General features: G+C 39.9%; 2 protein-coding genes and 3 pseudogenes across 2 annotated transcripts; 1 reads left to right on the plus strand and 4 right to left on the minus strand.

The window, feature by feature from the left end:
• Window positions 1-6,120: 6,120 nt before the first annotated feature.
• Window positions 6,121-7,065, minus strand: LOC138092615 (olfactory receptor 5B12-like). The gene has a single exon (XM_068988666.1). The coding sequence runs from the start codon at window positions 7,063-7,065 to the stop codon at window positions 6,121-6,123; it is 945 nt and encodes a 314-aa protein (XP_068844767.1).
• An 11,646-nt stretch (window positions 7,066-18,711) lies between these two features.
• On the minus strand, window positions 18,712-22,481 carry LOC138092307 (olfactory receptor 5B12-like; annotated as a pseudogene).
• A 15,197-nt stretch (window positions 22,482-37,678) lies between these two features.
• On the minus strand, window positions 37,679-38,632 carry LOC138092630 (olfactory receptor 5B12-like). Its single transcript, XM_068988690.1, has one exon. It carries the CDS (start codon window positions 38,630-38,632, stop codon window positions 37,679-37,681), a length of 954 nt encoding a protein of 317 aa, XP_068844791.1.
• Window positions 38,633-40,615: 1,983 nt separating this feature from the next.
• On the plus strand, window positions 40,616-42,107 carry LOC138092308 (DNA fragmentation factor subunit alpha pseudogene; annotated as a pseudogene).
• A 14,487-nt stretch (window positions 42,108-56,594) lies between these two features.
• Window positions 56,595-57,525, minus strand: LOC138092651 (olfactory receptor 5B12-like; annotated as a pseudogene).
• Window positions 57,526-72,089: the final 14,564 nt, after the last annotated feature.

Here is a 72,089-nt window from a genome sequence, read left to right on the forward strand (position 1 = left end):
CTATATCTGGAATGTATTATTTATGATACCTTGGAAGAGTCATTTACCTCTTTCAAGCTCTGTTTTCCTATTTATGAAACTAAATAATAAAATTACCTGTCCCACACATCTCACAGAAATCTGTCTGTGAGTAGCAAATGAAAAATGATGTACAAAACAATTGGGCAAATGGGTTATCATTTTAGCCTCAATAAGTATAATTCTGATCTTAGAGTGTTTTCTTTGACTGTGGCTGCAGGTTCTAAGCAAATCCTGTTTGGAGGAAAACTGACATGTATGCTTGAAACTATTAACATTCAGGTGAATAAGAAAAGGAACAAAAGGGCTGTGTGCACAGACTGGTCCTCTATGATGTTTAAAGTAGTAACTTTGGAGATTCCAAAGGCTACTGAACGGGAACCTAGAGAAGTCATAGAGACACAGAACAGTCAGGGGAATAGGCCCCTTATGAGAACACCCACAGCTCTTCATCTCACTTGTTTAGCAGAAAAGCAATTAAACGGTCTGTGGGGAGTGTGAGCGCCTGTTGAGTAAGTGTGCCGATTCATTTGCACTACTTGGCCTTAGAAAAATCATTGTCTGATTGAGGATGCATAATTTACATAAAGTTATAGCCACACTTTTTAATGTATAGCTCTAACAGCTTGTGCAAATGAGTGTGGCCATACAGCCACCACCCCATCATGATACAGAACAGTTCTTTCAGCTCACCTAATTTCCCATGCTTCTTGATGCTTAACCCTCTTCTGCCTAGCAACCATGGACCTGTGTGCAGCCCTTACAGTTCTGACTTTGTAAGAATGTCATTAAAAAAATGAATCAAACCATAGGCTGGCTTTTGAGGGTGGCTTCTTTCTCTTGGCATAATGAACTTGCAATTTATGGATTTGTGTAGTTCTTCAGCAGTCGGTTCCTGTTCATTGCTGAGAGGCAATCTGTGTATGCAGCACAGAGTGTTTATCCATTCTACAGTTGAAAGAAAATTGGGTTGTTTCCAGTTTTTAGCTATTACAAATAAAGTGTCGATAAACATTCACATACAGCCTTTTATGTGGGCATATGCTTATATTTCACTTGGATAGATTCTTAGGAATGAGATTTCTGGGTTATAGGATATAGTCAACCTGTCTTCCAAGATGGTATACTATTCTGCTTTCCTGCCAACAATGTATGAGAGTTCTGATTGCTTCGTGTCTTTGGCAGTATTTGATATTTACAAGGTTTTCAGTTACTCTGGTAGGTTTGTCGTGTACCTCTCTCTCTTTTTTAGTTTGCATTTCTCTGATGACTGATTATGTTGAACATCTTTTCATGTGCTTACTTGCCATCCCTATTATCATTTTTTGTGAAGTCTCTGTTAAAATCTTTTGCTCATTTTACTGTGTTTGTTTTATTATGATAGCAATGTGAGAATACTTTATGTATTCCAAAATGCAAGTCCTTTACTGATAAGGACTCATATGTGATTTGTAAACACTTTCCCCTGGTTTGTAACATAACTTTTAGAATTTTTAACAAATATTCCAACTATATCAGTTGAAAATACATGCACTTTCTATTTAAAATTGCCTTGCAAAAATTGTCAAATGTCAACTATTACTATTGCTATATTTCTCAAATCTCTGTCGAGCTCCAGTAACGTTTAATCGAATGCAGCTATCCTTTGTCCAATACTGCACTACTCGACTATTGCAGTTTAAGGGTGAATCTGGAAAGGAGGAATGTGAGTGCTTCAACTTTGCTGCTCTTTGAAATTATCTAGGTTATTCTAATCTATTTTGTTTTCCATATAAATATTCCAATGTGCTTCCCAAATTTTACAAAAATTCTTTCTTGGATTTGGGAACACAGATATCTTAAAATTATTTACTCTTCCAATCCATGAATGTACTGAATTTCTCCATTTATCATATCTGATTTATTTTTTTGTTGTTGTTTAATCACTAAGTCATGTCTAACTCTTTTTCAACCCTAGGGACTGTGGCCCACCGCTCTCCTCTGTCCATGGAATTCTCCAGGAAAGAATACTGGAGTGGGTTGCCATTTTCTTTTCAAGGGGATCCCCTTGACCCAGGGATCGAACCTGCATCTCCTGCATGGGCAGGCAGGTTCTTTACCATTGAGCCACCAGGGAAACCTCAAAATTTTATAGTTTTCAGTACATCTTACACATATCTTGTAAGGTTTATACTTAAGTACTTTGTGTCATTGGTACTATTGCAAACGGCACTGCTTTAAAATTACAATTTGTGTATCACATGTGAAACAGATCACCAGTCCAGGTTCAATGCACGAGACAGGGTGCTCAGGGCCGGTGCACTGGGACAACCCTGAAGGATGGGATGGGGAGGGGGGGTGGCAGTGGGGTTCAGGAAGCGGAACACAGGCACACCCATGGCTGATTCATGTCAGTGTATGGCCAAAACCACTACAATATTGTAAAGTAATTAGCTTCCAATTAAAATAAGTAAATTAAAAATAAACTAAAATACAAGGAAAAAACAAACAAAAAATAAATAAAATTACAATTCCAATCATTTATTGACATTATATAGAATTTTGATGGAGTTTTGAATATTGACCTATCTTCTTGATAACTTGCTAAAATCATTCGTTCTATAGTTTTGTTATTTTCTTTGTGATTTTATAAGCAGAAAGTCATATATTCTCTGAATTGTGGGAATTTTATTTATTCCTTTCCAACCAATGTGTTATTTTTTCTTTTTTTTTCTTGCTTTGCTGTATCAATGTCTATCATGATGGACAGAAGTGGTAAGAGACAAGGGTTCCCTCTCTAACCACTTCAGTATAGTAACAGAAGTCCAGCCAGACTTTTTACATGGCCCATGCAGTTGTGGTTGCTCTGGACCTTAGCATTTCCATTTGATCATTTCTTATAAGTTTTCATTCCTTTATCAAAATCATCAGCCTGATTGTTATGTTTTTCCAACTTTCCCACCAGAATCTTTAACATATTAATCATATTTATTGGTTGGCCAACAGATTTGTTAGGGTTTCTTTATGATGCTACAGAAAAACTCAAATGAACTTTTTGGCCAAGCCAATATTTTGTATGGCCTCTCTGACAGTTTCATTATCTCTGTCATATCAGCATTTGATTCGGTGATTGCTTTGTCACTCAGGAATGTATTGCCTCTTTGTGTTTCTTGCAATTTTGTTTTGGAAGCCAAACATTGTGTACGAAGCAATAAAGCTTGTGGTAGATTTTATGCCTGAAGATAGGTCTACTTTTTGTTCTTGTTGTTGTTTGGCTAGAATATTAGTGTAGACAGCTGAGTCGATCTAGTTACAGACAGGTCAAACTGAATTTGGATCTTGTTTCTATAGTTACTGTCAGTGAATCACATGAAGAGACTTCATATAGCCTGGCCACATTTGAGGATGGAGGCTGGTTTACAAGATATTTGTCAATATCTGTTACCTTCTCAGTTTTAAACCTTTCCTTTGCACTTGAACCTTAGACAGGATCTCCATGATCTTGCCCTGCTCCTAGCAGTAACTGTATTTCCTTACTGCCCAAAGTTGCTTAGCCCACTTGTCAAAAGCAGAGTCCTTTCACTGTTGTGATATGGCTTTCATCTTACACAGAAATCTTCTCCTTGGTCTCATAGGTGGGGCCCTTCTCAGTGATCCTGAATTACGCTGGGTAGAGTAGACCTCTAGCAGTTTTATCCCAGGACATAAATAAATAAATCAAATAAATAAACCAAATATATAAAGTATAAAATTCACTAAAGTGTATGAATAGCAGATTTAAGCTGGCAGAAGAAAAAAAAAACAGTGAAACTTAAGATATGTCAGTTGAGAATATACAGTCATAGGAACAGAGATAAAAAAGAATAAAAAATAAAGTCTCAGAGAACAGTGGGATACTCCAAAAGATCCAACATATTCATAATGTAATTCCCAAAAGGAGAGAGAGAAAGGGACAGGAAATCTTTGAAGAAATAATAGCAAAAGCACGCCAAATCTGAGAAAAAGAATGGACACATATATAAATCAAAATTGTTAATATTTTAAGACTCAAAATATTAATGCCTTTGGACAGTAACAATTCATAGCATTTATATGCAAAGAAGTTATTAATACTATTGTAATTCTTGGTGCTCAAAATTTTTAAATTAAATATTATACTTTTATTTAAGTAAAATAAAATTGCTTTTATGATCCTTTTCTTTCTCTTATATTTCTGTACATTTTCTCTATTTAAAATGTCATATAAACATTATTTTTAGGTATGACTCATATGAAAATTTATTTAGGAAAATAAATGCCAGTGTAAAGACATGCAGTTTTATTAAAAATAGAGATAAACAAAGACTCAATAATTTATACTCAAAACGCTTTGGAAGCACTTTCATAAAGTTTTTTTTTTTTTTTTAAATAGGAACCTATTGCTTTTTCAATGTAAAAAGATTCAACTGAAATACAATTTTTTAAAAGCCGAACATACATATCTTATTTACATTAAGTCAAGTATTTATACTAAGAATGTGTTCCCAGGCACCAAAATAATCATCTCAGTTCAGTTCAGTTCAATCGCTCAGTCGTGTCCAACTCTTTGCGACCCCATGAATTGCAGCACGCCAGACCTCCCTGTCCATCACCAACTCCCGGAGTTCACTCAAACTCACGTCCATTGAGTCGGTGATGCCATCCAGCCATCTCATCCTCGGTCGTCCCCTTCTCCTCCTGACCCCAATCCCTCCCAGCATCAGCGTCTTTTCCAATGAGTCAACTTTTCACACGAGGTGGCTGAAGTACTGCAGTTTCAGCTTTAGCATCATTCCTTCCAAAGAAATCCAGGGCTGATCTCCTTCAGAATGGACTGGTTGGATCTCCTTGCAGCCCAAGGGACTCTCAGGAGTCTTCTCCAACACCACAGTTCAAAAGAATCAATTCTTTGGTCCTCAGCTTTCTTCACAGTTCAACTCTCACATCCATACATGACCACAGGAAAAACCATAGCCTTGACCAGATGTTGGCAAAGCAATGTCTCTGCTTTTGAATATACTATCTAGGTTGGTCATAACTTTACTTCCAAGGAGTAAGCATGTTTTAATTTCATGGCTGCAATCACCATCTGCAGTGATTTTGGAGCCCCAAAAAATTAAGTCTGACACTGTTTCCCCATCTATTTCCCATGAAATGATGGAACCAGATGCCATGATCTTCGTTTTCTGAATGTTAAGCTTTAAGCCAACTTTTTCACTCTCCTCCTTCACTTTCATCAAGAGGCTTTTTAGCTCCTCTTCACTTTCTGCCCTAAGGGTGGTGTCATCTGCATATCTGAGGTGATTGATATTTCTCCTGGCAATCTTGATTCCAGCTTGTGTTTCTTCCAGTCCACCGTTTCTCATGATGTACTCTGCATATAAGTTACATAAGCAGGGTGACAATATACAGCCTTGATGTACTCCTTTTCCTACTTGGAATCAGTCTGTTGTTCCATGTCCAGTTCTAACTGTTGCTTCCTGACCTGCATACAGATTTCTCAAGAGGCAGGTCAGGTGGTCTGGTATTCCCATCTCTTTCAGAATTTTCCAGTTGATTGTGATCCACACAGTCAAAGGCTTTGGCATAGTCAATAAAGCAGAAATAGATGTTTTTCTGGAACTCTCTTGCTTTTTCGATGATCCAGAGGATGTTGGCAATTTGATCTCTGGTTCCTCTGCCTTTTCTAAAATCAGCTTGAACATCTGGAAGTTCACAGTTTATGTACTGCTGAAGCCTGGCTTGGAGAATTTTGAGCATTAATTCATGTCTTAACTAATTTCTCTTCTGTAGATGTGTGGATTTCATGAGTTTCTCATGAATGATGTATAGGCATGCATATGCTAATACATACATGTAAATGTATATGTTCATGTGAGAGTGTGAGTGAGTAGGCTTACTAGGAAGAATTTTTAAAATAAAAATCCCATGTTCCTGGTAACCTATTCTTCCTTGTTATCATAATTTTGGAGATTTTAATTTGCATACTTAATCAACAACTGTAGAAATTGCCATAAGACTTTAGAAATGTGTGCGTAGACAGGAAAATATTTTCCCCAGATAGTTGGAGGTGGATAAAGTTGAGTTATTGTAGGTCTAATGTAATTAAAATACAGATCCCATAGAAGACTTTGCCTTCCCCACAGCCGTCTTAAAGGCACTCTTGACATCCTTGTTCCTCAGGCAGTAGACCAGTGGGTTCAACATGGGGATGACCATGGCGTAGAACACGGACGCCACTTTGTCTGTGCCCAGGGAGTGGCTGGAGCTGGGCTGTAAGTACATGAAGATGCCGGTCCCGTAGAAGATGGAGACAGTGGTGAGGTGGGAAGCGCAGGTGGAGAAGGCCTTCTGGCGTCCTTGAGATGAGCGCATCCTCAGAATGGTGATAAATATAAACAGGTAGGAGATGAAGATGACCAGAATAGAAAAGAGGTCGTTGAAACCCACAACAAAGAAAATAACCATCTCACTGGCGTAGCTGTCTGAGCACGAGAGAGCCAGCAGGGGAGGGGCGTCACAAAAGAAGTGATTGACCACGTTGGACCTACAGAAGGAGAGCCTGAAAACGTTCCCAGTGTGGACGGAGGCGTTCAGGAAGCCACAGAGGAGGCAGCCTGTGAGCAGATACGCGCACGCCTTGGTCGGCATGGCGGTGGCATAGTGCAGGGGTTTGCACACGGCTGCATGGCGGTCATAAGCCATAGCGGCCAAGAGGAAACTTTCTGCGGTGATAAAGGCTACGAAGAAGAAGAACTGGGCGACACACGCCTCGTAGGAAATGGTTTTGTCTCCTGTGAGAAGTCCAGCCATCACTTTGGGAGTGACAGCTGAGGAGTAACCAAAGTCCACCAGCGAGAGTTGGCTGAGAAAGAAGTACATGGGCGTGTGGAGACGAGAGTCCAGCAGGATCAGCTCGGTCACCCCCAGGTTCCCAACCAGGGTGAGGAGGTAGATGAGAGAGAAAGTGATGAAGAGCAGGATCTGCACTTCCGGGTCATCGGATAACCCCGCCAGGACGAACTCAGTCACCTCGGTAGTGTTTTCCATGGAGATCAACTGGGAACTGTGTGGCTGCTCTGTAACAATGGGAAAATAGAATCAGGATGATAAGTAGAGGAAAGACTACTGAAATCGGTCAACGTGTTTGCTCTGTGCCTTATTTCAGTATTTCAGTAACTTGTTCCCAGGAGTGGTTAGACTTAAAGCATGGCCATGAAACCAAATGCAATTTTGAATTATTAATAAACCATAGAATAGTCCAGGTAAAAGGACTTGGAGATAACACGTTCAATCTCCTAAGTTCATAGAAAAGTGAATTCAGATAAAAATAAAAGAAAGGATTTAAGCAATATTATCAGATTAGTTGCTAACCAGAGCAGCTCAGACAGCCAAGTCAAAGTTTACAAAATAATCACCAATTATTTTTGTATTAAACTACAATAGTTTAATAAAATTAATATGAAATTGAATTAACTTTACTTCAACTGACATCGTCTTTTTCATTGCATCAGAGCATCTGAATATGGTCGTGAAAGACAGTAAATAAGACATGTCCTAAAACCACAATGAGTTATCACGTCACACCTGTCAAAACTGCTATCATCAAAAATTCTACAAAAAGCATATATTGGATAGGATTTGGGAAAAAGTGAACCTTCCTACTCTATTGGTGGGAATATATGGTGGCAGCCATTATGGGCAACAGTAGAGAGGTTCCTCAAAAAACTAAAAACACAGATGCCATATGATCCAACATTCCCACTTCTGAGAATATATCTGAGGAAACAAAATAATTAGAAAAGAAACATGCAGCCAATATTCAGAAGCACTGTTTACAATAGTCAAGACATGAAGCAGCCCAAGTGCCCGTCAAGAGATGAATAGTTGAAGAAGATATGGTGCATATACCTCAGTACGATGGAATGTTACTCAGCAGTAAAGAGTGAAATTCTGCCATCCAGCAACACAGTTGGACCTGGATAATGTGCTTAGTGAAATAATACAGAGAAAGACGAATACTATGTGATGTCACTTATATGTGGACTCTAAAAAAATAACGCAAATGAATGTATACAACTAAAAACAGCAACAACAGACTCATAGACTGAAAAACTAGTGCTTACCAAAGCAGAAGCAGAGGAGAGAGGAGTATGGGTTAAGAGATGAAAACTACAACTGTGGGATTAGTCGAAATGACTAATATTATTACATGACTTGAAAGACAGAACAGATTAAAAAAGCTTAATTTTTTCAAAGTTGAGCAAGTTTATACTTAACAGACATTCAAGATATTTTTGTGTTTTTCCTCTTACTCACACAAGTATCCATGTTCTAATAGGATCTATATATTGTTTAGATGTACAATTCCCAATTACATGAAACAGAAGAAATCTTCAAAACATCAGGCCCATCAAACTGAATAAATGAGACCTGTTCCTTTCTCTAAAGCGATTTTTCTGATTACCTCTATCCATGCAAATTTATGCAGACACTAGATTTCATCTAGTAGATTTATAGGTTTATCTTATTCCTGGAACAATTCAGCATGCAAGTCCAGCACCTTCGTATGTGAGTGGATCTTAAATCAGAGATTCAATCAATGAAAAAAAAAGTAAACACCCTACTGTGATGTTGTTCTTCAGTGTTTGGCCAGAATGCATAAAATTCCCTAGAAATAGGAATAAACTGAAGGGAAAAAATGCTATGGGAATCAGCTTACTGAAATTCTACTCTTTGATCTGCTGATCACTCTTCTTAGATAAGAACTCTTTGAACTTCGATATCTTCATATAAGAGGGAAATAATAGAAAGTTACACCCTCACTTAACACTCTTGCTATGATAAGAAAATAAAGTCCAAAAGTACCTCATACTTGGTAAAGGGTGACCATCACAATCACAGTCGTCATCACAGTTATTTCGGGCTGTTTTCCCTGGACATTGTTGAATGTTTTTAGCAATATCACAGTTTGGGGGAAGGCCATTGTTGCTATTAGATGATTAAGAGATGAAAAGAAAAATAAATGGTCAAAGGAACTCTGACTCTTCGACTGCACTCTCTGCTATGATGACAATTGAGGTCATGCGGAAACCAGAAGGGAGTTATGGAGTCACGGAACTCTCAGGGGACAAACCCCATGACAGCTACAAACCTTATTATCTCACCTAACCAGGGGACATGTGATTGAAGTGTCTGCGGGGATCCAGCTCTGCTTGCTGAGGGAGACCATGAGTGTATTTATACAATTTGCAGGAATTCTTGATGATGCACAAAATCACCCACGGCATGATCTCTGGGGCTGCAACTTGACATAAATATTGGGGGATGGGGTAAGAACTCTGTAATTAAAAAAGCAAAGTGAAATTAGTTCTTCACTTTGTTGTTGTTCAGCTGCTCAGTCGTGCCCAACTCTTTGTGATCCCATGGACTGCAGCAGCCCAGGCTTCCCTGTCTCCCCGAGTTTACTCAAACTCATATCCAATGAGTCAGTGATGCCATCCAACCATCTCTTCCTCTGTTGCCCCCTTCTTCTCTTGCCCTCACTCTTTCCCAGCATCAGGGTCTTTTCCAATGTGTCGGTTCTTCACATCATGTGGCCAAAGTATTAATTCAGATGACCATTATATCTGCTACTGTAGGTAAGAATGCCTTAAGAAATGGAGCAGCCCTCATAGTAACAAAACAAAACAAAACCAGTCTGAAATGCAGTACTTGGAGGAAACCTCAAAAATGACAGAATTATCGCAGTTTGTTTCCAAGGCAAACCATTGACTATCACAACATTCCAAGTCTATGCCCCAACCACTATGCTAAAGAAGCTGAAGGTGAACAGTTCTATGAATTCTTACAAGACCTAGAACTATTAAAAACACCTATATATGTGTCCTTTTCATTATGAGGGATTGAAAAGCAAAAGTAGGAAGTCAAGAGACACCTGAAGTAACAGGTAAGTTTGGTCTTGGAGTACAAAATGAAGCAGGGTAAAGGCTGATGAGTTTTGTCAAAAGAACGCATTGGTCATAGCAAACACCTCTTCCAACAACACGAGAGACTACTCTACACATGGACATAACAAGATGGTCAAAACCAAACTCAGACTGATTATGTCCTGTGCAGCAGAAGATGGAGAAACTCCACGCAGTCAGCAAAAACAAGGCCTGGCATTGATTGTGACAGATCATGAGCTCCTCCAACATTCAGACTTAAATTGAACAAAGTACTAAAAACCACAAGGCCATTCAGGTAAGACAAATTAAATCCCTTATGATTATACTGTGAAGGTGACAAACAGATTCAAGGGTTTATATCTGGTAGATCAGTTCAGTTCAGTTCAGTTCAGTCACTCAGTTGTTTCTGACTCCTTGCGACCCCATGAATCGCAGCACACCAGGCCTCCCTGTCCATCACCATCTCCCGGAGTTCACTCAGAGCCATGTCCATTGAGTCTGTGATGCCATCCAGCCATCTCATCCTCGGTCGTCCCCTTCTCCTTCTGCCCCCAATCCCTCCCAGCATCAGAGTCTTTTCCAATGAGTCAGCTCTTCGCATGAGGTGGCCAAAGTACTGGAGCTTCAGCTTTAGCATCATTCCTTCCAAAGAAATCCCAGGGTTGATCTCCTTCAGAATGGACTGGTTGGATCTCCTTGCAGCCCAAGGGACTCTCAAGAGTCTTCTCCAACACCACAGCTCAAAACCATCAATTCTTCAGCGCTCAGCCTTCTTCACAGTCCAACTCTCACATTCATACATGACCACAGGAAAAACCATAGCCTTGACTAGACGGACCTTAGTCGGGAAAGTAATGTCTCTGCTTTTGAATATGCTATCTAGGTTGGTCATAACTTTTCTTCCAAGGAGTAAGTGTCTTTTAATTTCATGGCTGCAGTCACCATCTGCAGTGATTTTGGAGCCCAAAAAAATAAAGTCTGACACTGTTTCCATTGTTTCCCCATCTATTTCCCATGAAGTGATGGGACCAGATGCCATGATCTTCATTTTCTGAATGTTGAGCTTTAAGCCAACTTTTTCACTCTCCTCCTTCACTTTCATCAAGAGGCTTTTGAGTTCCTCTTCACTTTCTGCCTTAAGGGTGGTGTCATCTGCATATCTGAGGTTATTGATATTTCTCCCGGCAATCTTGATTCCAGCTTGTGTTTCTTCCAGTCCAGTGTTTCTCATGATATACTCTGCATATAAGTTAAATAAGCAGGGTGACAATATACAGCCTTGATGTACTCCTTTTCCTATTTGGAACCAGTCTGTTGTTCCATGTCCAGTTCTAACTGTTGCTTCCTGGCCTGCATACAGATTTCTCAAGAGGCAGGTCAGGTGGTCTGGTATTCCCATCTCTTTCAGAATTTTCCACAGTTTATTGTGATCCACACAGTCAAAGTCTTTGACATCGTCAATAAAGCAGAAATAGATGTTTTTCTGGAACTCTCTTGCTTTTTCCATGATCTAGTGGATGTTGGCAATTTGATCTCTGGTTCCTCTGCCTTTTCTAAAACCAGCTTGAACATCAGTGAGTTCATGGTTCATGTATTGTTGAAGCCTGGCTTGGAGAATTTTGAGCATTACTTTACTAGCACGTGAGATGAGTGCAATTGTGCGGTAGTTTGAGCATTCTTTGGCATTGCCTTTCTTTGGAATTGGAATGAAAACTGACCTTTAGAAGGCCTGAAAAACTATGGACAGAGGTGATGATCAAAACCATCCCAAAGAAAAATGCAAGAAGGCAAAGTGGTTGTCTGAGAAGGCTTTACAAATAGCTGAGAAGAAAGTGAAAGGCAAGAGAGAAAGGGGAAGAGATAGTCATCTGAATGCAGAGTTCCAGGGAACTGCAAGAAGAGATAAGAAAGTTTTTCTAAGTGAACAATGCAAAAAAATGGAGGAAAACAATAGAATAAGAAAGGCTAGAGATCTCTTCAAGAAAATTGGAGATATCAAGGGAGTATTTCAGGGAAGGATGGGCAAGATAGAAGATGAAAACAGTAAGGACCTAACAGAAGCAGAAGAGACGAAGAAGTGGCAAGAATACACAGGTGAACTATTAAAAAAAGGCATTAAAGACCCGTGTAACCATGAAGGTGTGATCTCTCACCTAGAGAAAGACATCCTAGAGTGGGAAGTCAACTGGGCCTTAGGAAGCATTACTATGAACAAAGTTAGTGGAGGTGATAGATTCTAGCGGAGCTATTTTAAGTCCTAAAAGATGATGCTGTGAAAGTGCTGCACTCAATATGCCAGCAAATTTGGGAAACTCAACAATGGCCACAGGACTGGAAAAGGTCAGTTTTCATGCTAATACAAAAGATGGGCCATGCCAAAAGATGTTCAGACTACCCTGCTATTGCACTCATTTCATATGCTAACAAGGTAATGCTCAAAATCTTTCAAGTTAAGCTTCAACAGTACATGAACCAAGAACTTCCAGATTTACAAACTAGATTTAGAAAAGGCAGAGGGACCAGAGATCAAGTTGCCAACATTTGCTGAGTTATAGAAAAAGCAAGAGAATTTCAGAAAAACATCTACTTCTTCTCACTGACTATGCTAAAGCCTTTCACTGTGTGAAAGTGATAATCACTCAGTCATGTCTGACTCGGTGTGACCCCATGGACTGTAGTCTGCCAAGCTCACTTTAACCTGCCAGGCTCCTCTGTCCATGGAATTCTCTAGGCAACAATACTGGAGTGGGTAGCCATTCCCTCCTCTAGGGAATCTTCCCAGCTCAGGGATCAAACCCAGTTCTCCTGAATTGCCAGGAGAATTCTTGACCATCTGAGCCACCAGGGAAGTGAATCACAACAAACTGGAAAATTTTTAAAGAGATGAGAATATCAGACAGCCTTACTTGCCTCCTGAGAAACCTGTTATGCAGGTCAAGAAGCAAAAGTTAGAACCAGACATGGAACAATGGACTGGTTCAAAATTGGGAAAGGAGTACATCAAGTCTGAAGCTCCAATACTTTGGTCACCTGATGCAAAAAGCTGACTCACTGGAAAAGACGTTAATGCTGGGAAAGATTGATGGCAGGAGAAGAGGGTGACCGAGGATGTGAGGGTGTGATGCCATCATTGACTCAGTGGAAATGAGTTTGAGCAAACTTTGGGAAATGGTGAAGAGCAGGGAAGCCTGGCGCTTTGCAGTCCATGGGTCACAAAGAGTTAGACACGACTTAGTGACTGAAAAGAACAAGGCTGTATATTGCTTCCCTGTGTATTTAACTTATATTCAGAGGACATCATGCAAAATACTGGGCTGGATGAATCATAAACTAGAGTCAGGAGAAATTTCAGCAACCTTGGATATGGAGACGATATTCTAACGGCATAGAGTGAAGAGGACCTAAAGAGCCCCTTGAGGGTGAAAGAGGAGAGTGAAAATGCTGGCTTAAAACTCAGTGTTCAGTGTGCTGTGCTTAGTCGCTCAGTCATGTCTGACTCTTTGCAACCCCATGGACTGTAGCCCGCCAGGCTCCTCTGTCCTTGGGATTTTCCAGGCCAGAATACTAGAGTGGGTTGCCATGCCCTCCTCCAGGAGATCGTCCCGACCCAGGGATCAAACCCACGTCTCCTGCATTGCAGGTGGATTCTTTACTGTGTGAGCCACCAGGGAAGCCCAGAGTGGAAGCTATTTATACAGTGATATTCTGTGCAAAGTTGCTCAGTCATGTCAGAATCTTTGCGACCCCTTGGATTCACTAACATTTACTAACATTTACTAACCTATGTAAAACAGACAGCCAATGGAAACTTGCTGTATGACTCAGAGAACTCAAACCAGGGCTCTGTAATAACCTAGAGGGGTGGAAAGGGTGGGAGGTGGGAGGGAGGTTTAACAGGGAAAGGCCATTATGTACACAAATGGCTAATTCATGTTAATGGATGGCAGAAATCAAACCAATATTGTATAACAATCATCAATTAAAAACAAATAAATATAATTTTAAAAACATGGACTAATGCTCACCAGCTAACAAAAAAATGCTTAGTAAGCGCTTGCTAAACAAGAGTTCAGTTTTAGCTGTGTTGCTAAAGGGTATATGTCTTTCTTTTAACAAATTACACACTATAATTTTATAAATTAGGAAGAAAAAAGTCTGAAAAATGTTTTATTTTTTAAATATAAGTATTTATTGATATTTAATATTATTATTAAAATGACATTAATATTAAATACTATTAATATTATTTTTTAAATGAAAAAATCAACATTCAAAAAGCTCCCAGATGTACTTTGGCCACCTTATATGAAGAGCTGATTCATTGGCAAAGACTGAGATACTGGGAAAGATTGAGGGCAGGAGGAGAAGAGGGCAACAGAGATGAGATGGTTGGATGGCATTGCCGACTCAATGGACATGAGTTTGAGTGAACTCCAAGAGACAGTGATGGACAGGGAAGCCTGGTGTGCTGCAGTCCATGGGGTCACAAAGAGTCAGACACGACTGAATGGACAACAACAACGGTTGGCGATGCTGAGCGCCTCCCAATGCGCCTGCTAGCCATCTGTCTGTCTTCGGGAAAATGTCTGCTCAGGTCTTCTGCCCATTTTTGATTCAGTTGTTTGCTGTTCTGATAGTAGGTAGTATGGGCTCCTGGCATACTTTGGATGTTAATTCCTAGTTGGCTGCATCACTGGCTCAGATTTTCTCCAGCTCCATGCACTGTCTTTGCATTTTTTCGATGGTTTCCTTTGTTGTGGAAAACATTTTTTAACTTGAAAGCTATTTATTTTGAATTGCTAGACTCTCAATATTTTGAATAAATATTAATTAAAAACACCAATATACTCTTATTTAAACATAATAAAAGTGTGCTTTTTGATACAATCTGTTTTATATTTACAATTTTTAAGTGATATTTGGGAATCAAAGCAATGTTTCAACAAAAATTTTAATTTGTATGAACAAAGAAGTTGTGGCCTAGAGCTTTATTGATAAATTAAAAGATACACAATTTCTTTTTTTATGGATCAAAAGAAAAGTGTTCTTTTCAGTTGAGTATGTTTGATTGACAAAATTGTGATAGTTTCAGGTACGTATAATCAAATGATTTGGTGGTTGTATATATACACATATACATGCATACACTTCATATTCTTTTTTTGCAATTCTTTTCCATTATAGTTTTATTACAAGACACTGAATGCTGTGGCCTACTCTATACAATGAGTCCTTGTTATTTATCCGTTTTATAAGCGGTAGTGCGTATCCATCAGTCTCACACTCTCATTTCTCCCTCCCCCTCTTCTTCTTCGGTAATCGTAATCTTGTCTCTATGTCTGTGAGTCTGTTTCTACTTTGTAAATAGGTTCACTTTTACTATTCTTCAGATTCCACGTATAAGTGATCTCCTACAGTGTCTTTCTCTGACTTACTTCACTTAGTGTGATAATCTCTAGAGCCATCGTTGTCACTGCAGATAGGATTATTTCATTCTTTTGTTGCTGATTAATATCCCATGTAGATATATATCTTCTTTATCCATTCATATGTCAAGGAGCACTTAGATGGCTTCCAGGTCTTGGTTATGGTAAACAGTGCTACCGGAACACTGGAGCGGATGTATCTTTCTGATCTAGAGCTTTTGCCTTTACTGGATAAGTGCCCAGGAATGCAATTGCTGAATCATATGCTAGGTCTATTTTCAGTTCCCTAAGTAACTTCCATTCTGTTTTGCTTAATCAATGCAACAGTTCACATTTTCAGCAATGGTGTAGGAGGGTTCCCTTTTCGGCACACCCTCTACCTTTTATTTGTAGACTTTTTGACGATAGCCATTCGGGTGGGTGTGAGATGACATCTCATTGCAGCTTCGATCTGCATTTTTCTGTTAGTCAGTGACGTTGGCCATCTTTCCATGGGCCTGCTGGCCACCTGTACGTCTTCTTTGGAGAAATGTCTGTTTAGGTCTTCTGACCATTTTTCAAATTGGTTTGTTTATGAGTTTGCTGTTGCTGTTGAGTTACATAAGCTTTTTCTCTATTTTGAGAATTAATCCCTTGCTGGTCACACTCCTTGCAAAATTTTTCTCCCAGTCTGTGGGTTATTTTTTTTTAATTTATTTATTTTAATTGGAGGCTAGTTACGTTACAATATTGTATTGGTTTTGCCAGACATCAACATAAATCCACCACGGGTATACACATGTTCCCCATCCTGAACTTCCCTCCCACCTCCAAAACCTTGTAAGTTTAATTACACCTCATTTGTTTATTTTTGCTTTTATTTATTTTCCCTTGGAAGACTGAACCTAGAAAATATTGCTACAACTTATGTTAAAGAGTTTTTCACTTCTGTTCTCTTCTAGAAATTTATAATTTCAGGTCTTATGTTTAACTTTCTTTGAGTTTATTTTTGTATGTGGTATGAGAGAATGTTTTAATCTTACAGTTTTATAAATGTCCAATTTTTCTACCACCACTTTCTGAAAAGATTGTCCTTTTTTCACTGTATATTCTTACCCTCTTTGTAATTGATTAATTGACCATAACTGTGTGGGTTTGTTTTGAGTTCTTTGTTCTATGCCATTGATTTGTGTGTCCATTTTTGTGCCAATATCTGCTACTTTGATTACTGCAGCTTTACAGTACAATCTGAAGTCTGGGAGCGTGATACCTCCAGCTTTGTTCTTTTTCTCAAAGATTGCTTTGCCAATTGTGGGTCTTTTGTGGATCCATATAAACTTTAGGGTTATCTGTCCTAGTTCTGTAAAAAGGTCATGGGCACTTTGATAGAGATTGCATTAACATGTATATTTCTTTGGATACCATGGCAATTTTAATAGCATTAATTCTTCCAACTCAAGAGCATGGGCTACACTCTTTCCATTTCTTTACATCATTTTCAGTTTCCTTCACTGGTGTTTAATAGTTTTCAGAGTACAAGTCTCTCACGTCCTTGATAGAATTTATTTCTAGATATTTTAGGTTTTTTGATGTGACTTTAAATTGGACTATTTATTTTCTCTTTCTGATATTTCATTACTAGTGTACATATATCTAGCAGATTTCTGTATATTAATCTTGTATCCACTTAATAGTTGTAAAATTTTGGGGGGTTTTTTTGGAAGAAGGACTTTTACACAATATAAAATATCATATATTATCTTCAAAACGACAGTTTTACTCTTCCCTCCAATTTGAATAACTTGTAATTTTGTTTCTTGTCTGATTTCTGTTGCTAGGACTCCCAAAACTATATTAAATGGAAGTGGTGAGGGGGCATTCTTGTCAAATCAAACTGGAAAGCTTTCAGATTTTCACCATTGTGTATTGTGTTGGCTGTGGTTTTGTTACAAAATGGCTTTATCATGTTGAGATTTGTTCCCTCTCTACCCACTTGGATGAGATTTTTTTTTTTTATCATGAATGGACAATAGATTTTGTCAAATTCTTGGCTTGCATCTACTGAGATTATCATGTGATGCAATTAAAAAATTTTTTTCATTAAAAAAATTTTTATTGGAGCGTAGTTGACTTACAATGTTGTGTGAGTTTCAGGTATACAACAAAGTGAATCAATTATACAAATACCCACTCTTTTTTTAGATTCTTTTCCCATATAGGCTACTCTGTGATTTTTACACTTTTCTTGTATTAATGTGCTGTCCCACATGGATTTCTGTATGATGAGCCATCCATGTGACCATGAAATAAATCAAACTTGTCATGCATGATGTCAAGTCTTCAAATTGCCTTAAAAGCTATCTTTATAATTGTTATCATAACTCCAAATGATTCATAGTGTCCTAATATGCCAAAATTTAAAAGCCAAGATAGGTTATTCTTGGAGATTGGCAAAGACCAATAAGGTCAACCTCTAATTTGAGCCCAAATGCCGGTCTATAATTTGGTGGCCTGGATGCCTACATGAAGGAGGGAGCATTAACGGAGTACAGGGTTGATCATCCGAAGATAGACTGAAGCCTTACTTTAAAATTAAGTGCTATTTTTTTCAGTGAATTAAAATATGCCATTATTCTTATTTCTCTTACTCTGGTCTGATATTTTAAAATTGTCATATGAAGATGCAACTTCTGCATAATGAGTTGATAAAGACAAAAATTGAGCTAATTAAAGATGACCATATAATGATGTTCATTATCACTGAAACAAGAACAGAAACAAACAAAAGTTAAGCAAGAAATCTATACCCAGACTATTTGAAACCAAGTTTACATTTAAGAATGAATTATCAGATATCATAATCACTGCTTTAAATTATACTACGAAAATAAACTAATCCCATTCATCTTTGAACTCATTTTTCTGTCACTCGAGGATGTGTGAGTTACATTGGATTGCACAAATGATGTTTCTTTGGGCATGTATTTAAATATGCATTGAATAAAGTGAGACTGGGGATGATCATGAGAAATAACGAAATGCAGCTAAGAAGAAACCAGGCACTAAGACTTCTAGGTTCAAGGTTGATGTTCCTAAGCTATTATTCCTGAGATATCATATTTTTAAGCCATTTGTGTCATAGACTTAGTAAAAAACTCGAGAGAGTACATCAAAAATTTGCATAATATTGGCCTACACTTCCCATAGCTTGATCTGACCTTTATGAAACCACCTTATTGTTGTATCTATATAATTAAGATATGAATGTTATAGAAGACATTGCTTTCCCCACAGCCTGTTTTAAGGCCCTCTTGATCTCTTTGTTCCTTAGACTCTTTGTTCTATTGTCTAAAGGGATTTAGCATGGGGATGACTATGGCGTAGAACACAGACACAGTTTTCTCTGTGTTCATGGAGTGGCGGGAGCTGGGCTGTAGGTACATGAAGGAGCCTGTTCCATAGAAGACGGAGATGGTGGTGAGGTGGGAAGCACAGGTTGAAAAGACCTTCTGATGTCCTTCAGATGAGCGCATCCTCAGAATGGTGACAAAGATAAACAGGTAAGAGATCAAGATGATTAGGAAGAAGAGATGATATTAAAGCCTGCCAAAATGAAAAACACCATCTCACTTCTGTTGCTGTCTGAGCATGAGAGAGCCAGGACAGGAGTAGCATCACAGAAAAAGTGATCAATCACCCCGGATCTGCAGAAAGAGAGACTGAATGTGTTCCAAGTGTGCACAGAGGCCTCCAGAAAACTAAGAACATAGGACCCCACGACCATCCAGGCACACACTCTTGCTGTCATGATGTTGGTGTAATGGAGTGGCTTGCACACTGCTGCGTGACGGTCATAGGCCATTAAGGCCAAGAGAAAAACTTTCACAGCAAGAAAGACTGCAAAGAAGAAAAACTGAGCAGCACAAGCTTTGTAGGAAATGGCCTTGTCTCCCGTGAGGAAGCCAGCCATCACTTTGGGAGTGACGGCTGTGGAGTAACCAAAGTCCATCAGGGAGAGGTGGCTGAGGAAGACGTACCACTGGTCACTTTGTTACTTATAATAATTTGTTTTGTCTTAATTTAAACTGTATCTCCCATATAGGACTTCAATATTATATAAGCAGATGTACAAACTTAAATAATGAACTAATCTATGGTAGCTAGAAACTACTGAGGCCTTTCTATTTTCAGGGAGCCTCATGCATGCTAAACCTCCATTGATTTATCACCCAACCATGTGAGATATTATTCCCATTTAACATAGGGGGAAACTGAAGCTTGCTGGCAAGGAGTTACACAATGAAGTCCATTAAACTATCTAATAGCGGAGCTGTTATTTGAAGTAATGTCATTTTGAGTCAAAGCTTGAGATTTTGAACACTAAGAAATATTTTCCTCATATTTTATATGTAATCTCTTACCCCAGCCCTGGGCACAGAAATGTTGTTTATTACATTGGCCTGTTTGTGAATGAATAAAGAAAGCTGAGCCCCGAAGAACTGGTGCTTTTGAACTGTGGTGCTGAAGAAGACTCTTGAGAGTCCCTCGGACTACAAGGAGATCCAACCAGTCCATCCAAAAGGAAATCAGTCCTGGGTGTACATTGGAAGGACGGATGCTGAAGCTGAAGCTCCAATACTTTGGCAAACTGATGGGAAAAGCTGACATTAGAAAAGACCCTGATGCTGGGAAAGATTGAGGGCAGGAGGAGAAGGGGATGACAAAGGATGAGATGGTTGGATGGCATCACCGACTCGATGGACATGAGTTTGTGTAGGCTCCAGGAGTTGATGATGGACAGGGAAGCCTGGTGTGCTGCAGTCCATGGGGCTGTAAAGAGTCAGACATGACTGAGCGACTGCACTGAACTGAGCTGATTCATGAATGACTAACTTATTGAGTGTGTTATTCACAAGTCATGTGGAGAAATAAAGAGCATGGACTTTTGGAATCAAGTATATAATTAGCTGTTGGGAATTTAGCTAATATACTATTTTTCTGAATCCCAGTTGAGTGACAAGGACTATATCCACATGTTTACAATCAAATTCCTTTTCCTTCTATCAGGAAAGAAAAGGAAAGGAAAGAATACTTCTACATACATTTGAAAGTTACATAAGTTTTGAGTAACACTAATTAATAAGCCACATAAAATGCTAGAATTTGTTCAGTAATTCATCGAACATTCATTCTTTCTCCAGCTACCAAGTCCATGCAATACATGAGGTCCAGCATTCAGAAAACAAAGATCGTGGCAGCTGGTCCCATCACTTCATGGGAAATAGATGGGGAAACAGTGAAAACAGTGTCAGACTTTATTTTGGGGGGCCCAAAATCACTGCAGATGGTGACTGCAGCCATGAAATTAAAAGACACTTGCTCCTTGGAAGGAAAGTTATGACCAACCTAGATAGCATATTCAAAAGCAGAGACATTATTTTGCCAACAAAGGTCCGTCTAGTCAAGACTCTGGTTTTTCCTGTGGTCATGCATGGATGTGAGAGTTGGACTGTGAAGAAAGCTGAGCACCAAAGAATTGATGCTTTTGAACTGTGGTATTGGAGAAGACTCTTGAGAGTCCCTTGGACTGCAAGGAGATCCAACCAGTCCATTTTGAAGGAGATCAGTCCTGGGTGTTCTTTGGAAGGAATGATGCTAAAGCTGAAGCTCCAGTACTTTGGCCACCTCATGCGAAGAGTTGACTCATTGGAAAAGACTCTGATGCTGGGAGGGATTGGGGGCAGGAGGAGAAGGGGACGACAGAGGATGAGATGGCTGGATGGCATCACGGACTCGATGGACGTAAGTTTGAGTGAACTCCGGGAGTTGGTGATGGACAGGGAGGCCTGGTGTGCTGTGATTCATGGGGTCACAAAGAGTCGGACACGACTGAGTGACTGAACTGAACTGAACTGAATTGAGAATGATATAAAAAACATATTCCCTGGTCAGAAAGTATAGAAGACCAAGAGAAACATAAAATGTTGATTATTTCAGATATTCCTATTCTTTATTCCCAAGCAGAGGGCATTGCTTTTGTCCTTCAAGCCAGTGGGATGGTACCATGGTCTCATTTATTTATGCTATAGTTCACTAGCCAATGGATATAATAGTTCATCAATCTAGGTGCCTAATACCAGCAAATATTCAGAATAAAAACTAAAGTCGTGGCTCCCTCATTCCCATAAATTCTTCATTCTGGTGTGATTTTTACACCTCTTCTTTCAGTGCATTGTTATAGTTGGTCGCTTAGCCTGGGTGCCCCTTATCTTATTCTCTCTATTCCTTCTCTTTTTCATTAATGTATTCTCCAAATTATAATAAAATTTCAAATTGAGATCCAATTTGATATTCTCAAAGAATTTGGGATTAGCCAGCATAGCTAACATTACCATATTCCAAAACAGGAAGCTAAAATTGAGAAAGGGTTAACAACTTGTCCAAGGTCTACAAGCTCATGTGTGGCAAAGCAGGGACTCAGGAACCTCTTGTTCCTTTTATTTATTTATTTTTTACAAGATAAATATTTATCCTGCTTAAGAATTTCCATGGTATTTGTGACTCAGTCTGTTATTAAATATCACAAACATATAGTGACATTCAAAACATTCAGTATTCAGTTATGAATAAATCAAGAGGGAAATGGGTACCTTGATATATTTTCCTGGTTACCTCTGGCCCTGAGAATTTAAACAGATTGTAGATTTGATCAGAGGCTTACCTGGCTCCCTGAACAATGAATAAGCAAATTCATTGATTATATATATGAGACTCAAATCAGAAATTCAATTCATTAACGATGAGAAGCATTCAGTTGAGATGTTCTTCTTAGTCTTTGATCAAAGAGGAAAAGTTCTTCAGAGCCAAGAGAGAATGAGAAAAAAAAAGCAGTGCCACAGAAGTAGGTAACATGACTGTACGGTAAGAGTTGCTGATCTGTCCCTTCAGATAAGTCACTTCATTGCTTTAAGTCACTATATGTTCATCTATAAAAGGGAGATATTAGAAAGGCGGCCCCAAACAACATCCTCACTGAAAGACTACTGCTGGCATGAGAACAGGAGAGGATCCGTGTGGTGTCCTGAGAACGGTGATCATCATGATCAGTCATGAGTACTTGCAGGTATTTGCTCTGGACATTACTGCAGGCCCCCAGTTTGGGGAGATCTCACTCCAGGGAGATACCGTAGAAGGTAATAGACACCACTGACAACCAGTTGAGTGAATGAATGGTCAAGGAACTCTGGCACTTGGTCTTTTGCACATAAAGCCAAATGTGCTTGGGAACTGAAAGAGGGCCATACACCCATGGAACTCTCAGGGGACAAATCTCCCATGAGAGCAACATAGGTCCTTATCTCAGACTACTGGACAAAATGTGATGAATGTGTGCATGGGAATCTAGTTCTGCTTGCCGAGGGAGATGGTGAGTGTATTAACATAGCTTTTATTAATTCTCTTTGGTGATGCTAAAATCAAGTCACACCATTACTTCTAGGGCCGAATATTGGCATAAACATGGAGTAACAGCGACAGAAGTCTGTTATTAAGCCAAATGGATTTCAGACAGAATTGCATGCCTTAATTCTCAAACATTTGCACCATTGACAAAAATTATTCATTCATTCATTCAATTGTGTATTGGTCCCAGATGAGTTTAGGCATAGTCCTGATCATGGATGTATATCCATGCAAAACAACCATGTTCATAGTCTCACATGCTCAGGTTAATAGGAGAAGACAAGCATTAAGCAAACTCACAAATAAGGATATACAACTATAATTAGAACAAGGTGCCCACATGAGAATGAATAATGAAAATCTGCTTTTGAAAATCTTCATTTATTTGACTGTGTCGGATCTTAGTTGGCCAGTGGGATCTTCGTTGTACGAGGAGGGATCTTTCGTTGTGTCAAGACGGCTCAGTTGCTCCTCTGCATGTGGGATCTTACTTCCTGGACCAGGGATCGAATCTGTTGCCTAAATTGCAAGGCAATTGCAAGTTAGATTTTTAACCACTGACTACTATAGGGAAGCCCCATAAAAACATACTTTCAATGACAGGCAGAAGGTTTTCTCAGAGAATCAACACCTCAGCCAATACATGAAGGATGGATAAAGGTAATGTAGTAAGCGTGAGTGATAGTTGCTCAGTCGTGTCTGACTCTTTGCAACCCCATGGACTGTAGCCCGCCAGGCTCCTCTGTCCATGCAGTTCTCCAGGCAAGAATTCTGGAGTGGGTTGCCATTTCCTTCTCCACAGCATGGGAAGGATTGCCCAAACAAAGTGAAAAGCTATGGTGTCTTCAAGTTGTCAAAGAAGTTGGCAGAATCTAAAGAAGCCAGAGGGACTACAACACAGTTGGCAAGACTGGTTCCTGGAAGTTTGTTTTCAGTGTCCTTTCCAGAAAAAAACTCATGAACAAACACAAGCAAACAAAGATGCCCATCCCAAAGACGAAAATCATCAGGAGGAATGATTGGCGTGGACCACAGGACCAGTGTGGACAAGTGGTTCAGTTCAGTTCAGTCGCTCAGTCATGTCTGACTCTTTGCAACCCCATGAAGCGCAGCACGCCAGGCCTCCCTGTCCATCACCACCTCCCGGAGTTCACTCAGACTCACGTCCATTGAGTCAGTGATGCCATCCAGCCATCTCATCCTCTGTCGTCCCCTTCTCCTCCTGCCCCCAATCCCTCCCAGCATCAGAGTCTTTTCCAATGAGTCAACTCTTCGCATGAGGTGGCCAAAGTACTGGTTAGTATAACTCAAATCTTATCCTGCATAAAGAAAAAACCACTGGGACTGACGATTAGGTTCAGGCTGGTGTACATTTTATTCCCACTAATTTGGAAACATGCATCATTGTGTGCCAAGACATAATCTATTTCTCAAGGAGAATCCATCATACCTAAAATCTGTTTCTTACAGCCTATCAGTTTTAAAAGCCTCAGCGCAGTAATTCCTAGAATTTTCCTTGAGATATTGCATTGCATGGAAAAATCAGCTCTGATTCTGTTTCTCTGACTTGCTTTTAGTTGTTTTTGTCTTTAAAATCATACATAATGGCCGCCTCAGAGAATCCTGCCCCTCTGTTGATCTAAAGATCAACTGCCTAACAGTTGATCTAAAGAGGCTTTGTTCAGAACTTTGTCCATCTGGAGATGTCAGGAAGGAAAAAATTAACACATCCCCTGCCTGAGGCTTGCCACCCTTGGATATACTTGCAAGATTAATGGACTTTTTACTTTGTTTCCTGATCCACAAAAGAACCTGGCATCCAGACCCCATAAAATGGATATTTTGAGACATTAGTCTGTAACTTCTCAGTCACCCAACTGCCTCTGATTTATTGGCCTGTGATTCATTCTCTCCAATTCATGCATCTAGTAGCGCAAGCTTAGACTAGGTAACAACTTGAGTAATTCATGTCTACACTACGGAGGCATGACTAAAATGGAACTCACGGAGGCATGACTAAATGGAACTCTCATACACCGGAGTATTGAGACCATCTTGACTACTGTTGTTTATTGTTAGACTGTTAGACTTAGACTGTCTGTTGTTTATTGTTCTCATCCTGGAAGAAACAGCTGCTAGAAATGTATTAGAATCTTTCTTCCAAGTCTGTGGTTGGGCAACATCTATATAGTGTGAGAGATGTGAGCATATGAAGTGCAGGCAGACGTATCTAGATCTAAATACCAAACTCCCCATTTTGTGCTATGAAACCCTAAACATCTGTGTGACATAGGCATGGCGCCACTGCCTGCATCACTGTACCGTGATATCCTTGGAAGGCAACTTTATATATAATCTTATTACAGTGCCTAAAGTGATAATCACTCAAAAATATTATTGCTTATTGTTATCCTTTTATTAACTTGCCTTTAAGAACACAGAGGAGGCAATGGCAACCCGCTCCAGTACTCTTGCCTGGAAAATCCCATGGACGGAGGAGCCTGGTGGGCTACAGTCCATGGGGTCGCGAAGAGTCAGATACTACTGAGCGACTTCACTTTCACTTTTCTCTTTCATACATTGGAGAAGGAAATGGCAATCCGCTCCAATGTTCTTGCCTGGAGAATCCCAGGGACAGGGGAACCTGGTGGGCTGCTGTCTCTGGAGTCACACAGAGTCGGACACGACTGAAGCAAGTTAGCAACAGCAGCAGCAGAAGCTTAAGAACACACAACATATTAAACCCCCTTTTCCCCAGAAAACCTAGGAGCTTATGCTTTAAATTGGAATATAAAACATGCATACAAATTATTATGCTACAAATAAAAAGTGATAATTATGGTCAGAAAATTACATGTCAGTTGTTATTAGCATTTAGAATGATTGCAGTGTTGTCCTCATTAATAGTGTCACGCGAGTGTGTGTTCCTCGATTCTTTGTCTCTTCACAACAAAGATTTGGAGTGACGGACATTAAAGCCCCCTCGGTGAGTCACAGCTCTCAGGTCTTGGATAGACCGTGTTATAGCTCTCAGGTCTCAAATGGACCGTGTTATAGCTCTTAGACAACTCAGTGTTACAGCTCTATTTTATTTAGAAGACAGCAGGAAAATCCATCTTTGAGGCGTGAGGGCACATTGATCTAAAGATACGAGGAGCAGAGCGCCCCAGCACGCGGGAGAGAGAGAGAGCTGGCTCCGGCTCTTCTATTTATGTTTCTCTCTCCCTGGGCCTGTCCTGTGTGAACTGGGCCAGCCAGGAGTGTTGTTTGTTTTACCTGAGGTCCTCACTCCGGTCCTCGGACTTTCTTTTGTCTCATTTTCGCGGGCTTTTCCCTTCCTTGTCTGTGGCCACCGCCATTTTGGACTCCTTTCCCTGTTCTACCTGCCTAACAATAGTATAACGTATATATGTTGAAGGAGGAAACAGAACAGGCTGCATCCTGAAAGCAGGACTCCATCTTGGGCCGGGCTGTGGACTTAGAGTATATGCTTTATGGAAACGACAAGCCAACTGGAAAACCAGGCTCCCAGAAGGAAGAGCCCCAGGGCTATCCATTGCCTAAAAGAATACACTAATTATCTGTGAAACCGAATAGAATCATACATTCTATTACGCTTATTTGGGTATGACCACAGGCCTATTGATAACTGTCCAGTGTTAACTATCTAGGCTTAAGACATATATATCACGGGTTAACTTTGATTGCATCTTTCTTTTTCCTTTGCTCAGACTAGTTTCGGGGAAGCTTATACACTCAGGGTATATAAGATTTTCACTAAAATTGGTTGGGGTCCTTGGCTAAGAGGAGACTCTGCCTTGGGCCTGCTGGTGTAATAAACTGCAGTCCACTATCTGCATTGTCCTCCTGAGTGAGTTTGTTACCCGGAACGCATGGCTACAACAATATGTGTGTGCATATATATATTATGTGGGCTCCCTTGTGGCTCAGCTGGTAAAGAATCCGCCTGCAATGCAGGAGACCTGGATTCGATCCCTGGGTTGGGAAGATCCCCTGAAGAAGGGAAAGGCTACCCACTCCAGTATTTTGGCCTGGAGAATTAATGGACTGTATAGTCCATGGGGTCACAGAGTCAGACACAACTGAGTAACTGACACTTTAACTTTAACTTCCATGTGTGTGTATATATATATGTGTGCATGTGTGTGTGTGTATATATATATATATATAATGTAGATTATATGTTATTTGCCTGACATATATATGGCTGCTGAGCATATATTATATGTCAGGCTAAATCTAATACAGTACTCACAAAAATCCCCATATAGACATTATTATTATCATCTTTTAAAAATAAGAAAAAAAGAGACACATTTGAGAAGTTCAGTAACTTCCAAAGAACACACAGCAGGCACATGTGAGAAATCAGGCTATAAAATCCTATGTATGACATTCAAACTTTCTGATCTTTTCCGAGGAAGGGTGTTCATAGACACTACAGAACAACTGATATACGGTAGAAGGGGATCACAATAAGACTGCTTGTCTCAAAAAGTGACCCATGGGAAATCTGTTTCTTCAATATGGCAATATTTTTTCAAATATTTGTAATATACTGTGTAACACTTTCATAGGAATTTACTTACAGATGATTTTGAAATTAAGTTTAGGTTTAACAAATCCAATGTTTTCCCAGCTTTATTTAATTCTGGACCTACTTTTAAAGGAACTCTTGTAAAGTTATATAGCACAAGTTTGAGAATACATGTAGCAATGTCATTCAAAATTCTCCCACGTTCCTCAGATTCATCATGATATTTCATCTAATGAAAGTCAAAAAGTAAATATGAAAAGCAGCCAGAGAAGAAAACTAACTGTTATTTTGGTAAGAGCTTCAGTGAGACTGAATGCAGGTTTCTCAACATAAGCAACCAGTTCAGGGTTGAGTGGAATGATCCAATTGCCTGTAGATCCATCCTGACAGAAAAACTAAAGGAGGTTCTTCTAGGAAAAAGTTACAAAATGAAAAATAGAGAAAATTAGAAATATTACTGGAAAAACTATGTCAATAACACAAATAAGTATATTGTGTTTTAAATATTGTTTAAAAATCTCCTGAAGTTTGAATTGTATGTAAAGTTAAAATATTTGACAATAAGATCAAAAAGGGGTGGGAATCAATCAGAATTAAACTGCTATATAGTTCTTTCATCATGACAAAAAATAAATATTAACGTTCAACTTAATAAGTGAAGGATGAAAGTTGCAATAATAGGTAACCAAAAAAGAAAAATTAAGTACTTAGTCTGAGATAACTCTAATCCAAAGGAAAGGAAAAAAAGAAATTAAAAACTGGTGTGTCAAATAGAAAACAAGAGGAAGGTTTCAACCCTCTAGTCAAAGTCCAACAATTTCCCTTTTAAACTGAAATATATTGAAATGAATATCTTATAATTTAGGCATCAAACATGTGATAATATAAAACACTTCTTTCATAACTGTTAAAAAAACTACATGATGGCTTAAATATGGAAAACAATGGTCAATGTTTTCTAGAGCTACTCCAAGACGCAATCCCAATTCCTTTTCTACTAATTTTTTTTACTCAAGTCACAGCAACAGAACAACCAACAACCCTACAAATGAGGTCGGATGAAAGCTTAATAGGAGAGGCAGGTTATGGCTTCCCCTCTGCATGGTCCTAAACTACCTCTTTTAAACAGAGGGAATATTCACATACTATATCAGTTTCAGATGTATAGTATAATGATTTGATATTTGTATGTACTGCAAAGTGATCATCATAATAATAAGTCTAGGTAATATCCATTCTGATACATAGTTACAATTTTTCCCCTTGTGATGAGGATTTTTAAGATCTGCTCACTTAAAAACTTTCAAATATGCAATAAAGGAAAATGAACTATAGTCTGTATGCTGTACGTTATATGGCCCACAATTTGTTTACTTTATAACCACAAGTTTATACCTTCTGAATTATCTAATTAATTTGAATACACCACTTGGACATAAGTGGATTCCTTGGCCCTACACATTAAACCTCAAAAGTCCTCACTTCTAGATTTCTCATTTCAGAGGGGAGCAAAAGTGAGATCCTTCACTACCCTTAGCCTCAATTTCTGTATTTTTTAATGAAATTAGTGATTCCCACTCCTGATGTATCATAGAGTGCTTTGCAGATGAAATAGAAAGGAGGATATGAAATGCTTAGTAAATCCCTCAGTCCACATAAAAAATTCATCTTGTTATCAGAGAGTGCTATTCAAGGTCATTCTGACTAACGGATTGCAGCAATGTCAAGTGAAGGAAAAGGCCTCCTGCACTGAGACCCGCTTGTGATAAAATAAAATCAAGTGAACAAGGTCCCCAGAGCACCAGGTTAATCTCACTATCAGTTCAGTTCAGTTCAGTCGCTCAGTCGTGTCCGACTCTTTGCGACCCCATGAATTGCAGCACACCAGGCCTCCCTGTCCATCACCAACTCCCGGAGTTCACTCAGACTCACGTCCATCGAGTCAGTGATGCCATCCAGCCATTACATCCTCTGTCGTCCCCTTCTCCTCCTGCCCCCAATCCCTCCCAGCATCAGAGTCTTTTCCAATGAGTCAACTCTTCGCATGAGGTGGCCAAAGTACTGGAGTTTCAGCTTCAGCATCATTCCTTCCAAAGAAATCCCAGAGTTGATCTCCTTCAGAATGGACTGGTTGGATCTCCTTGCAGTCCAAGGGACTCTCAAGAGTCTTCTCCAATACCACAGTTCAAAAGCATCAATTCTTCGGCGCTCAGCCCTCTTCACAGTCCAACTCTCACATTCATACATGACCACAGGAAAAACCATAGCCTTGACTAGACGGACCTTAGTCGGCAAAGTAATCTCTCTGCTTTTGAATCTACTATCTAGGTTGGTCATAACTTTTCTTCCAAGGAGTAAGCGTCTTTTAATTTCATGGCTGCAGTCACCATCTGCAGTGATTTTGGAGCCCAAAAAAATAAAGTCTGACACTATTTCCACTGTTTCCCCATCTATTTCCCATGAAATGATGGGACTGGATGCCATGATCTTCGTTTTCTGAATGTTGAGCTTTAAGCCAACTTTTTCACTCTCCTCTTTCACTTTCATCAAGAGGCTTTTGAGTTCCTCTTCACTTTCTGCCATAAGGGTGGTGTCATCTGCATATCTGAGGTTATTGATATTTCTCCCGGCAATCTTGATTCCAGCTTGTGTTTCTTCCAGTCCACCGTTTCTCATGATGTACTCTGCATATAAGATAAATAAGCAGGGTGACAGTGTACAGCCTAGACGTACTCCTTTTCCTATTTGGAACCAGTCTGTTGTTCCATGTCCAGTTCTAACTGTTGCTTCCTGACCTGCATACAGATTTCTCAAGAGGCAGGTCAGGTGGTCTGGTATTCTCATCTCTTTCAGAATTTTCCACAGTTTATTGTGACCCATACAGTTAAAGGCTTCGGCATAGTCAGTAAAGCAGAAATAGATGTTCTTCTGGAACTCTCTTGCTTTTTTGATGACCCAGCAGGTGTTGGCAATTTGATCTCTGGTTCCTCTGCCTTTTCTAAACCAGCTTGAACATCAGGAAGTTCACAGTTCACATATTGCTGAAGCCTGGCTTGGAGAATTTTGAGCATTACTTTACTAGCATGTGAGATGAATGCAATTGTTTGAGTATTCTCTGGCATTGCCTTTTTTTGGGATTGGAATGAAAACTGACATTTTCCAGTCCTGTGGCCACTGCTGAGTTTTCCAATTTGCTGGCATACTGAGTGCAGCACTTTCACAGCATTATCTTTCAGGATTTTAAATGGCTCAATAGGAATTCCATCACCTCCACTAGCTTTGTTCGCAGTGATGCTTTGTAAGGCTCACTTGACTTCACATTTCAGGATGTCTGGCTCTAGATGAGTGAGCACACCATCGTGATTATCTGGGTCGTGAAGATCTTTTTTGTATAGTTCTTCTGTGTATTCTTCCCACCTCTTCTTAGTATCTTCTGCTTCTGTTAGGTCCAGACCATTTCTGTCCTTTATCGAGCCCATCTTTGCATGAAATGTTCCCTTGGTATCTCTAATTTTCTTGAAGAGATCTCTAGTCTCTCCCATTCTGTTCTTTTCCTCTGTTTCTTTGCATTGATCGCTGAAGAAGGCTTTCTTATCTCTTCTTGCTATTCTTTGGAACTCTGCATTCAGATGCTTATATCATTCCTTTTCTCCTTTGTTTTTCACCTCTCTTTTCTCAGCTATTTGTAAGGCCTCCTCAGACAGCCATTTTGCTTTTTTGCATTTCTTTTCCATGGGGATGGTCTTAATCCCTGTCTCCTGTACAATGTCACGAACCTCATTCCATAGTTCATCAGGCACTCTATCTATCAGATCTAGGCCCTTAAATCTATTTCTCATTTCCACTGTATAATCATAAGGGATTTGATTTAGGTCATACCTGAATGGTCTAGCGGTTTTCCCTACTTTCTTCAATTTCAGTCTGAATTTGGTAATAAGGAGTTCATGATCTGAGCCACAGTCAGCTCCTGGTCTTGTCTTTGTTGACTGTATAGAGCTTCTCCATCTTTGGCTGCAAAGAATATAATCAATCTGATTTTGGTGTTGACCATCTGGTGATGTCCATGTGTAGAGTCTTCTCGTGTTATTGGAAGAGGGTGTTTGCTATGACCAGTGCATTTTCTTGGCAAAACTCTATTAGTCTATGCCCTGCTTCATTCTGCATTCCAAGGCCAAATTTGCCTGTTACTCCAGGTGTTTCTTGACTTCCTACTTTTGCGTTCCAGTCCCCTATAATGAAAAGGACATCTTTTGGGGGTGTTAGTTCTAAAAGGTCTTGTAAGTCTTCATAGAACCGTTCAACTTCAGCTTCTTCAGCGTTACTGGTTGGGGCATAGACTTGGATTACTGTGATATTGAATGGTTTGCCTTGGGAATGAACAAAGATCATTCTGTCGTTTTTGAGATTGCATCCAAGTACTGCATTTCAGGCTCTTTTGTTGACCATGATGGCTACTCCATTTCTTCTGAGGGATTCCTGCCTGCAGTAGTAGATATAATGGTCATCTGAGTTAAATTCACCCATTCCAGTCCATTTTAGTTCGCTGATTCCTAGAATGTCGATGTTCACTCTTGCCATCTCTTGTTTGACCACTTCCAATTTGCTTTGATTCATGGACCTGACATTCCAGGTTCCTATGCAATATTGCTCTTTACAGCATCGAACTTTGCTTCTATCACCAGTCACATCCACAGCTGGGTGTTGTTTTTCCTTTGGCTCCATCCCTTCATTCTTTCTGAAGTTATTTTTCCACTGATCTCCAGTAGCGTGTTGGACGCCTACTGACCTGGGGAGTTCCTCTTTCAGTATCCTATCATTTTGCCTTTTCATACTGTTCATGGGGCTCTCAAGGCAAGAATACAGAAGTGGTTTGCCATTTCCTTCTCCAGTGGACCACAGTCTATCAGACCTCTCCACCATGACCCGCCCCTCTTGGGTTGCCCCGCAGGCATGGCTTGGTTTCATTGAGTTAGACAAGGCTGTGGTCCTAGTGTGATTAGATTGACTAGTTTTCTGTGAGTATGGTTTCAGTGTGTCTGCCCTCTGATGCCCTCTTGCAACACTACCATCTTACTTGGGTTTCTCTTACCTTGGGCATGGGGTATCTCTTCACGGCTGCTCCAGCAAAGCACTGCCGCTGCCCCTTACCTTGAAGGAAGGGTAATCTCACTCTAGTGAGACTGAATAAATTCCAACTGGGACTGAAGTGGTTTCCATAGTAGCTCAGAAGGTAAAGCGTCCACCTGCAATGCAGGAGACCTGGGTTCGACCTCTGGGTCGGGAAGTTCCCCTGGAGAAGGAAATGGGAGTCAACTCCAATATTCTTGCCTGGAGAATTCCATGGACAGAGGGTCTTGGCGGGCTATAGTCCCTGGGGTGCCAAAGAGTTGGATATGACTGAGCAACTTACACTCAGTCATAACGCACACACACAGTGGGAACTTAAGGGTCTGACGACAAATATCTTGAAGGGGATTACTCTGACATGAAGCTCTCAGGAACAAGTTCTCCTTTGATCCATCCACAGGTCCAGGCCTCATGTGCTGAATATTTTAATTACAACCTTGCCTGTGGAGACCAAGTCCTTAGGGAACTAACTAAGGAAAGTCGTGGGTGTTTGAGTTGCTATTTCTCCTCCAGCATACCCATCTGTTCTCAAAAATAAAGAAAAAGAGGCTGTTAACAATCTTGGAGGGTGTCCCTGGTGGGTGGGTCAACTGGAAAAGAATCCACCTGTAGTGCAGGAGACCTGGGTTCGATCCCTGGTTTGGGAAGACCCGCTGGAGAAGGGAAAGTCTACCCATTCCAGTATTCTGACCTGGAGAATTAATGGACTGTACAGTCCATGGGGTTGCAGAGTTGGACACAACTGAACAACACTCTTGGAAGCTGCTGATGTGGATGTCAGAGCAGGAAGGAAAACACAGCTGGGGCATCGAACCACAAAGCCTCAGACATTACTTCCGTAAATCCTGTGGGATTCTTTTTCTTTCCCATTGGAAAGTAAATATCTTTCTGTGTCTATTGTGTCCCTTGAATTTGGAAATCTAAGCCTGATTGGAGTAAAATTTAGTAAATAGCAAGTATTCCAGCTTTATTCCAACCCAATAAGAATCTGCTTCCCTTTTATGCTTATTTCATACCTTTAGATGAAACTGTATTTCTCAGTATCCTTACAGTCATATAAAGGTCAAGTGGTTTTCCAAGTAATTCATTTCTAAGTAGTAAAGAGAGACCACACCTTCTCATTCTTACACTTAGTAATACTGACATCTTCTACAAGTGACTCTAAAGGTTTCTGAAAATGAAATGAGACAGTGTCATAAAAATGTATGGTGGATAATAATTGTACACTCCTATCACATTTCCAAGGAAATTTCTTTATGTGTAGGAAGAAAACTTTTATAGCAAGCATGTATATGATCTCTGCCACAGTCCAAAAAGTTAGTACAATTAGAATTTTATCAATCTGTTTTTAATGGAGACTAAAATATATAACTAAAATAAACAGATGGGCAGGGAGGACTGGCTTACTGCAAGCCACGGAGTCACAGAGCTGGACACGATTGACTGAACTGAACTAAACTGAAAATATACAGCAACCAAACAAGCAGTGAGAAATAATTCCATATATTCCCATTCAAATGCAAAGTATAATGGGAAAATTATATCCTATTCTGATCTCTGATGAGCTTGTTAAGTTTCTTCTAAATAATGATGCTTGCTTTTATTATTTTCACCTTCATTGAAATATTATTGTTATATAACATTGTATAAATTTTATATACACCAAACTGATATATATATAGCCTTTCCCAGGTGGCATTAGTGGCAGAAAATCTGCCTGCCAATGCAGATGAAAGAAACATTAGTTCCATCCCTGTTGGGAAGATCCCCTGGATAAGGGTATGGCAACCCTCTCCAGTACTCTTGCCTGGGAAATCCCATGGACAGAGGAGCCTTGTAGGCTACAGTCCATAAGGTTACAGATTCGGACACAACTGCAGCAACTTAGCACACGCACAAGCATAGCTCAAACATTGTTCTGCCAGAAGGAATCACAATTAGTTTCACGCTGGTGTCGGGAGCCTTGTTAGGCATTACTGATGAAATGGAGGCACGGCCTCATCTCCTCATCTTGCAGGCACAGCCCCAGGATGAAGGAGTTAGGCCTTGTGATTCTGACTTATTCTTTTCTTTCTTCGGTTGAGTTGGATGGAAAGAATGTTCAGGTGCTTGAGAGAAGCATGAGAAAGCACAAAGCCTTCTGCAGTTGTGCCCAGAAAATAATCTATAAAATAACCATTGACATTTATTCAAGGATCTTTACAAAGAATATCCCAGGATGAGCCCATAGGCTGGAGCTTGAGGCCATGGAAAGGATTATTATCTGAGACCTGTTTGTGAGGGGAATGTTTATGGCAAAAGAAGTTTGCTGAGTTTAGGGTTTAGGATTAATTAAGAATAGCTAGAAGCCAACCAGTCCATTCTGAAGGAGATCAACCCTGGGATTTCTTTGGAAGGAAAGATGCTAAAGCTGAAACTCCAGTACTTTGGCCACCTCATGTGAAGAATTGACTCATTGGAAAAGACTCTGATGCTGGGAGGGATTGGGGGCAGGAGGAGAAGGGGACATAGAGGATGAGATGGCTGGATGGCATTCAGACTCGATGGACATGAGTCTGAGTGAACTCCAGGAGCTGGTGATGGACAGGGAGGCCTGGCGTGCTGCGATTCATGGGGTTGCAAAGAGTCGGACACGACTGAGCGACTGAACTGAACTGAAAACTGAGAAGCCTTTTTAGGAGATAATGATGTTAAGATGCTAGGGGCAAACAGGATTTAGAAAGATAAGAAATAAACTGAGGAATATAGCATGAGTTACAATGTAATCACAAGTTAAATACAGTAAACCTGGGTGGGGGAAACTAAAAACGTCAAACCTCTGACCTAATGCTTTTGTCAAAGTATAAAAGAGAACTTGAAGCTTGAAATAAATATGTAGTCGCGTACTATGAGTCAGAGGATACATCATCATCGCCGACACCGTCCATCTCTTCAGGTTGACTCCCTGGCTGCTGGAGCTGGACTCTGGCAGACTGGAAACATTTTTTCCCACTAATTTGAGAGAAGAAATCAAGATGTCAGGGTAAAAGAGTGTGGAATTCACCTGCCATCACAAACAAAATTACATCTGTAAATGGGAACGAAATCCAAAAAGGAGGGGATTAAGTGTATGTGTAGCTGATTCACCTCACTGTACAGCAGAAGCTCAGACCACAGTGCAAAGCAAGTGTGGCAGCGGGCAAGCTCAGTCATGTGCGGCTCTCTGTGACCCCGTGGGTTGTAGCCCTCCTGGCTCCTCTGTCATGGGATTCTCCAGGCAAGAGTACTGGAGTGGGTTGCCATTTCCTTCTCCAGGGGATCCTCGGATCCAGGGGTTGAACCTGAGTCTCTGTGTCTCCTGCATTGGCAAGTGTGTTCTTTACCAGCTGAGCCGCTGGAGAAGCCCAAAGCAAGTATTCTCCAGTTTAAAATCAGGTTGGAAGGGAAGAGACACAAACAGGTTGGGACCTGTGCCCCTGGAAAGGGCCACAGAAGTGGGGATTACAGGGCAAAGATCCTCCCTGGAGAGTAAGTGGTTGGAGCTGCATGTTAGGTACCCCAGCCTTGGGGGTCTGACACCAGGAAGATGAGTCCTGTCCGCTCTTTAGAAAAACTGGACTAATACGAGGCCTGTAAGGCCACATATTACATTAACCTGGAAGGCTTTCAGATTTTTGCTGTTGAGTATTATGTTGGTGTGAGTTTGCCATAAAATGGCCTTTGCACATTGAGATATGTTCCCTGTATACCCACTTTAATGATAATTTTATATCATGAATGGACAATGAATTTTGTCAAATGTTTTTTTGACATTGCTATATTACCCAAAGAAATCCACATATTTAATGCAATTACTTTCAAAATACCCATGACATTTGCATCCATGAGATTATCATGTGATTTTTATCTTTTCTTTTGCTAATGTGGCTTACCACATTGATTTCTGGATGGTGAACAATTCATGTGAAATAAATAAATCTTATCTGATCATGATGTTAAATCTTTAGATTTCTTTAAAAGATATCTTGTTGTCATAGCACAGAATGATTTGTAGTGTTCTGACATCTAAAAACTGAGACATAGGCTAGGTTATTCATAGAGATTGACAAGGACCAATCAGGCCAACTTCTACTTTGAGCTTAAATGCCAGTCTCTAAGTAGGCTATAAGCAGGAAGGAAGGGAAACAAAATGTGTCCTAGGCTGAATACCTGATGACAGAGTTGTCTTATTTTAAAATCAAATGTTATTTTTATTTCCATAAATAAAATATGCCTATATTAATTATTTCTCTTGTCTTATACTCTGGTCTAATTTTTTAATCAAAATTTTCATGAAGGTGAAAGTGTTAGCCCTTCAGTCACGTCCGACCCTTTGCAACTCCATAGACTGTGCCTCACCAGCCTCCTCTGTGCATGGGATTCTCCAGCAAGAAACTGGACTGGGTAGCCGCTTCCTTCTCCAGGGGATTTTCCTGACCCAGGGGTCAAACCCAGGTCTCCTGCATTGCAGGCAGATTCTTTTCCATCTGAGCTACCGAGGAAGCCCTCAAATTGTTATATGAAAATGTACATTCTGGATAATGAGCTGATAAATACGAAAATTGAGAAAATTAAAGATGACCATATAATTATGCTTATTATCATTGAAACAAGAAAAAAAAAAGAAAACAAAACATTAAGCAATAAAACTATAGCCAGGATATTTGGCACCAAGTTTATATTTAATAATGCATTTTGAGACACCAAAATCATTGTCTGAGCCACCAGGGAAGCCCTTTATTAAATTATGTAATATATATTACAAATATATTCTAATAGCCTAATCTCATTTATACTGAACTCATTTTTTGTCCATTCATGAACGTGTGATTCACATGAGGTTTCCATAAATGACGTTTCTTTGGGCATTTACTTGATATACATTGAATGAAATGACAGTGGAGCTGATCGTGTGAAATAATGAAATTATCTAATAAAAATAAAGAGAAATTTTATATATGATGTCTGAGTTCAAGGTTGATACTGCCTAAACTATTTTTCTTGAGATATCATATTTGTAAGCCATTTGCATCATACACTTAATAAAGGAATTGAGAAAGTACATCAATAATTTTATAAAACTGATGGTGTAGCAAGTCAATATTTTCCCTAGCTTGGTACATACGAAATGCATTTCTATTTCATTAAAATTTGAATTTTAGAGAGGACTTTGCTTTCCCCACAGCCTTTTTTAACGCTCTCTTGACCTCTTTGTTCCTCAGACTATAGATCAGTGGATTCACCATGGGAATGACTATGGCATAGAACACAGACGCCATTTTGTCTGTGCTCATGGAATGGCGGGAACCAGGCTGAAAGTACATGAAAGAAGCTGTCCCATAAAAGATGGAGACAGCAGTGAGGTGGGAAGCACAGGTGGAAAAGGCCTTCTGATGTCCTTCAGATGAGCGCACCCTCAGAATGGTGACAAAGATAAACAGGTAAGAGATCAAGATGATTAGGACAGAAGAGATGATATTAAAGCCTGCCAAAATGAAAAACACCATCTCACTTCTGCTGCTGTCTGAGCATGAGAGAGCCAGGACAGGAGTAGCATCACAGAAAAAGTGATCAATCACCCCGGATCTGCAGAAAGAGAGACTGAATATGTTCCAAGTGTGCACAGAGGCCTCCAGAAAACTAAGAACATAGGCGCTTACAACCATCCAGGCACACACTCTTGCTGTCATGATGTTGGTGTAATGGAGTGGCTTGCACACCGCTGCGTGACGGTCATAGGCCATTGAGGCCAAGAGAAAACTTTCCGTAATGAGAAAGACTGCAAAGAAGAAAAACTGAGCAGCACAAGCTTTGTAGGAAATGGCCTTGTCTCCCGTGAGGAAGCCAGCCATCACTTTGGGAGTGACGGCTGTGGAGTAAGCAAAGTCCACCAGGGAGAGGTGGCTGAGGAAGACGTACATGGGAGTGTGGAGACGAGAGTCCAGCAGGATCAGCGTGATCACCCCCAGGTTCCCAACCAGGGTGAGGAGGTAGATGAGCGCGAACACCAGAAAGAGCGGGATCTGCAGTTGTGGGTCATCAGTTATCCCGGCAAGAGCAAACTCAGTCACGACTGTGCTGTTCTCCGTGGGGGTCATTTGTGCAGTATGTGAACGGCCTATAGCAGTGAGAAAAGAGGAGCTTGTTAGCAGCATAGTTAGAGCTATCATCATGTCCAGTAAATACCTTGTATCAGAATTATTTGAATTTCACATGGGTGTAACAACAAACTGCGATTTTTAAATATTGGTGGAAAATAGAGTGTTCTGGCTTAAAGGATTTTGGAGATAATACAACCCTATCTTCTATCTTAATTATCTATTCTTTTATTTAAATTACCAAAATTAAAGTTTATAGACAAAAGGCGACTTCTGGAAAATCACAGGATTTGTTATTAAATTAGATGTGTTAGCATCACAATTCAGATTTTTAAACACTGACAGGCTATTCATGAAATAATATAGGTCCCTGTAAATTACTTCATGTCATTTCAATTACTGCTATTGTATCGAGCAGTTTTATACTCTACTAAATCACAGTTTAGAATATTGTATTCTAGGCTTTCATTTTCTCAAAAGATAATGGGATACATAGATTATGTCATTTCATGCAGTGGGATACTGTAGTAAATCCTGTACAAGGAATAAAGACATGTAGAGAGTAAAGTTAAAAGCGTGAGTTCAGAATAGAGATATCTGGATGCACAGTCCTGCTCCACCCGGTACTAGACGACTGGCTTTGGGTATTACTTGATATCATTTGTCCATCCATTGTCCCTTGAACTCATTGTCAAACTGGAGAGATAATACAAACTGGCACTGCAGAATTTTATACATTAAGGTTAGGACAAAGTTATTGGTCTCTGCACTGATTTGAGAATTGGATTAGAGGAATTCCAGATAACTAGAAAATCCAATGTCCTGCATCCCATTTGCTTCTGCCCCAAATTTCTTCCACCGTCATATTCCATTTATGTCTTCTTCCAATTTTTCATACAGTATTCCTTGTCTACTTGGATATAGGACATTACAGCCATACCAAGTAAGAATTCATTTTTTTCTGAATGACATTATGCATTAACTAGGGTGTCTTAGCCTCATTTTATCCATCTGTAAAATGGATATAACAATATTGCCTGGCACTTAACAGAATACAATCAATGAAGACATTCTTACTATTAGAAGGTAGAGACAGAATCTTTCTAAGGACTCAAAATGTAGGCAAGGTTAAGAAAAACATACATGTGAGAATGAGGTCTAGTACACTATGATTTCACCAATTTCATGTTTCTTTGCATTTATCTCATAATCTATGTAACAGAAGCTGATGGCTTGGAGCAGGCAGGTAGTGAAAGAGAAAATGAAAAAGTACCCAGTTCTAGATATATTTCAAAATAGAGTTGGCTGGATTTCATGATGTATTGAATGTAAGACATTAGAAAAAGGGGAAGCAACGATGACTCCATTTTCTGTATAGCAACAGAGGGAATGGTGAGGAAGAAACCAATGTTCTTGAAAGAACAAGAAAGATGATTTCAGATCTGTCATGGTGAATTTGAGATTCCTTTTGGTTTAGAAGTGTTGCGTAAACAATTGGACCCGCTGAATCAGATTTTACTAATTTGAAATATTTTAGCAATTGGCTAGGGTTTAAACTTCACATATTATATTAAGTGCTTCCCTAATAGCTGGTAAAGAATCTGCCTGCAATACAGGAGACCCTGGTTTGATTCCTGCACTAGGAAGATTCACTGGAGAAGGGATAGGCTACCCACTCCAATCTTCCCTTGTGGCTCAGCTGGTAAAGAATCCACCTGCAATTTGGGAGACCTGGGTTCGATCCCTGGATTGGGAAGATCCCCTGGAGAAGGGAAAGGCTACCCCCTCCAGTATTCTGGCCTGGAGAAATCCATGGACTCTGTAGACCATGGGGTCACAGAGTCGGACACAACCAAGCGACTAACTGTTGAACTGTTCCTAAAACTATCATATTAAACCCACAAAACTAGAAAAGGCCACTAAAAACTAAATGAAGAAGTTTGGGGGAAAAATCAGAGTATGACAATGTTGTAAAGTCAGACCATGGCGCATACAGCACTAACAAGAAAGGGGAGAGAGAATGTCACCACTGAGTGGTCTCTAGGGAAGCCCTGTCCCAGGACACAGATGTCAGCTGGACAGTAGGTTAAGGGAACTTCCAGAGGAGAGTTTCTGGCTATGCTGATGACCGGCTGTCAATCCCAGAAGGAAGAGTAGAATGATTTCAGGAGTTGGGCAGGAGTGGCTGTGGGGCTTAGAAACAGGGGTATGAAGAGATGGGGACTTTATTCAACAGCCCTTGAGGGCTGACCTGAGATTCGTCGCCTTCATGGTGAGTGACACGCCCAAAGAGAGAAAATGAGATCAGTCCTCAGGTCTCCAGGTAGAGGGTGACAGCTGGGCCATGAGGTTAGAGGGTGGAGGGAAGGGTGGAGGTCTTGAAGGAAAACGCAGGTCCCCACTCCCTGTTTACTCATGCTGGGTAGTAGGAGGGCCGTGGGAGGCAGCGTTATCCAGGGGAGGCACCTTCCTGGTTCTCACTTACACTAATCAATACTCGTATCATTTGCCCCTAAATCTAGCGAGGGGGGCTGAAACGTGCTGAAAGCATTTCATTTTATTTCTTTACCATCTTTCTTCTCAACAAACTGAAGGAGTGTCTTAAGTCAGCACTTTGCTAAAGGGGAGAAAAAAGTAGCTGCAAACAGTCTCGTGTTCACAAGAAGCGGCCCTGCAGCTCCGGAACCCGGCGAGATCCGGGCTCTAAAGCAGCGTCGGCGGCGCAGCAACAAGCGCCGGGAACAGCGGGTCTCGGCGGCCTCCTGCCTCGCGGAGGGAAGGAGCAAGGGTCCTGGCGTCCTGGCCATTGAGCTCCCGGGACCCCGTCACCCCGGTCCTGGCGGAGGACGGCGCCCGAGCGGGTGGCGGTGATTGCTTCCTGTGTCTTCCCGCCGATGCCAAGTTTGTGGCATCAGCTTGGAACCAGTGGGGGACACACAGTTCAGATGGAGGGACAGCTTGGATCACCCAGGAGTCCTTGGACAGAGATGAAACAGACCGTGGGGCAGGGTCGGAGTGGAAGAACGTGGCCAGGCCGCTGATGGAAGGCCTGTATCCAGCTTCACCCTGCCGCCCGAGGAAGGGCTGTAGACACTCCTTGATGTCCCTTCCGAGCTGGTTCGGGACCTCGGCCAGAGCCGTGTGGCCGTCCAGCGGCTCCAAAACGCGACCGGAGAGAGGAAGCCCGGCAGTCCAGGCGGCTCCTGGAACGTTCCCGCCGGGCTTTGGAGAAGGACGGTGGCTTCCTGTCGAAGCAGCAAGAGTCCAGAGCTGACCTCGGGACTAGAGGGACGCGGTTGACAAGGGCGTTAGGGACAGCTCCTCCGAAGTTACCCCTGCAGGCCAGATCCTCTTGGCGCTGAAGGAGAACCCTGCCTGAGAGCTGAGCAGCATGTGGAGGTGGGCAAACACCAGGGACCCTGACCTTTGCAGGGAGACACTTGTATCGGGGTTTTTTCACCTCTGCAGACCCTGAAACATAGCTGCAAATTTGCCTATTATTATATGCAAAGCTTCCCTCGTAGCTCAGTTGGTAAACAATCTGCCTACAATGCACGAGCCTCAAGTTCGATCCCTGGGTCGGGAAGATCCCCTGGAGAAGGAAATGGCAACCCACTCCAGTGTTCTTGCCTGGAGAATCCCATGGCTGTAGCCTGTCAGGCTCTTCTGTCCGCGAGGTCGCATTGACATGACTAAGCAACTAAACCACCGCTGATAAGGTAGAATTATAAAAGGTCTTTAAATCACGTATTGGCTTTTTAGCAATCTCTTTGAAAGATTTTTTTGGGGATTGATCACCACGTATTGGGTGTTCAGGACACAATTAAAAATTGAACAAGATACTCTGTGCCCTTGTGAAAGTGAAAGTGAAGTCGTGTCCAACTGTTTGTGACCCCATGGACTGTAGCCTACCAGGCTCCTCTATCCATGGGACTCTCCAGGCAAGAATACTGGAGTGGGTTGCCATTTCCTTCTCCAGGGGATCTTCCCAACCCAGGGATCGAACCCAGGTCTCCCGCATTCCAGGCAGACACTTTAACCTCTGAGCCACCAGGGTAGCCCAGGTGCCCTTAGTACAATTCAAATTTGCTCTTCAAAGAATAACATGAGTGTCAAAGTTTCCATGAAGTCTTCAAAAACTCCTCTGTAGACACTGCCTTTCTGTTATAAGTTATGGAGCACCACTGATCACTGTGTTACTTGTAATAATTTGCTTCATCTTAATTTAAGATGCATCTCTCATATGTATCATCAATACTATATAAGCAGATGCACAAACTTAAATAATGAATTAAACGATGATAGTTAGAAACTACTGAGCACTTTCAATTTTCAAGGCACCGGAAATGTACACGTGCACTATACCTGCAGTGATTTATCACCCGACCCTGTGACGTATGATCTATCCCCATTTCACATATGGGGAAGCTGAAGCTTGCTCACAAGGAGTTACACAGAGAAGTCCATAAATCTAGCTAGTAGCAGAGCTGGTATTTGAAGTCATGTCATTTTGAATTTAAAGTCATGTCATTTGGATCACTGAGAAATATTCTCTTAATATTTGATATATAGTCGCTCTACCCCAGCTGGGGCACAAAATATGTTATTCGTTATATTGGCCTATTCGTGAATGACCAATTTATTTAGAGAGTTATTCACAAGTAATGTGGAGAAATAAAAAGCATGGGTATTGAAATTAAATATACAATCAGCTACTGGGAACTTAACTAATATACTATCTTTCTGAATCCAAGCTGAATGACAAAAACTACATGCACACATATTTACAATAAGCTTCCTCTCCCCTCTCTATCAGGAAAGAAAAGGAAAGACTACTTCTACATTTAAAAGTTATATAAATTTTCAGTAAGACCAATAAACAAGCCACATAAAGTGCTGAAATTGGATCAGTAATTCATCTCCATTCATTCTCTCTCCAACCTAAGTCCTTACAGTGTATCAGGCTGTGTGCCTTTCTAAGGTCTAGAAGGATGTAAGAAGCATATCCCTGATCAGAAAGTACAGAAGTGCAAGAGTAATATACAAAATGCTGATTATTTGGGAAATTCCTGTTCTTTATTCCCAAGCAGAGAGCATTATTTTTGTCTTGGGCCAGTGGGATGGTACCATGGTCTCATTTACACGATAGTTCACCAGTCAATATATCTAACAGTTAATCAATCTATTAACTATTAACTGAGTGCCTAATGCCAGCAAAGCCTCAGAATAGAAACTAGAGTCCAGATTACTTCATTCCCATAAATTCTTCATTCTGCTATGATTTTTTATGCCTCTTATTTCAGTGCATTTTTATAGTTGGTCGCTTAGCCTGCCCCCACCCCTTTTTAAAATTTTTTCATTAATGATATGTGCTCTCTGAGTTATAATAAATTTTCACATTGAGATCCAAATTGATACTCCCAAAAACCTTGGGATTAGCCAGTTGTTAACTAATATTACCATACTCCAAAAGAGGAAACTAAAAATGAGAAACGTTTAACAATTTGCCCAAGTTCTAAAAGCTCCTGTAAGGCAAAACAGGGACTCAAGACCCTCTTGTTTCTTTTATTTTTATACAACATAAATACATAGTCTTCTTAAGAATTTCCATGGTATTTGTAACACAGTCTGTCACTAAAAATCACAGATACCTAATAACATCCAGTTTGTTGCATAAAATATTCAGTATTCAGTTATGAATAAATCAAGAGGGAAATGGGTACCTTGATATATTTTCCTGCCTACCTCTGTCCCTAAAAATATATACAGACTGTAGATTTGATTGGAGGCTTACCTGGTATGCTGAACAATGAACAGGCTAATTCATTGATTTCACATATGAGTCTTGAATCAGAAATTCAATCCATAAAAGATAAGAAACATTCTACTGAGATGTTCTTCTTAGTCTTTGATCAAAAGGGAAAAGAACTTTGGAGCAAAGAGAGATTGAGAAAACAAGCAATGCCACAGAAATAGCTAACATGATTGTACAGTAAGAGCTGCTGACGTGTCTCCTCAAATAAGTCACCCAGTTCCTTTAAGTCACCTTATATTCATCTATAAAGTGGAGATATTAGATTGGCAGCCCCAAACAACATCCTCCCTAAAAGGCTACTGCTGTCATGAGAAAAGAGAATCCCTGCAGTATCCTGGAAATGGCAATCATCATAATCAAAAGTCATGACTATTTTTCCTGGTCATGACTACAGGCTCCCAGTTAGGAGAGATCTCACTCTGGGGCAAGGCCATGGAAGGTAACAGACACCATGGACAATCAGTTGAATGTATCAATGGTCAAGTAACATTTTATGGTCCATTTACATGGTCTTTTACCTATAAAGCCAAATGGAGTTATTGGGAACTGAAAGAGAGAGTTATACATCCATGGAACACTCGGGGGACAAAGCCCCCATGAGAGCAACAATAGGGCCTTGTCTCAGACTACTGGACAAACAGTGATGAGTGTGTGCCCAGGAATCCAGTTTTGCTTGCTGAGGGAGACTGTGAGTGCATTAGCATAGCTTGTATTAGTTCTCTCTGATGATGCTAAAATCAAGTTACATCCTTACCTCTGGGACTGCACATTGGCATAAGCATGGGAAACACAGGGGCAGAAGTCTGTTATTAAGCCAAATGGATTTCAGACAGAATTGCATGCCTTAATTCCCAAACATTTGCACCATTGACAAGAATTATTCATTCATTCAACACTGTACAGGTCCCAGATGAGTTTAGCCATAGTCTTGGCCATGGGTGTACATATCTATAGAAAATAAACATGTTCACAGTCTCAAATGCTCAGGTTTACAGGAGAAGACAAGCATTAAGCAAGCTCACAAATCAGGATATACAACTATAATTAGAACAAGGTGCCCACATGAGAGTGAATAGTGAGAATCTGCTTTGAAAATCTTCATTTATTTGACTGTGTCGGATCTTAGTTGGCCGGTGGGATCTTCGTTGCACGAGGAGGGATCTTTCGTTGTGTCAAGACGGCTCAGTTGCTCCTCTGCATGTGGGATCTTACGTCCTGGACCAGGGATCGAATCTGTTGCCTAAATTGCAAGGCAATTGCAAGTTAGATTTTTAACCACTGACTACTATAGGGAAGCCCCATAAAAACATACTTTCAATGACAGGCAGAAGGTTTTCTCAGAGAATCAACACCTCAGCCAATACATGAAGGATGGATAAAGGTAATGTAGTAAGCGTGAGTGATAGTCGCTCAGTCGTGTCTGACTCTTTACAACCCCGTGGACTGTAGCCCGCCAGGCTCCTCTGTCCATGCAGTTCTCCAGGCAAGAATTCTGGAGTGGGTTGCCATTTCCTTCTCCACAGCATGGGAAGGATTGCCCAAACAAAGTGAAAAGCTACGGTGTCTTCAAGTTGTCAAAGAAGTTGGCAGAATCTAAAGAAGCCAGAGGGACTGCAGCACAGTTAGCAAGACTTGCTTCTGGAAAGTTTGTTTTCAGTGTCCTTTCCAGAAAAAAACTCATAAACAAACACAAGCAAACAAAGATGCCCATCCCAAGACCAAAATCATCAGGGGGAATGATTGGTGTGGACCACAGGATCAGCACGGACAACTGGCAAGAATAACTGAAATCCTGTCCTGCATAAAGCAAAAACTACTGGGACTGACGATTAGGTTCAGACTGGTGTACGTTTTATTCCCACTGATTTGGAAACATGCATCACTGTGTGCCAAGCCATAACCTATTTCTCAAGGAGAATCCATCATACCTAAAATCTATTTCTTATTGTCTATCAGTTTTAAAAGCCTCAGTGCAGTAATTCCTAGAATTTTCCTTGTGATATTTTGTTGCAGGAAAAAACCAACCTTGATTCTATATTACAACTGTTTCTTTGACTTGCTTTTAGTTACTTTTTAAAAATTATAATTGTACATAATGGCCTGCCTCAGAGAATCCTGCCCCTCCACCTGACTGTTAAAGAGCCTTTGTTCAGAGCCTTGTCCATCTGGAGATGTCAGGAAGGAAGAATTAACACATCCTCTGCCTGAGGTTGCCATCCTAGGATATATCTGCAAGATTAATGGACTTTTTACTTTGTTTCCTGATCCATAAAAGAACCTGGCATCCAGGCCCCAGAAGATGGATATTTTGAGACTTTAGTCTGCTATCTTCTCGGTCACTCATCTCTCTCCGCTTCATTGGCCTGTCATGCATGGAGGAGAGTAAGCTTAAACTCAGTAAAAATTTGAGCAATTAATGTCTACTCTATGAAGGGATGATTGAATGGAATTCTCATACACCAGGGTATTGAGACCACCTCGTAATCTTAGACTACCAGTGTCTGTTGTTTATTGTTCTCATCCTGGTAGAAACAGCTGCTACTGTTGTAACTAGAAATGTATTAGAATCTTTCCTCTAAGTCCGTGATTGGACAGTGTCTATATAGTGTGAGAGAGATGAGCACGTAAAGTTCAGACAGCCTTATCTAGATTTAAATGCCAGATTCTCCATTTTCTACTGTGACTCTAAACACTTGTGCAACATTGGCATGACACTTCTCTATGCATCACTGGGTCATAATGTACTTGGAAGACAACTTTTATATACACTCTCATTGCAGTGTCAAAAGTGATAATCTCTCAGAAATGTTTTTATGGTTACTGCTATTCTTTTATTAACTCACCCTTAAGAACATACATCATATTAAATCCTTTTTTCCCAGAAAACAGAGAAGCTTACTCTGTAAATTGCAATATAAAACATGCTTACAAATTATTATGCTACAAAAAAAAGTGATGATTATGGTCAGAAAATTACAAGTCAGTTGCTATTAGCATTTAGAATGACTGTAATGCTGTCTTCATTAATAGTATAATGTATATGTGTGTGTATACATATATAAAAGGTAGATTATATGTTATTTGTATAACATATACATGACTGCTGAGCATATATTATATGCCAGGCCCAATCTAATACAGTATTCATAAAAATTCCCATATAGACATTATTACTATCAACTTTTAAATTCAGAAGAAAAAAACACATTTGAGAAGTTAAGTAGCTTGCAAAAAAGCACACAGCAATTATATGTGAGGAATCAGCCTATAGGAAGCCTAAGTATGACGTTTTAGCTTCATGCTGTTCTCCTAGGAAGAGTGTTCACACACAGTACAGAACAACTGGTATCTGGTAGAAGTGGATCACAGTGAGACAGCTTGTCTCAAAAAGTGACCCAAGGGAATCTGTTTTCTCAAATATTTGTAGTATGCTGTGTAGCACTTTCATGGGAATTTACTTATCAGCGATCCTAAAGTTTAGATTTGACAAATGCAGTGTTTTCCCAACTTTCTTTAATTCTGGATCTACTTTTAAAGGAACTCCTATAAACTTTATATAGCATAAGTTTGAGAATAAATGTAGTATCATTCAAAATACTCCCGAGTTCCTCAGACTGATCATGATAGTTTCATTTAATGAAAATCAAAATATAAATATGAAAAGCAGCCAGAGAAGAAAACTAAACATTATTTTTGTAAGAGCTTCAGTGAGACTGGCTGCACCTTTTCAACTTGAGCAACTGATTCAGGGTGGGGTGGAATAATCCAGCTGCCTACAGATCTATGCTGAGAGAATTATTAAAGAAGGTTCTTCTGGAAAAAGGTTCCAAAATGAAAAATAGAGAAAATTAGAAAAAATACCGGAAAAACTAACATGTTGATAACACAAATAAATATATTAAGTGTTTTAAATACTATTGAAAAAATCTTCTAAAGTTTTAGTTGTATGTAAAGCTAAGCGACAGAGGATGAGATGGCTGAATGGCATCACTGACTCGATGGACGTGAATCTGAGTGAACTCCAGGAGTTGGTGCTGGACAGCGAGGCCTGGTGTGCTGCGATTCATGGGGTCGCAAAGAGTCGAACACGACTGAGCGACTGAACTGAACTGAACTGAAAGGTAAAATACCATCTTCCCTGGTGGCTCGGTCGGTAAAGCGTCTGCCTGCAATGCAGGAGACCCGGGTTCGATTCTTGGGTTGGGAAGATCCTAAGATATTTGACAATAAGAGCAAAAGGGGTGGGAATCAATCAGAATAAAAATGTTACGCAGTTCTTTCATAATGAAGACAAATTAAAATATCAAGGCACAACAATAAGTGAAGGATGAAAGTTGCAATAATAGGAGAGAAAAAGAGGAAAATTAACTGCTTAGTCTGAGGTGACTCTAGTCCAAAGGAAAGGAAAAAATGAGGTAAAAAACTAGCGTGCCGAATAGAAGACAAGAGGCAGATTTCAACCCACCGTGTCAGTTATTAATTTCAGTGTCAAAGTCCAATAATTTCCTTTTTAAACTGAAACATATTGAAGTGGATATATATATTAAGGAATCAAACACGTGATCATATAAAACACTTATTTTCTAACTCTTAAGAAAAATGACTGGAAGGCTTATATATGCAAAGCAATGGTCAATATTTCCTAAAGCTACTCCAAGATTCAATCCCAATTCCTTTTCTACTAACTTTTCTACTCAAGTCACAGCAACATAACTGCCAACAACCCTACAAGATGAGGTTGGATGAAAGCAGGTTATGGCTTCCCTCTCTTATGGTCCTAACTTACCTCTTTTAAACAGTGGGAAAATTGACATATTATATCAGTTTCAGATGTACAGCGTAAAGATTTGATACTTGAGTGTATTGTAAAATGATCATCACAGTAAGTCTAGGTAGCATCCATTCTGATATAATTACAATTTTTCTCCCCTGTGATGAGGATTTTTAAGATCCGCTCACTTAATAACTTTCAAGTGTGCAATATAGGAACATGAACTGTACTCACTATGCTGTGCATTGTAGCTCCCATGTATGTTATAACCACAAGTCTGTACCTTGTGAATTATCTTATCTCATTAATTTAAATACACCTTTTGGACCATAAGTGGATTCCTTGGCACTACACTTCAAACCTCAAAAGTCCTCACTTCTAGATTTCTCATTTCAGATGAGAACAAAAGTGAAATCCTTCACTACCCTTAGCCTCACTTTCTGTATTTTTTTAATGGAATTAGTGATTCCCACCCCTGATGTTTCATAGAGTGGTTTGGAGATGAAATAAGATAGAGGATGTGAAATGCTTAGTAAATCACTCAGTCTACATAAAAGATTCCACTTGTTATCAGAGAGTGCTATCCAAGGTCATTCTGACTAACATATTGCAGCAATGTCAAGTGAAGGAAAAGGCCTCCCGCACTGAGACCCGCTTGTGATAAAATAAAATCAAGGGAACAAGGTGCCTGGGGCACCAGGTTATTCTCACTCTAGTGAGTTTCAGTAAAGTCAGGTTGGGACTGAAGGGTCTGATGACAAATGTCTTGAAGGGTATTACTCTGATGTGAACCTCTCAGGAACAAGCTCTCCTGTGATCCATCCACAGGTCCAGGCCTCATGCACTCAATATTTTAATTAAAATCTTGCTTTTGGGGATCAAGTACTTAGGGAACTAACTAAGCAAAGTCATGGGTGTATGAGTTGGTATTTCTTCTACAGTATACCCATCTGTTCTCAAAAATAAAGAAAAAGAGGCTGTTAACACTCTTGGAAGCTGCTGATGTGGACATCAGAGCAGGAAGGAAAACACAGGCTGGGGCATTGAAGCACAAAGCCTCAGACATTACTTCCATAAATCCTGTGGGATTTTCTTTCTTTCCCATTGGAAAGAAAATATCTTTCCGTGTCTATCGTGCCCTTTGAATTTGGAAATCTAAGCCTGATTGGGGTAAAATCTAGCAAATGGCAAGTATTCCAGCTTTATTCTAACCCAATACTAATCTTGCTTCCCTTTTATGCATATTTCATACATTTAGATGAAACTATATTTCTCAGATTTCTTACAGTCATATAAGGTTCGAGTGGTTTTCTAGTAATTCATTTCTAAGTGGTAAAGAGAGACCACGCCTTCTCATTCTTACACTTAGTAATACTGACATCTTCCACAAGTGACTCTAAAGGTTTCTGTAAGTGAAACGAGAGAGTGTGATAAAAACGCATGGTGAATAATAGCCATACACTCCCATCACTTCTGCAAGGAAATTTCTTTGTGTGTAGGCAGAAAACTTTTGTAGCGAGCGTGTGTATGATCTCTGCCACCATCCAAAAAGTTAGTTCAATTAGAATTTTATCAATGTGATTTTCAGGGAACCTGAAATATATAGCAAACAAGTAGTGAGAAATAGTTCTATACGTTCCCATTCCAATGCCAAGTATAATAGAAAATCATATCTTATTCTGATCTCTGGTGAGTTTGTTAAGTTTCTCTAAATAATGTCTACTTTTATTATTTCCACCTCTTTGAAATATAATTGTTATATGACATTATAGAAATTTGACATCCACCAAGCTGAGTATATACATATGCATGACTTCCCAGGGGGCACCAGTGGTAAGAAAACCTGCCTGCCAGTGCAGGAGATGCAAGAGATGTGATTTCAATCCCTGAGTTGGGAAGAAACCCTGGCAGAGGGCATGGCAACCCACTCCAGTATTGTTACCTGGATAATCCCATCAACAGAGGAGTTTGGCAGGTTACAATCCATCAGTTCAGTTCAGTTCAGTTGCTCTGTCGTGTCTGACTCTTTGTAACCCCATGGACCACAGCAGGCCAGGCCTCCCTGTCCATCACCAACTCCTGGAGCTTACTCAAACTCATGTCCATCAAGTCAGTGATGCCATCCAACCATCTCATCTTCTCTCGTCCCCTTCTCCTACCTTCAATCCTTCCCAGCATCAAGGTCTTTTCAAATGAGTCAGCTCTTCGCATCAGGTGGCCAAAGTATTAGAGTTTCAGTTTCAACATCAGTCCAACCCATGAATATTCAGGACTGATTTCCTGTAGAATGGACTGGTTGGATCTCCTTGCAGTCCAAGGGACTCCCAGAGTCACAAAAAGTCAGACATGACTGAAGCACACACACACACACACACACACATATGTGTGTATGTGTTGATTTTATGTATATAATATATGAAATTAAATGATTACCTTGGTAAGTTTAATTAACATATTCATCACCTAACGTAATTACAATTCATTCTCTTTGGTTAAGAAATCTTGAGGTCTACCCTCTGAGCAACTTTTAAATAGACAGTAGAGTCTAATTAACTGTAGTGATTGTGCTGTACACACATTCTCAAAACTTGTTTCTCTTATACCTAGGCGTCTGTGCCTGAGCACTCCTTGGGTCCCTCAGGGGGTCAGCCTGGGACCCACTTCCACTCACCAGCAGGCCAGCACTTGCTCCTGGCACCCCGGGGGCTTATAGCCAGCCACCTTGACCCAGCCTGACTCATCATTGGGCCAGCACTACAGAGGACTCTCCTAGACACGCAGTCAGCCTGGCTAGGATCCATTCTTTCCAACCAGCAGCTGACAGCCTCTGCACAAGGCCAGGCCCAGTGACCAGCCAGACCAGAGGCCGGTCACACCTATCCGCACACCCAGAGAAGTCATCCTGCCGCAGCAAAGTGACTCCACCACCCATACAGGGGCCTCCCCTGGAGCACAGAGCAGAAGGGAGTGCCCTGCTGGGACATGGAGGGTGTCTCCTACATAAAGCCACTTTCCAAGGCCGGGGAACATAACCAACCTATCAAATACGATAGAAAGTAGTGAATTTGACTAATTAATGAATTTGTCAAAATAAGGCAACAAAGTAATATGATCCAAATGAAATAACAAGATAAAGTTCAGAAGAACTCAATGGATACATGCAATCTATCCAATAAGGAGCTCAAGGATTTGCTCCAAAAGATGCTCGAAGAACTCAGGAGAAGAAAAGATGGACGCAGTGAAACTTGTAAGGAAGTAGAGAACATAAGGAAGAGCCGAAGAAAGCTGAAGAATAATTGAAATTAAAACACACACTAGAAAAGAAAGAAGCAGAAGATTAGATGATATGGAGGAATGGATCAGTGGACTGGAAGACAGGCTAGTGGAAATCACACAAGCAGAACAGAAAAAAGAAAAACAAATGTCAAGAGATGAGAATAGTTCAAGAGACCTCTAAGTCAACATCAAGGAAACTAATTCTTGTGATAGGGGTTCCAGGAAGAAAAGAGAGAGAGAAAAGGGAAGAGAACATATTTTAAGACATAAAGCCGAAAACTTCTCTAACCTGGGAAAGGAAACAGATATCCATCTCCAGGAAACACAGAGAATCCCAAACAGGATCTACTTCAAAAAGTCCACACCAGGACACCTTGTAATTAAAAAGGCAAAAATTAAAGAGAAAATATTAAAAGAAACAAGGGGAAGGCAACAAATCACGTACAAAGGAGCTGACAGACGGATATCATCTAACTTTCAGCAGAAACTCTGCAGGCCAGAAGAAGGCGGCATGGTACGCTCAAAGAGATGGAAGGGGAACCCAAGAATACTCTACCTGGAAGGGCTATCATTAAGATTGGAAGGGAAAATAAAAACTTTTACAGCTTAGCAATATCTAAAAGAGTCCAGGACCATCAAACTAGCTTTATAAGAAATGTAAATGAGACTTTCCTAAGTGGAAAGGAATAGGCTACAACCACAAACAAAATTTTCCGAAAGGAGAAATCTCACTGGCAAAGACAATTATACTAAAAAGGTAGCAAATCAACCACTTATAAAGTTAGTAGGAAAGTTAACAACAAAAGTAATAAAATTATCTACATCCACAATAAGCAGGTACGGGATACACAAAACAAAAATGTGTTTCTGCCTATTGCATATTCTGTGCAATATTGTGTTATTAATTCTCTAAAGGTTTAGGACAATTCACCAGTGAAGCCACTTGAACATAAAATTTTTGCTCTGGGTAGTGTTTTAATTATATTAATCTACTTTTTACTTAGTGTAAGTTCACTTATCTCTTTATTTGTCCTTGAATCTATAGTATTTGTTTGTGTATTTTATAGAAATTGTGTCTGTCAACTAATTGTTCCCATATAATTGCTCTTAGAATTCTTTTAAACCGTCTTATTTCTGTTAAGTAATTTGAGTGTTCTCTCTTTTTTCTTGATCAATCTCAATTAAGTTTCATAAATTTTATGATCATTTCTAAGATATGCCCCGTGTTGCCACACATTTATAGCCTCCCAATTAGCAAAGCACTCACTAGAATGCTATTTTCCTTCCCCAAGAATGAACATACATTGACACCTCTTAACCGTATAAAGGCAACAGCTTACATTAGGGTTCACTTTTAATGCTGGATATTCTATGGATTTGGACAAGTATATGATGGTATTATCTTTCATTATAGTAACATACTAAGTATTTTCGCTACACTAAAAATCCTCTGTGATCCATCTACTCATCCTTTTCAAAGCCTGAACTCTTAAAAAGCACTGACTATTTTTTACTATCACCATAGTTTTGCCTTTTCCGGAATGTTAATAGCAAAACCAGACAGTTGGTCGTTGATTCACATTGGTATCTTTACTTAGAAATATGACTATAAATATTTTTCATGTCTTTTCATGGCTTGATAGCTCATTTTTTAACACTGAATAAAGTTCTACTGTTTGAATTGTGCAATATTAATCCATTCATTTATTGAAGGACATATTGATTACTTCCATGTTTTCTTAATAATGAATAAAGTTGCTATAAATACTCTTGAGCTACTTTTTGTGTGCTACTTTTTAAGTTTTCAACATATTTGGGTAAATACCAAGTAAAACAAGTGCTAAATTATATCATAAGAGTGTGTTTAGTTTTGTAAGAAACTGCTAAACTGTCTTCCAAAGAGATGGTACTATTTTGCATTCCTATTGGCAATGAGTGAGAGTCCCATTGCCCTACATCCTTAGTAGCACTCGATGTCGTCAGTGTTGTGGACTTCGGCCATTCTGAAAGATGTGCAGTATTCTTCCATTGATGCTTTAATTTGCATTTTCATTACGACATAAAATGTGGACAATACTTTAGCTATTAAGGTTTTGTATTTGGGTTGGCCAAAAAGTTCATTTCCATAAGATGTCATGGAAAAACTTGAACAAACTTTATGACCAATAATTTGTAAGATTATATATAAGAGGAAGCAGAGTGTTCAGGGATGGCTTCATGAGCATGAATCCTGTGTAGCCACGAAGACCTTGTGCTTAGAAGGTTCTGCACTGGGTTTAACACTCTGCTCTTGCTAACTTAAAATCACTACACGTTTTTAACAAGGGGCTCAGCACTCTTGTTTTTACTCTGGGATCTGCAAAATATGTAGCCAAAATGATTCTTCACACGTGAAATATTCGAGGGAGGCTTTAGCATTTTATAAGGATAATTCATAGAAAACGAAGAACCTGGTTCCTTCTCTCCAAAAGGAAAAATCTTTCCTATCAGGAGAGATAATCTGTTGCTGTGATCTTTCACTTGGTTCTGAAGGATAAACATTTTAACTATCTCCATTTCATTGTTGTGTGCAATCGCTCAATTATGTCTGACTCTGCGATCCATGGATTTTACCCCACCAGGCGCCTCTGTCCATTGGATTATCCCAGGATTAATACTGGAATGGGCTGCCATTTCCTCCTCCAGGGGATCTTCCCAACCCAGGGATCAGACCCATGGCTCCTGGAGCTCAGGCATTGGCAGGCAGGTTCTTTACCACTGAGCCACTCTCCATTATCCCATAAAAGGATATGCTGGCTCTTCAAGTCAAACCGCAGGAGCCCTCAATGCTAGATTCAAAACATTCCATTCAAAACATTGCTTCCCACATATGGGTCTGTGGTTTTGAAATAAAAATTTACATTCTTATATATTTTCTATGTGTGTTCTAAATTATTTAACCTAGAATGAAATAATTGCAGAAAAACAAATACATAGAGAATTGATAATCAGAAAAACAAATACATAGAGAATTGATAATTCAAAGACATTCTCATTAGACTAAGTTGGTACTATTTTAGTTTTAAGAGATATGTTTATAAGCAATTATTATCGTATCTCTGGATGAGTCTTAGTGTTCTAATATACCCGAATTTAAAAGCTAAACTAGATTATTCTTAGAGACTGGTAAGGACCAGTCAGCTCAACCTCTAATTTGAGCCTGAATGGTGATCTATCAGTTGGTGACCTGGCTGTAATTGGAAAGGAAAGAGCATAAAATGTGTCCTAAGCTGATCATCTAAAGAGTTAAGCCTGGCTGTAAAATTAATGTTATTTTTATATCATGCTTTAAATTATACTTTCATTAATTCCCCTTTATATTCTGCTATGCTTTTTTCTGTTAAAATTGTCTCATGAAGATGTTACTCTGGGTAATGAGTCCATAAAGATGAAAATTGAGATAAATAAAGATGCCCATTTAATGATGCTTATTGTCACTGAAAAGAATTAAAACAAAAGCACTCATAATAAACCTATAGTGATGATGTTTGGCCAGAGTATTAAGTATTTAAATGAAATAATTTCAAATATAGAGTTTTTTTTTAATAAAATTGCATACAAAATGACTATTTCTATTTTAAAATATGTAAAATTATATTTTAAAATGTATCATCAGACACCAAAATCATTGGTTCAAATGGCAGTATAAAAACAGACCAATCCCATTGGACTCTTGAACTCACTTTTCTCTCCATCCATGGGTGGGTGACTTACATGTAAGTTGCATGAAAATAAGGTGCAGGGGGCATGTACTTAAATATGCAGGTAAGCATAAATGTCCATATGAAAATATGGTTGATCACAGAACAAATATACAATAAAATGTAATTTTAAAAAATTTTAAAAATATGAATTATAGTTTCATGCTTGATTCCTGCAAAGTCATTATTCCTGAGATCACACTTTGTCAACACGTTTGTTTCCTAGACTTAAAACTTGAGGAATGATGTAAAAAAAAAAATTACATAATTATTGACAGAGCAAGTCAATATTTTCCCTAGCTTGATTTGGCGTGTATGTAACCGTACTGTTGTTGTTTCTATATAATTAAGGTATGACTCTTAGAGAAGACTTTGCCTTCCCCACAGCCTTTTTTAATGCCGTCTTGACCTCTTTGTTCCTCAGACTATAGATCAGTGGATTCACCATGGGAATGACTATGGCATAGAACACAGACGCCAGTTTGTCTGTGCTCATGGAATGGCAGGAACTGGGCTGAAAGTACCTGAAGGAACCTGTCCCATAAAAGATGGAGACAGCAGTGAGGTGGGAAGCGCAGGTGGAAAAGGCCTTCTGATGTCCTTCAGATGAGCACATCCTCAGAATGGTGACAAAGATAAACAGATAGGAGACCAGGATGACCAGGTTAGAAAAGAGGACATTGAAGCCAACCAGAAAAAATGAAACCATCTCACTTCTGCTGCTGTCTGAGCATGAGAGAGCCAGGAGAGGAGTAACATCACAGAAAAAGTGATCCATCACATTGGATCTGCAGAAAGGGAGACTAAACGCATTCCAAGTGTGCACAGAGGCCACTAGAAAACCAAGGACGTAGGACCCTATGACCGTCCAGGCACACACTCTTGGTGTCATGATGTTGGTGTAATGGAGTGGTTTACACACTGCTGCATGACGGTCATAGGCCATTAAGGCCAAGAGAAAAGTTTCCACAGAGAGAAAGCCACCAAAAACATACAGTTGAGCAGCACAAGCTTTGTAGGAAATGGCCTTGTCTCCCGTGAGGAAGCCAGCCATCACTTTGGGAGTGACGGCTGTGGAGTAACCAAAGTCCACCAGAGCGAGGTTGCTAAGGAAGAAGTACATGGGAGTGTGGAGACGAGAGTCCAGCAGGATCAGCGTGATCACCCCCAGGTTCCCAACCAGAGTGAGAAGGTGGATGAGCGTGAACACCAGAAAGAGTGGGATCTGCAGTTGTGGGTCACCAGTTATCCCGGCAAGAGCGAACTCAGTCACGACTGTGCTGTTCTCCATGGGGGTTATTTATAAATTATGAAAATGCAATGTATGAATAAAAAAAAGGATCTGGGTGGTACCTGAGCTTAGAGGCATAATTATGTTCAAGTTATACCTTATATCTGAATTTTCTAAATTAAATATAGGCATAACAACAAAAGTAATTAAAATAATGTTAGAAATATAAAATGTTCTAGCTTAAAGGATTTGGATGATAATATAATCCAGTACCTCTATCCTCATAAGTGATTGAAACTCAAGCACAGAAATGGAAGGAGACTTATCCAAGATCATTGCAGAGATTTGTTAAAAATGAGATCCCTAGTGGTTCAGTGGTTAAGCCTCTGTGCTTCCAACATAGGGGGCATGGGTCTGATGCCTGGTTGCGAACTAAGATGTCACATGCTGCAGCGTGGGCAAAAACTAATAAAAGAACAATAAATTAATTAAAAAATGAGATTTGTTAGCCTCCCAATTCAGATTTTTCTGACACAAAGAATATTCATGCAATAAAATAGGTTACTATAATTTAATTCATTTCATTGTGATTACCACTGTTGTATCATGAGCAGTGCTATATTCTAGTAATACAAATTTTAATATATCAAGTTCTAGCTTTAATAGTCTCACAAGATAATAGGATACATAGAATGAGTAATTTCCACAAAGTTCAACACTGTAGGAACAAAAAAAGGAACAAAAAAATCCAGAGAATAGAAGTTAACAAGTGTGAGTCCAGACTAAGGACACCTAAATGCAAATTCTAGCCCCGCCTTGTGCTAGATGACTGACTTTGGGTATTGCTCACTGTGACTTGGGCATGAGTCTTCCCTTGAACTCAATATCAAACAGGAGTGATGGTGCAAACTGGCATTGCAGGGTTTTACACGTTAGACTAGGACCGAGTTATTGGTCTATGCATTGATTAGCAGGGTGGATGTTGTAATAGAGAAATTCTGGATAACTCTACAGTGAGACATCCTATGTGCTCCCTCATGCATCTGCTTCTTTGCCAAAACCTTTTGACTCTCATATTCTGTCCTTACCTTCTTCTAATTTTTCAAATGATAATCCTGTTTTACTCAAGTTTTGCACAGTCCAGCTATGCCAAGTATTTTCCGAGTCATCTTGTGTATTAACTAGAGTGTCTGAGGTTCAGGTTCTCCATCTGTAAAATGGGTCTAACATTATTGCCTGACACTTAACAGAATTCAATTAATGTAGATATTCTTCCTGTTAGAAGATAGTGACAGATTCTATCTAGGGACCCAAAATGTAGGTGAAGTTAAAGAAAGCTTTACGTAAGTCTGGATTGTTATGATGTCACCCACTTCCATTTCTTTGCATTAAGCTTATTAATCTATACAACAGTTAATGATGGCTTAGAACAGGATGGTACTGAGGGAGGCAGTGAGAAGTTATATAATTATGGATATATTTCAAAAGCAGAACTGATTGGATTTCATGATATGTTGAATGTAGGCATTAGGGAAAGAAGAAGCAATAATGACTTCATTTTTTGTATAATAACAAAAGAATGGTGTAGAAGAAGCAGATGTTCAAGAAATAGCAAGAGCGACAATTTCCGAATAGTCGTGGTGAGTCTGGGATTCCTTCTGGCCATCTAACTTAGAAGGGTTGTGTAAACAGCTGGACTTGTTGCATCGGATTTTATTAATTCGAACTATATTGGCAGCTTGCTAGTGATTTAATCTTCTCATATCATATTAAATCCACAAAATTAAATAAGACCACTAAAAGGAAGACGTTGGAGAGCAAAAATCAGAGAGTATGATCATGGTATAAAGTCAAAAACCTGGAGCATACAGCATTAAGAGGAAAGTGGAAGAGAAAATTGCCATCACAGAGATGACTGTCTCAAGACACAGATTTCAGTTGGACAAGTAGGGAACTTCCAGAGGAGAGACTAAGTGTGTGCTGGTTATGCTGATGACTGAATGTCAATCCCAGAAGCAAAAGCAGAATGATCAGGAGTTGGGCAGGAGTGGCTGCTTGGCTTAGAAAAGGATAGGAAGAGATGTGACCATTATTTAACAGAGGTTAAACAGGGGTTGAGGGCTGGCCTGAGATTCCTCAGCTTCGTGGTGAGTGACACGCTGAGAAAGAGAATCATGAGATTAGTCCTTAGGTCTCAGCATAGAGGGGGAAACCCGGCTATGAGGCTGTGGGGTGGAAAGTGGGGGTGACGGTCTAGACAGAAGCCTGCAGCTCCTGACCCCCTCTTTACTCCTGCTTGGTGGTGGGGAGGCCACTGAGGGCATTGTCATCCAGAGAAGACACCCTTTTGGTTTCTACCTCACCTTAATCCATACAAAGATATCCGTAAGTTGATGGACAGGGGAAGTACACTGGAAGCATTTCATTTTATTTTTCACCATCCCTTTTCTCAACAAAGTGAAGGAGTAAGTCTTGATCCAGCATTTTATTAAGGAGAAAAAATCATTTCAGGCGTGTTCTTGAGATAACATTAATGTTAAGATAAGAATTATAAAATGCCTTTGAATCATGTATTGACTTTTTCAGCAGTCTTTTAAAAAGATTTTTATGGATTGTGCTACCATTGGTGTTTACTGAATTTTTTTCAGTAAATCCTCCAACATTCATTCTCCTCCAAGTACTAACTAAGTGCTTGCAGTATATCAGGTTGTGTGCTAATTCTAAGGGCCACGATGACATAAAAAAAACATATTCCCTGATCAGGAAGTGCAGAGGGTCAAGTGAGATATATAAAATGATGAATGTTGATATACCCTTTGGTCAATATAACTAACAGTTAATCAGTCTGGGTGCCTAATGCCAGCAAACCACAAGGATGATCACTGGAGTCTAGGTCCCCTCACTCATGAAAATTGTTCCTTCTGGTGTGATTTCTACACCTGTTCTCTCGGTGCATTTATATGATTGTTCTGTTAGACTTGGTCCCCTTTATTTATCTCTATTTCTTCTCTTTTTCATTAATGGTGTTACATGCCCTCCAGATTTTAATAAATTTCAAATCAAGATTCAATTTGATACTCTCAAATACCTTGGGATTAGACAATGGAGCTAATATTTCCATACTTCAAAAGAAGAAACAAAAAGTGAGAAAAGTTGAATAACTTTTCAATTTCTACAAACCCCTGCATGGCAAAGCAGGGACTCAAGTCCCTTACATTCCTTTTACTTTTTTACAAGATAAGTGCACATCCTCCTTAAGAATTTCCATAGTGCTTGTGACACAGTCTCTTTTTAAAAATCACAGACACATAATAACATTCAAAATGTTCAATATTCAGTTATGGATGAATCAAGATGAAAACAGGTGCACTGATATATTTTCCTGGTTACCTCTGTCCCTAAAAGTTTATACAGATTGCAGACTTGATTGGAGGCTTACCTGACTTCCTAGACAATGAACAGGCAAATTCAACACTTCCACATATGAGTTTCAAATCTGAAATTCAGTCTATGAAAGAAAAGATATATTCTGCTGAGATGGTCTTCTCAGCCTTTGGTCAAAAGGGAAAAGTTCTTCAGTGCATGGAAAGATTGAGGAAAAAATACTTAATGGCAGAGAAGTAGCTAACATGTCTTGTATGGTAGGAGCTGCTGATCTATCTTCTTAAATAAGTCACTTAATTGCTTTAAGCCACTATATACTCCTCTGTAAAATGGAGATACTAGAAAGGCAGCCCCAAGCAATATCCTCCCTAAAAGACTACTGCTGTCATGAGAAAATAAGAGAATCCCTGCAGTGTCCTGAAAATGGTGGTCACGATAATCAGAGTCATGATTATTTGCAGGTATTTGCCTTGGTCATTATTCCAAGCTTCCTGTAAATCTGGTTGCAGAAATACCATCATATCTGTTGGATAACTATTGACAATCATTTGAATGAATGAACGGTCAAGGTGCTCTAGCACTTGGTCTGTTACCTGTAATATAAGGCCAGATGGAGCTATTAGAAACTGGGAGAGAGAGAGAGTTATACACTCATGGACTTCTCAGGGGACAAAGCCCCCATGAGAACAACAGCAGGTTTTAATCTCACTGCTGGAGAACAACTGATGAAGGTGTCTACAGGGATCCAGCTCTTCTTGTTGAGGATAACCCTGAGTGTATTAATGTAACGTATATTAATTTTCTATGATAATGCTAAAATCAAGTTACATCTTTACCTCTAGATTCCACTATTAACATAAACACAGGGTATACGGACAGAGGTCTGTCATTAAGCCAAATGGATCCCAGAAAGAAGTGCATGACTTAATTCATCAGAAACATTTGAACTCTTGGTAAGAAATATTAATTCATTCAACTGTGTATTGGTCCCAAATGAGTTTAGTCATAGTCCTGACCCTGGGTGTACATATCCATGCAAAACAAACATGTTCTCAGTCTCATGTGCTTAAGTCTATTGGGGAAACAAACATGAAAGGAACTCACAATGATATAAAATTATAATTAGAACAAGTTACCCTTATGAGAGTGAACAGTAAAACTCTACCTTAAATATTCAGGCCAGAATGGTTTTCTCAGGAGAATGAACACCTCAGTCAACTCCTAGAGGATGGATAGAGGCAGCGTAGGGAAGATTTTGCCCAAACAAAGTGAAGAGTTACGGGAAGGACTCAAGTTGTCAAAGAAGTTGGCAGAATCTAAAGAAACCAGAAGGACTACAGCATTGTTAGCAAGATTTCTTCCTTGGAAGTTTGTTTTCAGTGTCCTTTCCAGAATAAAATTCACAAACAAAAGCAAACAAACAAAAATGCCCATCCCAAACATTAAAACTATTAGGAGGAATGGCTGGGCCAGCATGAACAAATGGTAAGAATAATTCAACTTTGCCCTACCTAAAGCAAAATCCCCTGGGACTGACAATTCATTTCAGATTGGAGTATGTTTTGTTCCCACTTATTTGGGAACTTGTATCATTGTGTGCCAAGCCAAATCCCATTTCTTAAGGAGAAATTTAAAATTTATAAATATGTCATATTTAAAATTATTCTGAACAGCCTGTAGTTTTAAAAACTCCAGTGGAGGAATTCCTAGAATTTACCTTGTCATATTTGAGTAATTAATGTCTACTCTATCAAGGCATGACTGAATGGTATTCTTATACACAAGAATTTTCAGACTCGGTACGTATCATTCATCACCATCTTAGGCTACCATTGTTTGGTTTTTATTATTCTTGCCCTAGTAGAAACAGCTGCTACTCTTATTACCAGAAATGTGTCAGAATCTTTCTTCTAAGTTCATGTTGAGGACAGTATCTAAATAGCATGAGATACATGAGCATATAAAGTGCAGACAGACATATTTAGATTTAAATACAGGGTTCTTCGTTTTGCCTTATGAAACCCTTAACAAACATTTGCCATAAGATTGACTTTAATAGTGCTATATACATCATTGTATTATAATATACTTGTAAGGCAATTTTTCTATAATCTCATCACCGTGCCAAAAAAGAGATAATCACTCAAAAATTTTATTATGATTGTTGCTATTCATTTATTGACTCACAACAAAATAATCCTTGAGAACAAACAAGATCATTCTTATTTTTTAATTGACTCATAATAGAAGAATTCTTTGAGAATACAATGTGTTGAAAAATTTCCCCCCAAGGAATAGAGAAGTTTATACTTGATACTGGAATATAAAGCATGTACACAAATTATTATGCCACAAATAACACGTGATGATTATGGTCCGAGAAGTACATGTCAGTTATTGGCACTTAGAATGACTCTGACGTTGTCTTCATTAATAGTATAATGTATATGTATATGGCTTCCCAGTGGCACAGTGGTAAAGAATCTGCCTGGCAATGTGGAAGGCACAAGAAAGGTGGGTTCAGCCCCTGGGTTGGAAAGATCCCCTGGAGGAGGAAATGGCAACCCACTCAAGTCTTCTTGCCTGGAAAATTCAATGGACAGAGGAGCCTGGTGGGCTATAGTCCAAAGAGTTGCAAAGAGTCAGACACGACTGAGTAACTGAGAACACACATATATGCGTGTGTATACATATATGTATATATGTATGTATGTATGTATCAGTTCAGTTCAGTTCAGTCCCTCAGTCATCTCTGACTCTCTGTGACCCATGGACCTCAGTACACCAGGCCTCCCTGTCCATCACCAACTCCCAGAGTTTACTCAAACTCATGTCCATTGAATTGGTGATGCCATCCAACCACCTCATCCTCTATAGTCCCCTTCTCCTCCTGCCTTCAATCTTTCCCAGCATCAGGGTCTTTCAAATGAGTCAGTTCTTCACATCAGGTGGCCAAAATATTGGAGTTTTAGCTTCAGCATAAGTGCTTGCAATGAACACTCAGGACTGATCTCCTTTAAGATGGACTGGTTGGATCTCCTTGCAGTCCAAGGGACTCTCAAGAGTCTTCTCCAACACCACAGTTCAAAAGCATCAATTCTTCAGTGCTCAGCTTTCTTTATAGCCCAAGTCTCACATCCATACATGACCACCTGAAAAACCATAGCTTTGACTAGACAGAACTTTCTTAGCAAAGTAATATCTATGCTGTCTAGGTTGGTCATAACGTTTCTTCCAAGGAGCAAGCTTGTTTTAATTTCATGGCTGCAGTCACCATCTGCAGTGATTTTGGAGCCCCGCCCCCAAAATAAAGTCAGCCACTGTTTCCACTCTTCCCCCATCTATTTCCCATGAAGTGATGGGACCAGATGCCATGATCTTCGTTTTCTGAATATTGAGCTTTAAGCCAACTTTTTCACTCTCCTCTTTCACTTTCATCAAGAGGCTCTTTAGTTCTTCTTCACTTTCTGCCATAAGGGTGATGTCTTCTGCATATCTGAGGTTATTGATATTTCTCCTGGCAGTCTTGATTCCAGTTTGTGCTTCCTCCAGCCCAGCGTTTCTCGTGATGTGCTCTGCAGATGTATTATAGTATTACATATATTATAACAATCATGTATAATATACACAGCTACTGAACATATGTTATATGCTCTGTGTGCTCAGTTATGTCCAACTCCTTGCAACCCAATAGGCTATAGCCTGGCAGGCTCCTCTGTCCTTGGAATATTCCAGGCAAGAATATTGGAGTGAGGGTTGCCATTCCTATTCCAGGGGATCTTTCCAACCCAGGGATAGAACCCACATCTCTTGCATCTCCTGCATTGAATTCTTTACCACTGGGAAGTTAGGTACTACCTAATATAATACTCACAAAAACTCCTATATAGATGTTATTACTATTCTTTTTTAAAACGAAGGGGGGAAGCACGTTTGGAGAAGTTATGTAACTCGCAAATGATGCACAACAGGTATACGTGAGAAATCAGGCCACAAAAATCGTAAACATTATGTTTAAACTGTATGCTATGCTGCTGAAAAGCATGTTACACTTTCGGTATATCACAGCTTGTTTATGGTAGAAAGTGAATCACAATAAGTCTGGTTGTCTCAAAAAATGCTCCACAGAATTGCATTTCTTCAAGGTGGTATTACTTATTCAAATGTATGTAATATGCTGTATAATCCTTTCATGGACACTAACTTACACATGACTTTAAAGTTAACTTTATATTTGACAAATCCAATGTTCCTTGACTTTAATCCTAAATCTACTTTTTAAGGAATTCCTATTAACTTTTTATCAAATGAGTTTGAGGATAAAATGAAGTAGCATCTTTTAAATACTCCCATGGTAAATATCATATATTAATGTGTATATATGGAGTCTAGGAAACTGGTACAGCTGAGCCTATTTGCAGGGTAGCAGTAGAGATGCAGACATAGAGAATGGGCCTGTGGATCCAGAGGGACGAAGAAGGAGGCAGATGAACTGGGGGAGTAGTATTGGCATGGCTTCCCTGAAGGCTCAGCTGGTAAAGAATCCGCCTGCAGTGCAGGAGAGCCTGCTTCAATTAGAGTTGGACTATAGAGAAAGCTGAGTGCCGAAGAATTGATGCTTTTGAACTGTGGTGTTGGAGAAGACTTTTGAGAGTCCCTTGGACTGCAAGGAGATCCATCTCAAAGGAAATCAGTCCTGAATATTCATTGGAAGAACTGATGCTGAAGCTGAAACTCCAGTACTTTGGCTACCTCATGCAAAGAGTTGACTCATTGGAAAAGACTCTGTTGCTGGGAGGGATTGGGGGCAGGAGGAGAAGGGGACGACAAAGGATGAGATGGCTGGATGGCATCACTGACTCGATGGACATGAGTTTGAGTAAACTCCGGGAGTTGGTGATGGACAGGGAGGCCTGGCGTGCTGCGATTCGTGGGGTTGCAGAGTCGGACACGACTGAGCGACTGAACTGAAACTGAATCTTTAGTTCCAGGTCCGCTTGTTCCCATTTATTTGAGGCCAGTTCTCAAAACTGTGGCAGCTTCTGCCATGGCTACAACCTGGCCAGCACACAATTAACTTCCTCCACCTAGTGGGGTTTCATTATCTACAAGCAGAATGTTACCCACAGCGCTTAAGGAGGAACTAACGGTACCTGACTTCTTTTAATGACTAAACTAGTATTATTTGGTCTTGACTGTTTTCCTTTGTTTCTGTATTTTCTCACTTCTCTGATTAAACTTATTCTTTGGCTACAGTCTTTTTACAGACAAGAGGCAGACAGAAGACGTGGTGGGGAAGGACCACAGGGTTCTGTTACATTTCAAAATCACAGCACTAAAGAAGCCAGCTTTACAAGATGAGACTGCATGGTAACTTCATAGGGGAAGCAGGTTGTGGCTTCCTCTTTGTACGCAGTCTTAATTTACCTTTTTAAAGTTGATGTATAATTGACATATAGCATCATATCAGGTGTACAACGTAATGATTGGACACTGGTATAGATTGCAAATTGATCATCATAAACTAGCTAACATCCATTCCCACATTTAATTGCATTTTTTCCCTGTGACGAGGATTTTTAAGATCTGCTCACTTAGCAACTTTCAAATATGCAGAAGTTTATTAACTATAGTCACTATGCTATATGTTAATTTACTTTATAACCGCAAGTTTTGCCTTCTGAATTATCGAATTCTTTTGACTACTTTTGGTTCATAAATCGACACCTTGGCTCTACTTGACAAACCTCAAAAGTCTTCAGTTCTAAATTTCTTGTTTCAGATGGAAACTAAAGTGAATTCCTTCACTTAGCCTCACTTTCTAAATCTTTTTAATGGAATTAGTGATACCCACCCCTGATGTTTTACAGAGTTGTTTGATTATGAAATAAGATGGAGCATGTGAGACCTTCAGTAAATCACTCAGTCTAAGAAAAGATTTCTCTTGTTATCAGGTGGTGTTATGCAAGGTCATCCTGACTGACGCACCACAGCAACATCCCTGTGAAGGAAAAGGCCTCCAGCTCTGAGACCCTGAAGACCACTTTGTGTGAAAATCAAGTGAACAAAGCTGCCCTGGGCACCAGGGTTTCTCGCTCTAGTGAGTTTGAATGAAGCCAGATTGGGATTTAAGGGTCTGCTGACTGATGTCTTGAAGGGGGTTATACTGGCGAGAAACTCTTAGGGAACAAGCCCTCTTGTAATACATCCATAGCTCCATGCCTCATGTATTGAATATTTTAATTAAAATCTTGCCCGTGGGGACCAAGTACTTAGGGAAACTACTAAGGAAAGTCATGGGTGTAAGAGTTGCTATTTCTTCTCAAGTAAACCCATCTGTTCCCCCAAATAAAGAAACAATTATTTTAACATTCTTGGAAGCTGCTGACAAGGACATTAGAGCAGGCAAAGAAACAGGCTGTGGCATCGAACCAGTCACAGAGACTTTGGACAACATGACTTCCATAAGTTCTGTGGGATTTTTTTTTCTTCCCTCTTTGGATGAAAAAATAAAAGCCCACAGAACTCATGGCGCTTGTTTTCTTCCTTTCTTTTTGGAGGGGCTTCCCTCACAGCTCAGTTGGTACAGAATCCACCTGCAACCCAGGAGACCCCAGTTCAATTCCTGGGTCAGGAAGATCTGCTGGAGAAGGGAGAGGCTACCCACTCCAGTATTCTGGCCTGGAGAATTCCATGGATACAGTCCATGTGGCCGCAAAGAGTCAGACACGACTGAGTGACTTTCACTTTCACTTCACTTTCTCTTTGGGAGTAAATACCCTCCTGTGTCTGTTGTGCCCTTGAATTTGGAAGTCATAACCTGACTAGAAATAAAGTCTAGCAAAAGGCAAGCACCCCAATTTTATTCTCACCCAACACTAGTCTTGCTTCCCTTTTATGCATATTGTATACCTTCAGATGAAATTTTATTTCTTGGTTTTCTTACAATCATACACAGGCTGAGTAGTTTTCCAAGTAATTTATTTCTAAGAGATAAACAGAGACCATGCCTTCTCATCTTTACACTTAATAATACTGATATCCTCCACAAGCAACTCCAAAGGTTTCTGAAGGTGGAAGGAGAGAGTGTGATTTAAAAGCAATGCACGGTGGAGAAAGACCATACACTCCTGTCACATTTGCCAGAAAAGTTTTTTTGTGTGTAAGAAGAAAGCCTTCAAAGCAAGCATGTACTTGACCTCTATCACAATCCAAAAAGTTAGCAATTAGAATTTTATCAATCTGATTGTAAGGGAGCCTAAAATATGTAGCAACCAAAAAAGTAGTGAGAATATTTTCTTCCCAAGGATCAACATACGTTAATACAGCTACATACAGTTATCAGTTTACGTTATAGCTCACTCTTGGTGTTGTGTATTCTATGGATTTTGACAAATATATAATGATATTATCCATCATTAAAGTATCATACCAACTGCTTTTATTGCACTAAAAATCTTCTTAGATGCATCTACTCATCCTTTCAGTTCAGTTCAGTTCAGTTTAGTTGCTCAGTCATGTCTGACTCTTTGTGACCCCATGGACTGCAGGATACAAGGCTTTCCCATCCATCACTAACTTCTGGAGTTTACTCAAAGTCATGTTCATTGAGTCAGTAACACCATCCAACCATCTCATCCTCTGTCATCCCCTTCTCCCCCCACCTTCTGTCTTTCCCAGCATCAGGGTCTTTTCCAATGAGCCAGTTCTTCACATCAGGTGGCCAAAGAATTGGAGTTTCAGCTTCAACATCAGTCCTTCCAGTGAATATTCAGGACTGAATTCCTTTAGGATGAACTGGTTGGGTCTCCATGCAGTCCAAGGGACTCTCAAGAGTCTTCTCCAACACCATAGTTCAAAAGCATCAATTCTTTGGTGCTCAGCTTTCTTTATAGCCCAACTTTCATATCTATACACGACTACTAGAAAAACCATAGCTTTGACTAGACAGCCCTTGTTGGCAAAGTAATGTCTCTGCTTTTTAATATGCTGTCTAAGTTGGTCATAGCTTTTCTTCCAAGGAGCAAGCAAGCTTCCTTTAATTTCATGGCTGCAGTCACCATCTGCAGTGATTTTGGAGCTCAAAAAAAGAAAGCCTATCACTGTTTCCATTGTTTTTCCATCTATTTGCCATGAAGTAATGGGACCAGATGCCATGATCTTAGTTTTCTGAATGTTGAGTTTTAAGCCAACTTCTTCACTCTCCTCTTTCACTTTCATCAAGAGGCTCTTTAGTTCTTCACTTTCTGCCATAAGGGTGGTGTCATCTGCATATATGAGGTTATTGATATTTCTCCCAGCAATCTTGATTCCAGCTTGATCTTCATCCAGTCCAACACCCTAATTTCAAACAAACATTGATCTGTTTCACAGTCTCCATAGTTTTATATTTTCCAGAAAGTCAGATAACACAATCACACAGCTCATAATCTTTTCAAACTGATAGCTTTCATTTAGAAATGTGAGTTTAAGTTTTCTCCATGTCTTTTCATAGCTTGATAACTCATTTCTTTTTTAACATTGAATAACATTCTATTGTTTGGATTAGACAGCTTATTATTCATTCATTTACTGAAGGACATATTAATTGTTTCCAAATTCTACTGCTGCTGCTGCTAAGTCGCTTCAGTCATGCCCAACTCTGTGCGACCCCATAGACGGCAGCCCACCAGGCTCCATCGTCCCTGGGATTCTCCAGGCAAGAACACTGGAGTGGGTTGCCATTTCCTTCTCCAATGCATGAAAGTGAAAAGTCAAAGTGAAGTCGCTCAGTCATACCCGACTCTTAGCGACCCCATGGACTGCAGCCTACCAGGGTCCTTCGTCCATGGGATTTTCCAAGCGAGAGTACTGGAGTGGGTTGCCATTGCCTTCTCCATTCTAGCAGTAATTAATAAAGAGGCTATAAATATCCTTTAGCTAGCTTTTGCCTTAGCATAAGTTTTCAATTCCTTTGGGTAAATACCAAGTAGAACAAGTGCTAGATTATATAGTAAGAGTGTGTTTCTTTTTGTAAGAAACTGACAAACTGTTTTCTGAAGAGGCTGCACTAGTCTGCCTTCTTACTAGCAACGAATGAGAGTTCCTGTTGCTCCACAACCTTAGTAGCACTTGCTGCTTCTGTGTTCTGGACATTGGCCATTCTAAAAGATGTGCAGTATTCTTCCACTGTTGCTTTAATTTGCAATTTCATGATGACCTAAAATGTGGAGAATGATTTAATTTTAAAAATTAATGGTTTGGGAATTTTAAAAAGATTATACCTAAGATGAGGAGGACTCCAGGGGGCTTCCTGATCATGAATCTGGGGCCTCCACACAGACCTTGTATTTAGAAGGTCCTGCTCTGAGTTTAAAGCGCGCTCTTGCTAACTTAAAATTGTCATATGTTTTGAACAAGGAGCTCAACATTTTAGTTTTTACACTGGGATCTGCAAAGTGGGTAGTCAAAATGATTCTTCACACTTGAAATACTCCAGAGGGGCTTAGTACTTCACAAGGAAAATTCCTAGAAAATGAAGATTCTGGATTCTTTTCTCCAAAAGGAAAAACTATCCCTATCACTAGGGACAATCTATTGCTGTGGTCTCTCATTTGGGTCTCTCTCTCTCTCTCTCTCTCTCTCTCTGTGTATGTGTGTCTGTGTCTGTGTCTGTCTGTCTCTGTGTGTGTGTGTGTGTGTGTGTCTGTGAGTGCGTGTGTGTCTGTCTGTCTGTCTTTGTGTGTGTGTGTGCGTGTGTCTCTGTGTGTGTGTGTGTGTGTGCATGTGTGTGTCTGTCTCTGTGTGTGTGTGTCTGTATGTGTGTGTGTGTGCGCGTGTGTGCATGTGTGCGTGTGTGTGTCTGTCTGTCTCTGTGTGTGTGTCTGTATGTGTGTGTGTGCACGTGTGTGCATGTGTGTGTGTCTGTGTGTGTGTGTCTGCATGTGTGTGTCTGTCTCTGTGTGTGTGTGTGTGTGTGTGTGTGTGTCTGTGTGTGTGTGTGTGTGTGTATGTATTAGTCATTCAGTCAATTCTGACTCTTTGTGACCCTTTGGACTGTAAGTTGCCAGGCTCCTCTGTCCATGGAATTTTACAGGCAATTATACTGGAGTGGGTAGCCATTCCCTTCTACAGGGGATTTTCCTGACCCAGGGATTGAACTGATATCTATTTGGTTCTGAGGGATATACACTTGACTATCTCTGTCATTCCTTGACAGGACATGCTGGCATGTCAAGTCAAACCACAGGAGCCCTCAATACTAGATTCGAGACATAACATGAAAGCATACATATTTCATTCTTCCCATGTATGGGTCCACTGTTTTAAAATAAATATATATTTTCATCACTATGAACAAAGCTAGTGGAGGTGATGGAATTCCAGTTGAGATATTTCAAATCCTGAAAGATGATGCTGTGTAAGTGCTGCACTCAATATGCCAGCAAGTTTGGAAAACTCAGCAGTGGCCACAGAACTGGAAAAGGTCAGTTTTCATTCCAATCCCAAAGAAAGGCAATGCCAAAGAATGCTCAAACTACCACACAATTGCACTCATCTCACATGCTAGTAAACTAATGCTCAAAATTCTCCAAGCCAGGCTTCAGCAATACATGAACCATGAACTCCCTCATGTCTAAGCTGGTTTTAGAAAAGGCAGAGGAACCAGAGATCGAATTGCCAACATCTGCAGGACCATGGAAAAGCAAGAGAGTTCCAGAAAAACATCTATTTCTGCTTTATTGACTATGCCAAAGCCTTTGACTGTGTAGATCACAATGAACTGTGGAAAATTCTGAAAGAGATGAGAATACCAGACCACCTGACCTGCCTCTTGAGAAATCTGTATGCAGGTCAGGAAGCAACAGTTAGAACTGGACATGGAACAACAGACTGGTTCCAAATAGGAAAAGGAGTACGTCAAGGCTGTATATTGTCACCCTGCTTATTTAACTTCTATGCAGAGTACATCATGAGAAACGCTGGACTGGAAGAAACACAAGCTGGAATCAAGATTGCCGGGAGAAATATCAATAGCTTCAGATATGCAGATGACACCACCCTTATGGCAGAAAGTGAAGAGGAACTAAAAATCCTCTTGATGAAAGTGAAAGAGGAGAGTGAAAAATTTGGCTTAAAGCTCAACATTCAGAAAACGAAGATCATAGCATCCAGTCCCATCACTTCATGGGAAATAGATGGGGAAACAGTGAAAACAGTATCAGACTTTAATTTTGGGGGCTCTAAAATCACTGCAGATG

This window comes from Capricornis sumatraensis, chromosome 16 (assembly GCF_032405125.1).
Source record: "Capricornis sumatraensis isolate serow.1 chromosome 16, serow.2, whole genome shotgun sequence".
Classification (NCBI taxonomy): domain Eukaryota; kingdom Metazoa; phylum Chordata; class Mammalia; order Artiodactyla; family Bovidae; genus Capricornis; species Capricornis sumatraensis.

Coding starts and splice junctions, on each gene's coding strand:
- LOC138092615 (XM_068988666.1), bottom strand. CDS start 7,065: ATGGAAAACACTACCGAGGTGACTGAGTTCGTCCTGGCGGGGTTATCC.
- LOC138092630 (XM_068988690.1), bottom strand. CDS start 38,632: ATGACCCCCACGGAGAACAGCACAGTCGTGACTGAGTTTGCTCTTGCC.